Here is a 51,219-nt window from a genome sequence, read left to right as displayed (position 1 = left end):
ACCATTTGATTTACAAATACCTAGATTCTATGAAAAAGACTATAAACACGAGGCATGATTTTTACTGCGAAACTGAAAGAGTCAAATAAAACCACGTGGTCTAAAATTTAAATGACAATAACATTTAGCAGGGGTGATTGTGGAAACTGCTAAATAGCGCTTACGACAGCTATGAATTGAGCTGTGGAAATAATACCCGTTTGCGCATATTCGAGGCAGATATTCAAAATTTACAAAGAATTTGTCGAAATGGCATAAAAATAAAACAACAAAAAACCACCATAACAAATATAACTAATGAGACGATCCTCTAGGTAATCAGTATGGTAAATGTTTTAACTTTTTAAAACATTAAAATAATTGATGTAGATGAAAAACTTCGTGCAAGAAATTTCTTAATTGCTAATCTTATTTCTTATACTCGGTTAAAAATAGACTCTGTAGAAGTTATTTACAAAAAGGGCATTCAGAAGTTGGAGTTCTATTCGCGTTTCGCTATTCACTATTCGAATAGCGAATAGAATTCTGTGGTCGGTTCGCTATTCAAATTACCGTAAACATGCTAATAAACGTAAATTCAAAATTTCATATAAAGTTCCCTTTTTAATTAAACAAACAGTTTTATACTAAAAATTATTACTTGCTGACCTAATCTCAACATTGACATAATGAACATGGCCAGTAACAGGCTTAGCTAGCCTGGCGAAAATGCGACATTTCCTATAATACAGTTATAATGGAATTTCATTCAAGGGGCTAGCTAACACCCTGTATCCCATATTTGGGCCTTCATATTTATAGAAGATGAGGCCCCGGGACAGCCCAGCTGACTCTCAAAAGGAATTGGTTTTACACGACGAGTAAGAGGCTTAGCTAGCCTGGCGAAAATGCGACATTTCCTATAATACAGTTATAATGGGATTTCATTCAAGGGGCTGGCTAACACCCTGTATCCTATATTTGGGCCTTCATAATTCCAGGGGATGGGGCCCCGGGACAGCCCATTCGACACTCAATAGGAATTCGGTTTACACGACCAGTAAGAGGCTTAGCTAGCCTGGCGAAAATAATGGGATTTCATTCAAGGGCCTGAAAAACACTCTGCATCCTAAATTTGGGCCCTCATATTTGCAGAAAATGGGGCCATGGCACAGCCCAGCCGACTCTCAAAAGGAATTGGTTTTACACGACCAGTAAGAGGCTTAGCTAGCCTGGCGAAAATGCGACATTTCCTATAATACAGTTATAATGGGATTTCATTCAAGGGACTGGCTAACACCCTGTATCCCATATTTGGGCCTTCATATTTGCAGAGGATGAGGCCCCGGGACAGCCCAGTCGACCCTCAAAAGGAATTGGGTTTACACGACCAGAAAGAGGCTTAGCTAGCCTGGCGAAAATGCGACATTTCTTTTAATACAGTTATAAAGGGATTCCATTCAAGGGGCTGGCTATATAACACCCTGTATCCCATATTTGGGCCTTCATATTTGCTGAGGATGGGGCCCCGGGACAGCCCAGTCGACACTCAAAAGGAATTGGGTTTACACGACCAGTAAGAGGCTTAGCTAGCCTGGCGAAAATGCGACATTTCCTATAATACAGTTTAATGGGATTTCATTCAAGGGCCTGAAAAACACTCTGCATCCAAAATTTGGGCCCTTATATTTGGTGAGAATGGGGCCCTGGCACAGCCAAGCCGACTCTCAAAAGGGATTGGTTTTACACGACCAGTAAAAGGCTTAGCTAGCCTGGCGAAAAAGCGACATTTCCTATAATACAGTTATAATGGGATTTCATTGAAGGGGCTGGCTAACACCCTCTATCCCATATTTGGGCCTTCATATTTGCAGATGATGAGGCCCTGGGACAGCCCAGTCGACCCGCAAGGGATTGGGTTTACACGACCAGTAAGAGGCTTAACTAGCGTGGCGAAAATGCGACATTTCCTCTAATACAGTTACAGTAGGATTTCTTTCAAAGGGCTGGCTTAAACCCTGTATCCCATATTTAGGGCTTCATAGTTTGTGAGGATTGGGCTCCGGGACAGCCTAGCATTCCCTAAAAAGGAATTGGGTTTACACGGTCAGTAAGAGACAAAGCTAGCCTGGCGAATAATAGGACAATTCCAATAATACAGTTATAATGGTAATTCTTCCAAGGGGCTGGCTAACACCCTGCATCCCTTATTTGAGCCTTCATATTTGGTGAGGATTGGGCCCTGGGACAGCACAGTCGACCCTCAAAAGGAATCTGGTTTACACGACCAGTAACAGGCTTAGCTAGCCTGGCGAATAATAGGATATTTCCAATAAAACAGTTATAATAGGAGTTCTTTCACGGGGATGGCCAACACCCTGCATCCCTTATTTGGGCCTTCATATTAAGTGAGGATTGGGCCCCGGGACAGCCCAGTCGACCCTCAAAAGAAATTGGGTTTACACAACCAGTTAGAGGCATAGCTAGCCTGGCGAATAATAGGAAAATTCCAATAATACAATTATAATGGGATATGTTTGGAGGGGCTTGCTTACACCCTGCATCCCATATTTGGGCCTTCATTTTTAGTGAGGATAGGGCCCCGGGACAGCACAGTTGATCCCCAAAAGGAATTGGGTTTACACGACCAGTAAGAGGTTTAGCTAGCCTGGCGAATAATAGAACATTTCCTATAATACAGTTGTAATGGGAGTTCTTTCACGGGGCTGGCCTACACCCTGCATCCCTTATTTGGGCTTTCATATTTAGTAAGGATTTGGCCCCAGGAAAGCCCAGTCGATCCTCAAAAGGAATTGGGTTTACACGGTCAGTAACAGGCATAGCTAGCCTGGCGAATAATAGGAAAATTCCAATAATACAATTATAATGAGATATCTTTGGAGGGGCTTGCTATCACCCTGCATCCCATATTTGGGCATTCATATTTGGTGAGGATAGGGCCCCGGGGCATCCCGGTTGATCCTCAAAAGGAATTGGGTTTACACGACCAGTAACAGGCTTAGCTAGCCTGGCGAATAATAGAACATTTTCTATAATACAGTTGTAATGAAAGTTCTTTCACGGGGCTGGCTAACACCCTGCATCCCTTATTTGGGCCTTCATATTTAGTGAGGATTGGGCCCCGGGACAGCCCAGTCGACCCTCAAAAGGAATTGGGTTTACACGACCAGTAAGAGGCTTAGCTAGCCTGGCGAATAAGGAATTGGGTTTACATGGTCAGTAAGAGGCATAGCTAGCCTTGCGAATAATAGGGCAATTCCAATAATACAGTTATGATGGGATATCTTTGTGGGGCTTGCTAACACCCTGCCTCCCATATTTGGGCCTTCATATTTGGTGAGGATAGGGCCCCGGGACAGCCCGATTGATCTTGAAAAGGAATTGGGTTTACACGACCAGTAAGAGGTTTAGCTAGCCTGGCGAATAATAGAACATTTCCTATAATACAGTTGTAATGGGAGTTCTTACACGGGGCTGGCTAACACCCTGCATCCCTTTTTTGGGCTTTCATATTTAGTGAGGATTGGGCCCCGGGACAGCCCAGTCGACCCTCAAAAGGAATTGGGTTTACACGACCAGTAAGAGGCTTAGCTAGCCTGGCGAATAAGGAATTGGGTTTACATGGTCAGTAAGAGGCATAGCTAGCCTTGCGAATAATAGGGCAATTCCAATAATACAGTTATAATGGGATATCTTTGTGGGGCTTGCTAACACCCTGCCTCCCATATTTGGGCCTTCATATTTGGTGAGGATAGGGCCCCGGGACAGCCCGGTTGATCTTCAAAAGGAATTGGGTTTACACGACCAGTAAGAGATTTAGCTAGCCTGGCGAATAATAGAACATTTCCTATAATACAGTTGTAATGGGAGTTCTTACACGGGGCTGGCTAACACCCTGCATCCCTTTTTTGGGCTTTCATATCTAGTGAGGATTGGGCCCCGGGAACGCCAAGTCGACCCTCAAAAGGAATTGGGTTTACACGGTCAGTAACAGGCATAGCTAGCCTGGCGAATAATATGACAATTCCAATAATACAATTATAATGAGATATCTTTGGAGGGGCTTGCTAACACCCTGCATCCCATGATTGGGCCTTTATATTTGGTGAGGATAGGGCCCCGGGTCAGCGCGGTTGATCCTCAAAAGGAATTGGGTTTACACGACCAGTAAGAGGTTTAGCTAGCCTGGCGAATAATAGAACATTTATACAGTTATAATGGGAGTTCTTTCACGGGGCTAGCTAACACCCTGCATCCCTTATATGGGCCTTCATATTTAGTGAGGATTGGGCCCAGGGACAGCCTAGTCGACTCTCAAAAGGAATTGGGTTTACACGGTCAGTAACAGGCATAGCTAGCCTGGCGAATGATATGACAATTCATATAATACAGTATAATGGGAATTCTTTCACGGGGCTGGCTAACACCCTGTATCCCATATCTGGGCCTTCATATTTGATGAGGATGGGGCCCCGGGAACGCCAAGTCATCCCTCAAAAGGAATTGGGTTTACACGGCCATTAACAGGTCTAGCTAGCCTGGCGAAATATTGAAATTAGTATGATACAGGTATAATTTAATTTCGGCTGTCCAGTTTACCATCAATTGTAATTTGGTTTACATGACTTACAGACATGTGTGTAAATAGCTATTTGAAGTGGCAAATATGATGTAAATTGCTATATGGGAAAAGTTTTGTAGGAAGTGACTTACATATTCATATCTTCTTTTGTCAAATGCGGTACATGGTGAAATCAATGGACATTTAAGAAGGAGTTATTGTTCTGAATATATACATGTGTAAGGACATTCACATCATACAATTATCACAACAGTCATCTTAACACTTGTTTATATTAGATATTAAAAGTCAGCGCCATCTCTCTGAAAGTGAACAGAGGTTAATAATTTTGGGTATTACATGTAATAACATTTGCATGCATGTAGCACGTTTTTGATTTTTATAGTGTTTTAATCGATAACGAAACAATATGTTTTATTATATTTTCATGTTAAATACTGAAATCTGATTGGTTTAGACGCAGTTGGTAATCCGTTCTATTACCCTCAGCATTAGCAACACAATTGGCAACGGGTAACACAACGAATTGTTAAATTGTTAAATTATGTGCGTACGGTTCACCAGAGAATTCACTTCATTTCTATATAAAAGCAGTAAAATTTTCTTTCAAATAAAGACATTCAGTATAATAAAATAAATAGTGCCTGTTTGGGAGGGTAACTGTTGAAATTGACACCCCACGAAAACCATTGTCAACCTCCGCTTCGCGTCGGTTGACAATGGTTTTCTGGGGGTGTCAATTTCTACAGTTACCCCCTCAAACAGGCACTATTTACATAATGTGATATGTTCTTTAATCCCGTGAGCAAAGGTCAACGAATATTTAAATCACTATGGGTCTTTGTTCGACTTGGGTTATCTCTCAATATACATATACCGGAGTTCACACGGTGTGTCATTTCATAACGATTTATATGCTATATGATTTATTATATATTATGTGAGTGTTATATGAAAATATAAAAAGGTCGACTGTTCAAGCCCCGATGTGGCCATTTACTGTGTGTTGTGTCCTTGGACAAGACACTTTATCTACATTTTTCTTAGTCCACAAAGATAGGTTCAGGCTGGAAGTTAATCTACGATGGACTGGTGTCGCATCCAGAAGGAGTCAATGATTTTCATCCGATAACCAGGATTAAAATAACGACGGTCACTCTCATTTGTCGGAGAAAGAATGGAAATGCTAGCAATAATGCAAATACTTCCAACAAGCTTGTTCCCCTCTTTACAGAACATTAAATGCTTTGTTTTGGGCTCTAATGCCGATGAACCGCGAGATACTTTCTTTTGTTTAAAATATCATAAATCTTTAACTACTATATTTCTTTCCAAGTCGAAACTTACTATCTACTAATCAAATAAGTAAGGCTTAAAAAAGAAATTTGTACGAGTGTGAAATTAAACCTGGTAGTTGCCGAGACGAAAGCTTTCCCTTTACATAGAATGTATTTAATGAACATTGCCCCATGATCAGTTTGCATTTCGGAGACAATATTAATGATAAATTTTTCAACACATGATGAATTATTTGAATTTTGTATGTATTTTGACATATTTCCATTGTCAACTGTCTGTCTGTGATACAATAACGAATCAATTTTGAACCTTAAAACCCAATAACTTCATAAAACATGAGTGACACAAAATGGGCGTGTCTTATAGCATAACCGAAAAACGGTATTGGCTGCGCCGCGTAGTAATATATATTATAGAATGTGCTACATAAATAATAGTGGTTTTAAAATAATGTTGTTTTAAAGTGGACAAATTTAAAATAATGTAAATATAAGTAATAAGTAATCATTCTATGAATATTATGAGGTGTTAATTGTGGTCGGAGCGTGGTCAAATTTATTGATTTGACCACGCCCCGACCGAAATTATCACCTCATAATACTCATAGAATGATTCCTTAATCCTTAAATATCCATATATAGGCGTTGAATACATGTATATATAAATATACATACTTGTAATAAGCATATAGATATACAATAAACACACAGTTATAGAGAACACGCATATAATGAATTAACGTTTACAGCGAAGTGATTTTCATTCCGACTGAAATTATCACCTTAAAATTCCTTATTTCTTAAATATCTATATATGGGCGTGAAATAAATGTATATGTAGATATACATACATGTATAAAGCATATAGATCTACAGTAAACACAGTTATAGAGAACACGCTTATAATGAATTGACGCTTACAGTAAAGTGATTTTCATTCCCTGTGACTAAATAGCACGTTGTAAATTCAAGCATATCTTTTACAACATACACCATAGCATAGCATAGCATAGCATAGCATAGCATTGAAATCTTATAGCATAGCATTGAAATTTTATAGCATAGCATTGGAATCTCATACCATAGCATATAATCTCATAGAATCGCATTCGTCATATCATACCATAGCATAGCATACAACATTATTTCAACTCGGTTTTAAATGTTTTTATTTGAAAAAATAAATGTTCACATGATAGATTTGTGGTAAACTTTGGCTTCTTAGTATTTTACTTTGAAAAGTGTGGAACTCTTCTGTGTATGGAGGCGCTTTTGTTCAAATCTCATAGCATACAATAGCATAGCATAGCATAGCATACCATATCATTTAGCATTTCATTTCCTTCATTTCAATTTCTCATACCATAGCATACAAATCTCATAGCATATCATTAAAATTGCATACCATAGCATAGCATAAAATTGTAAGATATGCATGTAATGACTATATAACGACTTTCGGTTATAACGAAGCAAAATCACTCACTGGCACTTTGTTAATCATAACCGTGTTTTACTGTACATGGATGCTGTGGTTTATATCCGTAACCTTTCAATCATACAATTGTTCCATCTTGTGGATGTGTTGATTGTACATTATGAATGTTTATTACAAGTTTGCTGTTAACCTTTTTGGAACCCTTTATGATCAATACACAATATGGTTTGGTATGTATTGCGGCGTGAAAGAGCCTAGAACCAAATGAAGAAAAAAATAATTTAAGTTCTGACGAATTTGCTATATGTTCGAACAAATAAATTAATTGTTTATAAAAAAAATTAAAGGGTAATTTAGAGTAATTTAGACTATCTTATCTGCCAATGATGTATATTTCGCGGGGGGGGGGGGGGGGGGGGGGGGGCTGTAATCAAGCCACACCTTTCCTGGATTGTTTTTTTTTCCCTTTTAACAACAATTTTTTTATATACAAATAAATGCATACAAATACTAGTCATTGATATTGATACATTATTTGACATTTTGCTGCCGGAACATAGGTTCAGTTCTCTAAAACTATCACTATTTTGCATGTCGATAAAGAGTGGGCGGATTGAGAGAGAGAGAGAGAGAGAGAGAGAGAGAGAGAGAGAGAGAGAGAGAGAGAGAGAGAGAGAGAGAGAGAGAGAGAGAGAGAATGCCTTCAAGATCAAGAAAATTCAACCCAAAAGGAGGGGACTGGAAAATAATTTTATTTTCTTTCCCCCGGGAGGGGGGGGGGGGGTCCGACCCCCTCACTCTAGTTGTCCACTCTAGGTACAGTTGGTTTTTCTCTGGTATCTATAAAAAATTACTTAATGTCATTTACACACCGCCTCCTTTATATAAAATGTTGTAAAACATTGAGTAATTGGTCGAAGGAAAGGCATATTTCAGGTGTTGGGGTTGGGTGGGGGTGGGGTCATTGCTGCTTATTTATAAACTATTTGGATCCGATGCATAATGTTGATTAGGAAATAATAGGCAATTTTGTGTCTTGCGCGTTTTCTTCTTCTAAATATTGAAAGCGAGCTCGACTGTCATATCAACAAACGGATATTTTGTTTATTAGGATAGGTGGCGTGGGACAGTTTTGCAGGAAAGACCCGGTCAAATTTTAGAAAAAAGGGTAAATGTGAGGTTTGGTTGGGTATTTGAGGGGTATAAACTTTAGAATATCTATTTCATTTATTGTGTGGATAGAAGACCTTATGTCTATGTAATTGACATGCAACACTTTAGATGCGAAACTGTGACTTTTGTGAAATTTTCACTTTCGATTTTATAATGGAAAGGGGGGGGGGGGTGTCAGAACATGAAATCTCACTCAGAGGGAAAGTGTATGATATCAAATAAACTCTTGAATATTTACATGGACATAGCTGCAAATCATATCGTAGTGTATGGGAATTGCCGGGGATTAGAGAGTATATTGGGACCTACGTACCTCAAAAACAGCGAATAAGGGACACATCTTCAAAAACTTTTGAGATCGACCATGGCTGTTTAAGTAAATGTTTTATGTAAGTTGTACATCTTTTATTCTGCAATGTCTGGAAAGAGTCCTAAACATGTCTCCCCTACATTTAAACCAGTTTAAACCTATTTAAAAATCCGCTCAAAAATAAAACAGAAATACGACCAGTATCTGCTTCACATTTCCTCCACAGATAAAAAAAATTCCCCTTTTAACCTACAGTTTAAAATGAATGAACATTTAGCAAAAACAAAAGAAATAATCAGACATATACATAAAACAAATGAATATCAAATTACAGGGCGACGAGCAAAATTAAATATATATAATTTATTTTAAATTTATTTTTAAACCCTATCACAACAAGAGACAGGGCTACCCCAGGACCCCATCCCCACCAAATATGAAGGCCCAAATATGGGATACAGGGTGTTAGCCAGCCCCTCGAAAGATATCCCATTATAATTGTATTATACGAAATTTCCAATTTTCGCCAGGCTAGCTAAGCCTGTTACTGGCCGTGTAAACCCAATTCCTTTTGAGGGTCGACTGGGCTTCCCCGGGACCCCATCCCCACCAAATATGAAGGCCCAAATATGGGATACAGGGTGTTAGCCAGCCCCTCGAAAGATATCCCATTATAATTGTATTATACGAAATTTCCAATTTTCGCCAGGCTAGCTAAGCCTGTTACTGGCCGTGTAAACCCAATTCCTTTTGAGGGTCGACTGGGCTTCCCCGGGACCCCATCCCCACCAAATATGAAGGCCCAAATATGGGATACAGGGTGTTAGCCAGCCCCTCGAAAGATATCCCATTATAATTGTATTATACGAAATTTCCAATTTTCGCCAGGCTAGCTAAGCCTGTTACTGGCCGTGTAAACCCAATTCCTTTTGAGGGTCGACTGGGCTTCCCCGGGACCCCATCCCCACCAAATATGAAGGCCCAAATATGGGATACAGGGTGTTAGCCAGCCCCTCGAAAGATATCCCATTATAATTGTATTATACGAAATTTCCAATTTTCGCCAGGCTAGCTAAGCCTGTTACTGGCCGTGTAAACCCAATTCCTTTTGAGGGTCGACTAAGCTTTCCCGGGACCCCATCCCCACCAAATATGAAGGCCCAAATATGGGATACAGGGTGTTAGCCAGCCCCTCGAAAGATATCCCATTATAATTGTATTATACGAAATTTCCAATTTTCGCCAGGCTAGCTAAGCCTGTTACTGGCCGTGTAAACCCAATTCCTTTTGAGGGTCGACTGGGCTTTCCCGGGACCCCATCCCCACCAAATATGAAGGCCCAAATATGGGATACAGGGTGTTAGCCAGCCCCTCGAAAGATATCCCATTATAATTGTATTATACGAAATTTCCAATTTTCGCCAGGCTAGCTAAGCCTGTTACTGGCCGTGTAAACCCAATTCCTTTTGAGGGTCGACTGGGCTTCCCCGGGACTCCATCCCCACCAAATATGAAGGCCCAAATATGGGATACAGGGGGTTAGCCAGCCCCTCGAAAGATATCCCATTATAATTGTATTATACGAAATTTCCAATTTTCGCCAGGCTAGCTAAGCCTGTTACTGGCCGTGTAAACCCAATTCCTTTTGAGGGTCGACTGGGCTTCCCCGGGACCCCATCCCCACCAAATATGAAGGCCCAAATATTGGATACAGGGTGTTAGCCAGCCCCTCGAAAGATATCCCATTATAATTGTATTATACGAAATTTCCAATTTTCGCCAGGCTAGCTAAGCCTGTTACTGGCCGTGTAAACCCAATTCCTTTTGAGGGTCGACTGGGCTTCCCCGGGACCCCATCCCCACCAAATATGAAGGCCCAAATATGGGATACAGGGGGTTAGCCAGCCCCTCGAAAGATATCCCATTATAATTGTATTATACGAAATTTCCAATTTTCGCCAGGCTAGCTAAGCCTGTTACTGGCCGTGTAAACCCAATTCCTTTTGAGGGTCGACTGGGCTTTCCCGGGACCCCATCCCCACCAAATATGAAGGCCCAAATATGGGATACAGGGTGTTAGCCAGCCCCTCGAAAGATATCCCATTATAATTGTATTATACGAAATTTCCAATTTTCGCCAGGCTAGCTAAGCCTGTTACTGGCCGTGTAAACCCAATTCCTTTTGAGGGTCGACTGGGCTTCCCCGGGACCCCATCCCCACCATATATGAAGGCCCAAATATGGGATACAGGGTGTTAGCCAGCCCCTCGAAAGATATCCCATTATAATTGTATTATACGAAATTTCCAATTTTCGCCAGGCTAGCTTAGCCTGTTACTGGCCGTGTAAACCCAATTCCTTTTGAGGGTCGACTGGGCTTCCCCGGGACCCCATCCCCACCAAATATGAAGGCCCAAATATGGGATACAGGGTGTTAGCCAGCCCCTCGAAAGATATCCCATTATAATTGTATTATACGAAATTTCTAATTATGTCAATGTTCAGGTCAGGTCAGCAAGTAATAATTTTTACTATAAAACTGTTTGTTTAATAAAAAAGGGAAATTTATTTGAAATTTTGAATTTACGTTTATTAGCATGTTTACGGTAATTTGAATAGCGAACCGACCACAGAATTCTATTCGCTATTCGAATAGTAAATAGTGAAAAGCGAATAGAACTCCAACTTCTGAATGCCTACAAAAAGCTGGTTATGCGCGCTTTCTCATACAAAATTTACAGTGTGAATGTTGTCTTGTAAATACATAAATATGTCCTAGGTTAAAATCACACGTTTTAATAATAGGTATTAGTGATAGTAGTGATTAGTAACATTTTTTTCATCCATTCATTCATACGATGTCATTTTGTTACATTGATTTTTCTTGGTTGTGAAATACTTTGATTCCACGTGGTTTTCGGAGTCGAATGGTTTCGTGTCACGTGATGCGTTGGAACTATTGTTGTTTCCAGGCGTGAGAGTGGTTAAACTGGTCTGTGTGGGTGTGGTTGCTGATCAGTGCGCATGTGTGAATGGTTGTGTAAATATCCTTGCATGATTTTCCAACTACATGTACATGTATGACATTATAATAACGACATTGTTCTCCTGCGAGACATTTTTTCATGAAAAGTTTTCCTTGGTTTTCTTTACAGAATCTTTGGATATTTCTGGTAATAGATATTCCTATAAAATAAATTCATTTAATAATTGGGATTAATTAATAATTTACATTGCGTGGTGAATTTGTGCGTTTCATTTCCAATTAGTTTTAACAATATTTATTCATTATAGATTCAAATACATTTACATAATGATAATTACAATTGTAAGATCGGGAAACAAGCCATAGGCAAGGCCGTAACTAGACCTATATTTTTAGTGAGGCGAGGGGTCTGGGGACCGCCTAGGTCCGGACATTAGCGGGTCCAAGGCAGCGCCCTGGTGGGGGGACCAAGGGGCCCCCCGGAAGTTCCTGGGTTTTCACAAAGATAAAGATTACACTTCAATGTTTTTCTGTGTTTATTTTTCAAATTGTATCTTTTTTATGTGATGTTCGATAAGCAGTTAGAAAAATTTTACATGATGTATAATTTTTATTACTGGTTATCGAACTGTAGCTGACCAATTTTTCTATGTCCAGTTTCATCAAACCTCTTGAGAATATAAAAGATACGATCAGTACATCTGGAGGAAACTAAAGCCCTAGGCTAAGGGCCAAGTTTAATTACGCAATATGTTAGACCTAATGGACACAATGACATATGTATTAAGTATAAAATGTTGATCTATCTAGGTTTCAGTTGACTCAATGGTGTCATAAATATCAACACCAACCTTTATCTGGAACAGAATCACTTGACTTTCTACAAGATCCTGTTTTCAAACACAGATCCATATTTTCATTATACGTCATTATACACTATGCATAAATGACGAAATGATCAAACACACCTACAGTGGAGTGTTCGATATCCGAAATGGGAACTAATGCTTGAAAAAATTCATTAGTTAAAAGTACAAATTTAAAAAAAAATGAAACTTCAAAGGCCTTTTAACATAATAAAAAGAAATAAATCTCAAAATTTTCAGTGAGGCATTTGCCTCACTTGCCTCAATGGTAGTTACGGCCTTGATAGGGCTTATATTAATCCCTCTCTTGCATACACTGCAGAAATGAGAGGTGTGAAATGAAATGAAAGTACAGGGAACAAAATAGAAAAATGTGTCAAAAATCAAAGTTGGAAACACATTTTATGAGGTAATGAAAAAAAGTCAACAAAATAAAATATCATGAAAAGAATATTACAATATATTCGTTGGTTGAACATCAGAACAGAAATCTAGTATACATAATCACGCGTTAATGTTCAAACACATCCATACAAAAAAGAAAAGATGGCTTTATTTCTTACACCAATTAGTATCTATGAAAAAATATAATTACGTTTGTGAACCTTGACAATTGGATTTTAGTCTTTGATTTTATGTCTATACATAGCTACATTCATTTCATTATTATCAATCAGGTGTCAATTGTGTACTTTAAGTTCATCGTTTACCTGCATATCTATATATGTTACTACAACGATAAACAGGAAGTGACCCTACTTTTTGGAAACGTGTAACAGATTTTAATGATTTGGGATTTTTAAAAATGTTCCATTTTTGTTAAAGATTTTAACGGATGAGCCCCCCCCCCCTTTTTCAAAAATTGATACTACGCACCTGTGACCCATATAATCGCACACTTTACTTTCATTTTAGATACTAAGAAATTGTGAAAATCTACATTTAAATTAAATCGAAATGAAATCTTCTACGAAGAGCAGAGAAATGGGTGAGAATGATAGTAATATTGTTTTGGTATCTTATTTATATGCAATAGTAATATCATTATATGCAGTGGTAACATCATTATATGCAGTGGTAACATCATTACATGCAGTGGTAACATCATTATATGCAGTGCTAACATTATATAAATAGTGCCTGTTTGGGAGGGTAACAGTTGAAATTGACACTCCGAGAAAACCATTGTCAACCGACATTCAGTATAACAAAATAAATAGTGCCTGTTTGGGAGGGTAACAGTTGAAATTGACACCCCGAGAAAACCATTGTCAACCGACGCGAAGCGGAGGTTGACAATGGTTTTCGAGGGGTGTCAATTTCAACTGTTATCCTCCCAAACAGGCACTATTTATTTTGTTATACTGAATGTCTTTTTTAAAATTTTTAAGAAAATTTTACTGCTTTTATATATCTACAGCGAACCGTACGCGCATAATTTTCGCGCATGTAATATTTTTTAATGTTACCCGTTGCCAAGTGCGTTGCTAACGCTGAGGGTAATAGTAAATATTATTAACTGCGTCTTAACCAATCAGATTTCAGTATTTAACATGAAAGTATAACAACATTATATACTATTATATCACCATTATATTCAGGGGGTAAAATCTTTATATGAAGTGGCAACATTATTACGTTATGTCGTAATTAAGCACGGAATTTTCATAAAAACGGAATAAAACGGGAGGTGGGGTTGTTGACTTACCAGGCTGACAGTAGTGTCGTATCTGTTTGTTATGTAGTTCCTTGTGAGAGAGTCCTCCCTTAAATGTCTTTGTTGACCTGCCCGTGAAATCAATGAATTTACCACGGTTATCCTCACCAAGAAGAAACTGATTACATTCTAAAGAATGATGTTCGTCATGCCCCCTCAACCCAAACAACTTGCAACAGTAAAAAAACACGGTGTATTGAAGGGTTTCTGCGTTGTTCATCCCAAATATTCCTTTTTCCCAGATAACTGCTTCATCTTCCGGAAGTATGGGGTCAGCTTGTTTTCTTTTCCCTCCAACTCCTCTGCTTAACGCGTCCTTCTTTTTACTGTCCAGAATTTTTCGGAACCCTGCAAATCTTGGATCCGCCGCATCGAGGAAGTTTTTGTCATGTATTTCACGATCACGTAAATATCTTAAAATACCACAGCTAATGTAATAAAGAGTTTTTGCAGGATATTCTTTACCGTCTTTTCTGCGTACTCTCCTAATAAAGCGTCCTAAATAAAAGTTGAGCTGCACCGCGTCCATGGTTTCGATTTCTGGTATTAAGAGTTCCGGCCCTTGACACTGCGCGTTTCGTTCACGCCGCCAACTTTCAAATATGTTATATGACCAACGGGTGTTTTTTTTCGTGTTGCGATTTTCTTGACTCTCTATCAGAGCTTGAATTTCCTCTTCGTCAACTTCACAACCAAATCGTGGCTCCTTGGGAATTTGAAAATGTTCACTTTTTGTCACCATGTCTACGTCCATGCCAGAAACCCCGCCTTCTCTGCGTCGAAGCTCATGTCAAAATTCATAAGATTCTCCTTGTCTGCATCAAAATCCATGAAATAATCTTCAAGTTTAATTTCTCCAAAACAATAGTTCATTTCTATTTCTTCGCAGGACTGAGATAAAATTAAGTCCTCGTCATTTGACAAAAAATCCAGGTCCAAATCTCGTAAGTCACCCGTGTTCACTGTGGGAAAGCTGCAGCCAGACATCCTCTCTCTTTAACAGCAGGTCAAACAATGCGTCGAAGAATATACTGGCGGGAAAGAGAGAATATGCACGCGGTCACTTGACGAAATCTTTTTTTTTATTGGTCAAAATTAATATCACGCATCAGACACTCTTATTAAGACACTTACTATTGGTCAAGTTGAAAATCAGGCATCAAACACTTGTCACAAGACACTCACTGATGTTTTAATTGGATCATGATACAAGAAAGTTATTGAATATATCCTGAATTATTTGGACGAAGGGCGGAGACTCGTGCGAAAATACACCATAATAAATATACAATAACTAATACTAGTTTATTCATTATATGATACACTTTTCAAATATTCCTCTAGATCTACTGTTTGTGATTTTGAGATCTTTAAATTTTGATTCAGTGCTAAGAATTTATGTGAATGGGTCGTTTACTGATTACTCTACCAAAAAATGCCCTGTATCCTACCCTTTTTGCAATTAAGTAAACCTATACACACTAAACCTACACTTGTTCGCTCTGCAATAACCTGAGAACAGTTTTAAATTGTGATCATATCAGTTTTTTACTATGGGAGGCATTGTAGCACCCAGGTCGTCCATCCGAATTTTTTCAGACCGTGAGCTACAGACCTGCAGCTATATACCCATTTAGTTTATTCGTGTCTCATGGCCAAATTGGATAATAAACTGGACATGTGATATTTGGGTTTTGACTCATTATCAGTCATTTCATTTTTCTTTATTTTAAAACTAGTTAACATTGGCTCATCAGATTCAGAATAATGAAGAAAGTCAAAATATTTTGTTTCTGATAACGGAAAAACGTGCAACTTTTGATTGTTAAAACTCTTTGGGAGTCGTAATTATGTGTTGTCAAAACATCATTTTACTCTGGTGTAGCCATCATCAAGGAGGAAGTGTCAATACAACACTCGTTTTACTATAATCTTATCTCCCGTCAGTTTCCTCGTTCTCTACACACAAACACTACATCGCGACAAACTTACAGTTACTATTTTATACCAGTATTACTTATCTACGACAGCGGAATAAACAACACTTAAGGGCAAATTCTCCAGCTAATGTGTTGGTTGAATTTTGATTTCTAATTTCTGATTTGTTCAAAAGTGAAAATAAGATCAAGTAAGGACAAATTTCTCATGCGTATCTCATACTGACTTATTTGGAATGCAATGACACCTTAATTCAAAAAGAAATTTAAACACGTTGCCTATATATGCCACCGATTAACAGTCAAGTTAAAAATAATGTAGTTAAAAATAACTACCTCGATCTTCTCTCGATTGAGTGATAGCATAACTTAACTTGGTTAAACAAAATGATTCAGTTAATTCGAGTCGTGTCTTTTAAAAGGAACCGTCCCACTTTTTTTCTTAATATTGGATAAAAAAAATTCTCTTTCTCTCTCTCTCTCTGAGATACACGGATTTTCATGATTTGGAATTATTCCCTCTTTTTTTGGATTGTAAAGAATTTCTTTAGATGAGTCTGCGCCCCTTTCAACTTTCAATAACGATGCTACGTGCCTAAAAATACATATTTCAATAGTAGCGCAAAGAAAAGAAACTAAATTGTTAAAAACACTACATGCATATATTTGTACAATGTATAATGAATATGTTAGAACCATTTTAACACGGCCTTGGACTTTCAGTAGGATGTAACCATCCATTTCTTGCGTCACAACAAGTTAAAATGACGCTGGTTTCAAGCGAAATACACACCGATTGTGTAGTCTTAGCTCAAAGGCTAGACAAATCTTGTTAATTTCGTAGGGCCGTAACTGTAGTGCCAGCAATGAAATAGACAGGCCTACGTCACAATGCAGTTTAACACAACTACCCAAAGTCCAAGCTCTTGTTAAAATGGTTCTAGATTGTTTGAATGATACTGTAAGGAGAATTTGGTACTTTGCATATAGATTAACTCCAAGAGGTAGGAAACTCCTTTTGTTTAATTTGTCAGTTTCCCTGCATATCCCATGATGATACATGAAATAATACTAATAGGTAAACAAGCTGCTAAAAATATGAAAAACCTTGTTTCAATTACTTGCAAATACACAACTAATCAAACAATTTGAGCAAAATTGTAATAACCTATAAGAAAAAAAAAACCATAGACTAGACAAAAAATTGTAATAACTTATAAGAAAAAAAACCACAGACTAGATCAAACAAACTTCACACAGCTCTAGAATGTTAAATCTACTGTCCATAGTAAACTTTAATGCATGGCTTCACCCAGGGGGGCTTGGCAGTGGTCAGAATAATCATAAACAAAGTAACTCTCGGAGACAGTCCGCACTATCAGGTAGAAAGAGGTCGAAAACAGCAGGCACAGCGGAAGTTCCCAGAATTCCGTCTTCTTCCAGCAGACGGAGTTCATGTCCTCCAGAAATTTACTATCACAGTCTAAGCGAGATCTGTCGAAGTTGTTACCCTGCAAAGCGAACACTTTCATTAGATATACAGTCAGTGTACACTGAGTGAATATAGTATCAAAATAAAGTGATGATTTCCGGTTCATTCTTTTAGCTCTCAGTGACACAATGTTTGTAAAAAAAAATTAGAACTGGAAGAATACCTGTACTGCATACATCTATATATTTTGTAGGGACTTAGACATACATCTATATATTTTGTAGGGACTTAGACACGATTTGACTTAAAATTTTATTTTTCCATTTTCAATGTTTATACTGATAAATATAGAAGTTTATAATGCTATGTCAAAATTTGAATATCAAATAGCTGTTTGAAAATTGATTTACTTACATCTGTACTTATTATGTTAATCCTTCATTGTGTTATTCCATTGTTCATTATATATTATTCTGATTTGTAACCTATCGTCAGTTGGAATCAAACCTTCGGTGCTGATGCATACCAAACTCACGTAAAAGTATATTTCATGTAAAGTCTATATAAAAGTCTGAAAACTAAAACGCGTGTTGGCTTGTAAGAGGTTTCATGAGGCTGGGTCCAACAATTTGAATATTAAGAGAATAAGCTCACGGTTGGCCCAGTGTTAGTCCTGTATGGGAGAGAGCGTCCCGTAATACTTGTAAACAACATACCGGGATCTTGACATGCATGATCAATACATGGAAACAACATACCGGGATGTTGACATGATCAATGCATGTAAACAAAATACCGGGATGTTGACTTTATCAATACATGTAAACAACATACCGGGATGTTGACATGATCGATTCGATATATGAGGTTATAGGAAAAAAAACCCAATAAAAGACAGGCTTACACAGAAGTAGCATATATCATGAATGTTGCATGCGTCCTTGAAAATATCGGTGTACCATATATCTAGGTCCAGCGGCATGGTACAACCGTTCACGTAGGAGGAGTTGTTCAGGTCGCAATGGCCTGCATGGGACGAGGCTGAGGCGGCTTCATCATTCATGGCTAGCAGGAACACCATGAAATGGAGCATCCCAATCCAACGGGGGCTGCAAAAGAATTTAATCAGGGGGACTGTATATGTTGTATATCTTAATGTGTGTGTGTGTGTGTGTGTGTGTGTGTGTGTGTGTGTGAGAGAGAGAGAGAGAGAGAGAGAGAGAGAGAGAGAGAGAGAGAGAGTTACCGTTCTTCTCCGCGCCGCTATAATCTGCACATTAAATTCCACGTGTTTTGAAGTTCAGTATCATGTATGTAAAGAATTTCCGATCCAATTCCTCCTCGCTATAATCTTTTAAATCCTGTCAGCAAATCTGTGGTGGAGCAGTATAATTTAAAAATGCTGTGTTTGATATCATATCGCGCTCGCCGACGGAATTTCAATAAGTGCCCTGTGTGCATTTCGTTTATGCCGGAAGGAAGAGTTCATCGTTATGACGATGTACATTGAATATTCCTGAATGCCGGCCGCGAAATCTTACTCATACATATGTAACAGCACTAGTGTCGAACGGTGTTCATTCATCTGTAAAACCACGGGGCGGATCATTGATTCTGTAATAAAAACCGAAGATATGATCGGGTTTCTTCTTGCAAAATTAATATTTTGTGAAATCAATAGAAGATTCTATACGGAATTTTAATCCTTGGATGGACTTATATAGATACCCTGGGGGGGGGGGGGCAAAGTAAAAAGTAATTTATAGCCGGTAGACCGGGTGGGGGGGGGGGGGGTCCTCCATGGCAAACAAAAACAACCCTCAGGACCTCCCTTCCCCACTTCCATCAACATGTTTCGCTCATGCTTACAAATTAACTTCAACCTTCTACATCAACATTGATATCTTTAACTATCAGTTTTTCGATATGTTTTCATTTAACGTGTACATGTGTAATTGCTGTACATGTATACAGCTTTTCTTGGATAGTGATTACTTCCCTCTCTTGATGAATGTGCTAATAGCCCCCTTCTCTCATTGGCAGATCCAATCAGATGTCGATGTACACGTCTCCTTAATTGTCATTTACTCATACATGTACTTGCTTGAATATTGTCGTGTAGTTAATTTACTCGTATCAGCATCTATAGTCTGCCCCAAGATATTTTTGCCGCATACATGTATTTTCTTAAAATTATTCGATATTTATAAATACCTCTTGATTCAGACGATGCTCATTCACTAGTATGAAAAAATCTCAGGATTTCCCTTTTGAAACGCCTCCTCTAGCTTGTTGGGTTTCAATACACGGCTAAAAATAGAAAGTCTACGGGGATATTGCATTGCATCGGCCGTTATAAAGCCCGGATGATAACGTTGAAAAATTGTGCGAGGTAATACGAGTGACTTCCGAATGGAGAAAAGATGTCAACACTCTCCATTATAAATTTCCTAATAGTTCCTGTGAATTTCTACGAGGGGAACCCTAGTGAAAGGACCAGGGGGCGAAGGCCCCGCGGGATCTCCTTTAATCAGTCTATGAGAAAAAATGCTATGAATAATAAAAGGAAGATATCGAAGAAGTTGTATTTACTGTTTCCTGTCATGATTAATAAAATGAAAAAATTTAAACTTTTTATGAATATGTAAAAGAAATAGAGGCAAACTATATTATCAAATAATTTTATATATATCCTATATATATATATATATATATATATATATATATATATATATATATATATATATATATATATATATATATATATATATATATATATATATATATATATATATATAAAATGTTTTAAGAAAGACTGCATGTCCGTTCGAGGTCTTGTTTTGAAAACTGGCCCGTTTCGGCACATCCTTAATCATTTTTACTAGCTATCATTTGAACCTTGGAGGTCGGGGGGGGGGGGGGGGGTTAGTTGAAGTCTTGATTTATTTTTTGCTCTATTACTCAGAACAGAATGGCTCTGTGTTTTTCACAGTAAGCTTGAATTGAAAGTTACTGGGAGAGTTTTCAAACGTTGAAAGTCGCAAAAAATAACAATACAATCAGCTGTAGAGTTTAATATATAACTCACAGGTGGTTGACACTCTGGCGTGTCTAAACAACCTCTCATTATATCAGTATGATTTATCTATATCGACTATAAGAAAGAAAAGAGGAGCATTGATGTTCTCACAAAAATCCACTACTAAAATTAATTAGATATAGGATTATGACATGTAAAACGCGGCTAAAACATGTAAAATAAATCATGATTGAATACAAAATTGTGTGTCTGCTTACAATTATTATGATAACATAGTGCAATGCATCATTTATTAAAAGTGGTAAAAATCTAGAAAATAAAACCATGACTCACTTTTAGAAAAAAATCATTTTTAATAAAAGCATTAATAATAAAATACTGATTTCAAAGGACTGCGAACGATAGCATTCTCTAGCCGCGTAACTTAGTCATTTTTTGATAATTGTCTAATTAAATTTTTTTTTATCATAATGTAAACATTAAGGTATATTTTCATTAAATAATATGTAAACGGTGTGACCGTTGGACCGAGCGCAGATTTAACACAGTGCAGTTTGAATTTTGCATAATAAAATCTATTTAAAACGCACACAGAAGGATCCGCCTGCATTGGTTGCCTACTCATCATTCGTCAAAGTTTAACTAAACGTCGCGTGCTCAGTCTACATCATGACGTCATATTTCAGACGAAAAACGTTCAAGTTTTGTCTTCGGAAATAGCCGAAGAGAGTTACGTGATTCCGAATTTTTTTTTTATTTCTTCTTTCATTGTTCATTAATTAAATTCATATGAATGCTGCTTGACACTCTAAACAACCTCTCATTATATCAGTATGATTTATCTAATGTTATATCGACTATTTAAGAAAGAAAAGAGGAGCATTGATGTTCTCACAAAAATCCACTACTAAAATTAATTTTATTCTACAAAAATCAAACTGCACTGTGTTAAATCTGCGCTCGGTCCAACGGTCACGCCGTTTAAATATAAGAAACTAACGGAAAACGGAATTATTTTATAAAACATTTCTCCCCCCCCCCCCCCCGGTGAAACAAAAATTCCTTTTGAGGGGCTATTTTTGTTGGTTTTTTTTTAGCAAATTTTTACCAAAGGATTGTTGTTTCACAGGGGGGGGGGGGGGGGCATATGTCCACAGACCAAAATGCATTTTGCTATGTAACGTTTCTAAATATAATTAACAAATATGAATTGAATGAAAATTTACTTTAATATCCAACGTCAACATGCGATTATTAAATTTTTATGCACATATCGGCCGCTAAATAATATTTTCCTCAATCATAGAGACCGATTTCAATGAATTTTTTTAAAGACCTCGCGTTAGCAAAACTTTTGTTTAAAAATTAATAATTTGATTACACACAAATTTTATTTTGATGTAACTGATTAGGATATGATTATTCTTTCTAGTAAAAAACTTATTTTTAGAATATCTGACAGAAATTCCGAAAGATCTGGATGTAAAATGTAGGCGGGAAACGGGCGGTTCTATTAAATAAAGTCGGGTTCGGCATCAAACAATACATCTATAGATCGGGATCAAAGTTATATTTCGTGACCGTTTCGCGGGAAAATCGGCCATCGAGAGTAGAAAATTCATGTAACAGGTAGACTACATTTAAACATTACCATAATGTGAGGTTATTCTCAGTCACCATGAGTGTGTCTGGGAATAAATTCATTTAAAATATTGACTTTATCGCAATTTGGTGGACTTTTTTTTTGGGGGGGGGGGGGGTTAGGGGAGGGGTACGTGGTGATGGTGTGGAGAGTCGCAAGACACCCCCCCCCCCTACTCTTTACACTATAAGTCATAATATGTAAACGGTGTGACCGTTGGACCGAGCGCAGATTTAACACAGTGCAGGTTGATTTATGTATGATAAAATCTATTTAAAACGCACACAGTAGGATCCACCTGCATAAGTTGCCTACTCATACCATTCGTCAAAGTTTAACTAAACGTCGCGTGCTCAGTCTACATTATGACGTCATATTTCAGACGTAAAACGTTCAAGTTTTGTCTTCGGAAATAGCCGAAGACAGTTACGTGATTCCGAATTTTTTTTATTTCTTCTTTTTTTGTTCATCAATTTTATTCATATGAATGCCGCTGTAATAAAATTGCATACTTTGTTCAGTATCTAAAAGATCAGTTCCTTGACGTTTATGTTTTTATTTTCAATCTGATAATTTGATAAGACAAACATAGAACAAGTCGTGTTTCTTGATTGAAGCACTATTGAAACTTCTCTGGTTTCCATTTTAATTTCTTTTAATTCAAATTCACTTCTATTGAAACACTGGAACCTATTAAAGCGAGTTAAGGGGCAATAAACATCGAAAAGTACCTGTCAATCAATGATCGAACTAACTTTTTAAAAACAAAATGGCTGCCAATATGGCGGCGCCCAGGGCTGGAAGAATTTTTTTTTGGCCTTAGTACCCCTGATTCAACATTCATTTTTCACTGATTTTCTTATATATACGTGTTACCATTAATCCTCGCTTCGCGAGGCGGGCTTCGCCCGCCTCTCGCTGCGCTCGGTAATATGTAAACGGTGTGACCGTTGGACCGAGCGCAGATTTAACACAGTGCAGTTTGATTTTTGTAGAACAAAATTTATTTGAAACGCACACATTAGGATACGCCTGGTTGCCTACTCAAATTATTAGCCAAAGTTTAACTAAACATCGCGTGCATAGTCTACATTATGACGTCATATTTCAGACGTAAAACGTACACGTTTTGTCATCGGAAATAGCCGAAGAGAGTTACGTTATTCCGAACTTTTTTTTTAATTCTTCTTTCATTGTTTATCAATTTAATTCATATAAATGCCGCGGTAAAAAAATGAATACTTTATTTAGTATCTAAAAGATCAGTTCCTTGATGTGAATGTTTTATTTTTCATCTGATAATTTGATAAGATATACATATAACTAGTCGTGTTTCTTGATTGAAACACTATTGAAACTTATCTGGTGTCCTTTTTTATTACTTTTAATTCAAATTACCTTCTATTGAAACGCCGGAGCATTTTAATCGAGTTGAGGGGCAATAAACATCGATAAGTACCAGTCAATCAATGATCGAACTAACTTTTTAAACACAAAATGGCAGCCAATATGGCGGCGCCCAGGGCTGGAAGAAATTTTTTTTGGCCTTAGTACCCCCGATTTAACTTTCATTTTTCACTGATTTTCTTATATATACGTGTTACCATTAATCCTCGCTTCGCGAGGCGGGCTTCGCCCGCCTCTCGCTGCGCTCGGTAATATGTTTAACGGTGTGACCGTTGGGGCGAGCGCAGAAGGGACTTTATACACATCTCTCATCATTGTTAAATGCAACCTGTGGACTTGCCCAACCAAAATCTTTGGCTTTGTCTCGAAAACTTTTACCACCGCAAGGAACCCGAAGTTATCAAGCCTTTATTCCAATTGTCCCACCTTAAATTAGTCTAATACACTCACACAAACTACATGTATCACTGAGCATTTGCAAAATGTTAAACAGACTTATTAAATATCTTGATGTAAAATACAAAGCCGTTTAAGTTTGGTGTTATTTCTCATTTTGTTCCTTGTTGTTTTCTGTATTTTCCTCTGTTGCATAAATTTTGTTTTTAATTTTTTTGATTTTTTGTATGCTATATATGCGTTGTAGACATTTGCCCTCCCCCTTTTTTAGTGTGTGATATAACAATATCATTTAAAGATTTGGCCACATATGCAACTATAAAAAACAACCTGTAGATATTTTTACTGGTTATTTTTTCTCATTTTTGTTTTATTCATTTATTACAAAATGATGTGGCTGCACGTAGATCTGATAATAATTAGAATTTTCTCTTTTAATAAATTTTTGTCACCTAAATATAACGTATGCATATATGATTGGATCAATATACAGTAAATTAACGAGGCCGAGTACAGAACGAGTACGCACGCTTTCGCGCAGCGTTTCATTTGTATTGTGACGTCATTTTTTTGCGTTGTTGACGCCATGGCGTGATAGTTTCAACTGCAGATATTTATTCAGCGAAATTTGTTGAAAATAGCTCGTTTGCTGCGTAAAATTGATTTTATATTGTGGAATAAACATAAATGTCTCAAAGTATAAGCTATATTTGGGCTCGGGTCGAAAACGTGAAGAGGGTTCAGCAAGCCTAGCCCTCTCACGTTTTCTTAACCTGCCTAAATATGGCTTAATTCATATATTTCAAGACAGTAACCATGTATTTTATATTAATGACCCCTAAATATGTGATGTTATATATTTATTTACTACTTAAATATGTCTGAATGTTTTAATAATACTATAAAGATCACCATTTCCGTTTTTGTCAAATAAAAAATAGCCATTATCTGACAAACTGGGAAATTGGAATACAAAAAAACAACTTTGATAAGATCCCTGGAACAAACCAGGCCCTGGGGCCATAAAACTTAGACAAGCTTACTTTTGATCTAAGTCTCACTTTTACAAAAGGAACATATACTGGAAAAGTGAGACTTAGATCAAAGTGAGCTCGTTTTATGGCCGGGGCCAGGAGGTAAAAGGGTTTTTTTATTTGACCATTTGATGCCTTTTAGCAATAACTTTAATATGTAGAACAGAAAAAGAAATCCCTAGGGCAGAAGTTTAAAAAAAATGTAAAAAGTGTGCAAAATTGATACATTTCAAGCAAAATCCCATAGGGTCCTATGTTAAAAATTAACAAACTTTGAGATGACCCCTTAAACAAACGGTGTGGTAAATGTCTTATTTTTTTATATTAAAATAATAATTATATCAGTAGAAATTCATGTAAAAAATTTCATTCAAAAATCTAGGGCAAAAAAAATTAGACCCGGCCTCGTTAAGCATGGAACTTGCATGATGAAAACAAAACTAATCAGCAAAACACTGATACTGAGTACTTCCTACATATACATCTTGTAAAGATGCTTGATCCACCTCTAAGTGATAGCGCGAGATCACTGTGACGTCACGTTCTTTCTCTCGACAATTTTCGTATAGATGTTCGGATAAATTCGGGGAAGGAAATGACGTCATATGTCAACAAAAGTTCAGATAGGTACAGGTTTTTTTTAGGTAAGCATATTGGTTGCATACTTTGGTGTTTTTGAAGGACTTTTTATTGGTAAATGGAGAAAGATATATGCGATTTACAGGTAAGAATTTTCCTTAGAAACGCTTCCTGTTCTGCCATGTTGCTATGCACCGCAAAGGATCACTGGGATAGTAGAACGTTTTCACGCGGGTCCACAAAATTTTCTTTGAACAATGTGCAGATTTCAACTCGAATTTCCTCCGTTCGTACACGTTGTCTATGGAGCTCGCTACGCGAGCGGCGCTTCGCGCCGCATCGCTGCTCTCGCTATAATTATATACTAAACTATATTTTCGACAATCCTTGCAAACAATATTCTCCTTGGATGTCTGGCCCTTTGGAAAAATCTGTCCCTGTGCAGCTGCTGTATCCATTTGACAATTTTTTAATTGATCTCGGAACAAATGCATATTTGTAAGGTCCTTTGGTTTTCTATGACTTTTGTTGAAGATTGTTCTTTTAAAGTTTAAATCCTGACATCTAAATTGTTCTGGCCCTTAATAAAGTAATCAATTACATCGCGTTGACTTTTCCATGAACTGATATTCAAAATAAATTGTACCTGTCCTAAATCAGCACAATTCTATCCCTTCTTTATTTTATACATGCCATTTTCTTTTCTGTATTTTTTTAAAAAATATTTTAGAAAGTTGAACATGTTATGAGAAATAATGATGAAGAAGGCAGGGATTTGAATCGGGGCCCCTTAACTGATTCTTTTTTCAAGTGCTCTGCTAACTGAGCGCTCTAGCTTAATGAATCTCGGAAGTCTTAGGACTGTATATTCAATCACATTGAAAGTTCTATTGGTACCTTGTTTTTCATACATGCTTGTGATATATCAATGTCCAGATAGTCTACACCATAATCATGTAAATAAGTCGCAGTAATCAACAAATTTTATAAGGACGAGTCAATATTTCTCTAAAGGTCAAAAGTTTTAGACCATTGGTCCAAATAAAGTAACTTTCAATATAAAAAGGGTTAAGGAATGATTAACTACTCTAGAAAACGGAACTCGATTAGGACAATAGATGTTTGAATGATCCATGTTTTTCTTTCAGGTCTTCGATCAGCAGTTGACATGACTCAGAGTACCTCCTCCAGCCACTGGAGGGAGCAGGGTAATGGAATCTACGTCACAGCTCGAGATAATTTGTGTCCCAGCGTCAGGAAGGAGCGTCTCAGGCAGGCAGCTAGCTGTTACTACAAGGCCTTCAACTTCAGCGTGAATGAAGATGAAAAGGTAATTGTTGCTAAGAAGAAGCATGACAAATGTTTGACCAAACAGGTAAGAAATCGGGAATAAATTGGACATATATCAGCAATTTGCACGTGTGATTTAGACTGATGGATCGATCTGAGAGGGGGGCAATTAATGATACCAGTAATTGACGAAAACCTTATCTATGAATGGGCTAAGAATGAACATAACAATTTTAGAAAAAGCAGCTGTTTTGACTCAATTACTTATAATTACATCCTAACTTTGACAGTAAATCAGTTAACAATATCAGTTATTTTTTCTATGCATGAAATCTGTGTTAATCTAAAATGTCTCAAATCTAACATGTACATAAATAATAATGTCAATGAAAAGGATTTTGTTCTGTATCTTGTATTATAGGTGATATTCCCACTATAAGTGCCAGGTATTTGCTCTTTAGTCTTGTAAAATTTCAAAGTCTGAAGTTTACTTCTTTTTCATAGGTATCTGCAGCCAAAAACTTGGCCATGGTGTCTTGGAAAACAGCCAAAGTGGACGAGCAGTGCATGGAGAGGATGTCCCTCATGGTCCACCAGTATAAAGAGGCCTTCAAGCACTTCTCCTTCGGCTTCCATCACTCAGAAACGGTCAAGGCCGACAGCTGGCGGGACGGACTGCTGGCCTCGGCCAAGGGATGCTGGGAGGAGCTGAGGTGTGGGCGTGTCAGTGAGTTGTCAATGGAGAACCGTGCGATGACATACCACGATCTTGTACAGCACATACAGATCCCCGACTTACAAGCAGAGTGCTACATTGAACTGGCTAACTGTCACTTTCATTTTGGGATCACTGCTATTCAGAATAAAGACTTCAAAAGAGGTTACAGTCATTTAGACATTCATTAATTCAGCGTGAAGTTTTGTTGTAAACTTAATTTTACAGATTGAAAGCTTGACAGTAATTTTTTTTGTTTAATGACAGTGATGTAAACAGAAAATAGTGAATATGTAAATTTCCATAGGATTTTTTCCCTAAACATTTTATATCTTTATGCCATCTGGACCTATAATTGGATTAATTCCATCATCATATGGCAAGTTTTTTTTACAAGGTGCTAATATTGGCTTAATTTGCCAATTAAGCTTAAATTTCTCAATGTCTAGAGAACCTTGTGCCTGTCTACTTTGTAGTTTGTTACAAAATTGACCCTTTTTCAATGTTGCCACATTGTTGGCATATATGTTTTTAAAACTTTTCTTGTTACTGTGTTCTCTGTAGGTTTATATGAAATGAGAGACTGTTACATGCCCATCAATGAGGCTAAACGATGTCAAGGAGAAAAGATCAACATTCAGGCAGAAATCAGGATCCTAGAGGAGGATGTCTTCATGCATCAGTGTATGGCTGAAGCCATGCAGGCCATAAGTATTGGTGAGCTAGTCTTTCCAGTATAATTTTAACAGATTAGACAAAAAAAGCACCAAATATCTTTTTGAAATATGCTTGACAGTTTTTGTGTTTTTTTTAAGTAAACAGGATGATGAAGTGTGATTCCCAGATAAGTTGTCCAGTTATGAGACACTGATCAAAATGTACACATGAAAACTTGTAAAGCAAATATAATTTTTGGATGTACAATACTGTGGAATCATTAGATTTTGTGGTGACTCAATTTTCGTGGAATTCATAGGTACCCCTTATCCACGAATTAATAAAATAAAGGAATAAGGCATGTTTTCTTTCGTAGATGTAAGAGAATACACAAATTACGTCCCCATGAACCTGTAAAATTTAAGCAATCCACGAAAATTGGCCCCCACAAAATTTAATGATTCCACAGTATTTGTGACAAACTCATTTGGGTGAAAATGGTACATGATTGACATTATACACTTATTTGGATCTGTATGATAGGTAATGATCTGTATTGTAGGTGATGATTTGTATTGTAGGTGATGATTTGTATTGTAGGTGATGATTTGTATTGTCGGTGATGATCTGTATTGTAGGTGATGATTTGTATTGTAGGTGATGATTTGTATTGTAGGTGATGATTTGTATTGTAGGTGATGATTTGTATTGTAGGTGATGATCTGTATTGTAGGTGATGATTTGTATTGTGTAGGTGATGATTTGTATTGTAGGTGATGATTTATATTGTAGGTGATGATTTGTATTGTAGGTGATGATTTGTATTGTAGGTGATGATTTATATTGTAGGTGATGATCTGTATTGTAGGTGATGATCTTTATTGTAGGTGATGATTTGTATTGTAGGTGATGATTTGTATGAAAAACTCATCAAAGATGAAGAGTCCCTAAACATGGACATGGCTTATGAAGTGATAGACTGGTTTAAACAGGCTGTGATCAGAACGCGTGAGGTCACAGAAGTTGAAATAGAGGCTGTAGCCCTGAGTCGCCTGGGAAGATTGTACGACCAGGTCCTGAAGATCAAATACAAGGCCAAGGAATACCTGATGAGGTCCATGCAGCTTGCTCACTCTATGCACCCCCGCACATTTAACAGCGAAGGTGAGCATGAAAAAAATACATTACACAGAAGCTTACAATGTACAATACTGATCAGACCCAACCTAACACCGGGGCAGACCCCAACTAAACCCCCCAATTTACTTTCTGGGTTTACTCTGGGTTTGCTTTTTGGAAATTTGTGTCAACTCGGGGTTTCCTTTGGGTTTACTAGGGGTTTCCCTTCCACTTTACGCACTGAAGTATGAAGCAGACCCATCTTTTATCTTGCCATCTTGCTGCCTTTAATCCCTTCCCCTTGTATATCCCAAATACACATAGTGTCTGGTTTCAGGGATCTACCTCTGATTGGGGTTTACTTTCTGGGTTTTTATTTTGGGTTTTTTCAGGATCAACTCTGGGTCCACTCTAGTAAACCCAGAGAAAACCCAGAAAACAAGCCCAGGGCTTAGTTGGGGTCTAATTTCTGTTAGTTTTGGTCTGATCGGTACTTAAGTGTATGGTTTGGATAAACAGTGTACGGTATTTAAAATGATGATTACTTTAAACAGTACATCCAGTGCTAAAGTTAAGTATAAATGTTGCATCCTGGAATGTCGGTGTTAATTGGTATATGTATGATGCAAAAGGTTAGTGCATATAACAGGAGCAGCTAGTTTGTATGGTTTATTAAACGGGGGAGGTAATAATGTGTGAATTTTGTGCATTTGAATAGCATTGAGAAGTCTGTGGTTTTTGAATAGTATTGAGAAGTCAATGGTTGAGCATAGAAGGGCTTAGTTTACCATTGGTAAAGGGACATCCATGTATTTACATTTTCAGGCTGGTTTAAAGACTGTGCAGAAATTTTAGAACGCTATCAGAAAGAGACAGTGGCTGCAGAAGAAGAGAAATGGAACAAGGAAAGAGAAGAGATTGTGAAGGGTTTGGAGAAAGAAATGAAAGGTATTGAGAAAGCTGACGAAAAGGACAGCCAGGAGTTCCTGCGATACGTGTACCGCGTCTTTCCCCCGAAGAACAAGGAGCACAAACTGGAGGGTGGACTGAAGAAGAAGGGCTTCCACGTGGAGCATGACAAGCTGAAGAAAATACTGCAGAAAGCTGTCGTCCACTACCACCCCGACAAAGTGGATACTGAAAAACACGGCAAAGTGTGGAAAGTCCTGTCCGAGGAGATCACAAAGAGGCTGACACGGAGGTACGAGCGCATGAAGTAGGAAGGTTCATTGTCCTGGATTTGTGTTCATGTGGATCTCCACGATAGATAGAAAGACAATTGTCCAGTAGTGCTTTGTTAACATTTTAGGAACATTTTAGGGAAAATCATGTTTTAAAGGTTTAAGAAATCTCAGTCAGTGTTACTCTGTGTTCTGTAGTGACTAAGATGAGTAGTTTGTTATTGATAATTACACTCCAGTTTTCTTCTTATTGCAATATACAAGTAATTTGATTGATATTTTATGCCCCCGTTTTTGATTTTTAATGTACAGTATCAAACAGTGAAATTCCCAGATGGCCAAACTGACACTTAATTCCATTAGATGTTTTGTTTTTTTAATAGTGCATGTTTTTATGTTCCTTTGATACCATAGATATATTGTAACTTTTGGATTTAAACATTACATAAGCGATATTTTTGGTATCCATGTGATGAGAAGTTTGTTTGTTTTCATGTAGTAGGTAGATATATTCAATTGCTTCTAGTCATACAGTCTCACGACCATTTTATTTTATGCCATAGATCAGTAGTGTTGATGTTTACTTTGATGCATGTAGTGCTTTAGCTTGGTAGCAAACATTTAAATTTTGTATTGGGTCAAATGTCAAGTTGTAACTAAGTGTTTTTCTTTTATTTCTTGTTCACTTTTACATCTTTGAAATGTAGATTGAATTTATGCTTTGACATCAATTTTAAAACATTTCCCTTTGGCTGTATTGAGATTGCATTATATTAATAAAAACCCATCACAATTTTTTCATAAAAAGACCCAGACCCTATTTAAGTTTGTATATTGTAGTTAGTGCTATTTTCTATTAAAAATATGATACTTTTGAAATTTTAGACTTGTACTTGAATTTTTGCTCCTTAGAGACTTTGAATGAACAATTTAAATTTTGATTTTTTTTTTTTTTTTTTTTTTTTTATAAATTTATCAACTTTGAAAGAAAAAATAAAAATCAAGGTGGGTCCTCCTTATGTGGATGGCTTCTTCTTAAAAAGTACTGTGTGTAACTGTATTGATTATTCTCATAATCATCATCGGAAAATCCCAAAATTAATGTACGTAACATCAAGTTGTTGATATTAATTCAGTTGTAACAGTCAAACAATCACACACACATGAATGGGCACGAGAAAAAGTAATGTGACGAATAGTACATTTTAATGTTTTTTAAGTCAAACAGTTGAAGTAGTTTGTCAATTTCCCAAATTTAACTTTTTTTTGCAAGTTGATGTCAATTGATAAAGGGGTACCCACATATGTAGAAATTGAAGCAAGATAACATGAAAAAAACCCCACAAAACCCATGTAAATTCTATCTATATTTTTGTAGGATTTAAATCTTATTTTCTAGATAGAAAATAAAGACAGTTAACATAAAATGATATGTTCAAATACAAAATCTTGAAAAGTTTTGGTACGGATAACTTCCCTGTCATCTTTATCGGTTTTAAAATAGCGACACAAAATTAGTAACACAAAACCTGAGAAAAAATGTCGTCAGTAGATTGAAAAAAATGTAAAGAGAGACCCGCTTTACCGTAATCTTTTTATTAAATTACAGAAATCATTTTCAAGGAATTGGTTAAAAATCAAAGTTGCTTTTGAAATAGCTTTTCACATCTGTTAACCTTGTTCTTTTTTGTCTCAATGTAGAAAATAAAATTTTAAATTAGCTTGTTGGCTTTGAGATTTATTTCAATTTTTAACAATAATTCATGAAAATTTTAAAAGTTTGGGTGTTTTACTGCCACACACGACAAGAAGAATATCAATGAGTATCTTTGTTGTTGTTGCGATGATACTTTGCAAGTCGTCAAGTTCAAAGCACGATAAATGCATGGTTAAGTACATGTATTGGGACCCGGGAAATACACGGTTAATGATCCCAAATGTCGCTTCCCCAAGAAGCATTGGTGTAAGATTATGTACTCGCAGTTATACATAGGATATAGCTTTGTTCATGATGCAAAATTATTTGAAATTGGTTTTAAGAAAGTTAATCTTACAATATTTGTACACGAGTACTGCTGTAACATTCATTGTGATTCGACCCGGTATTAGAAATAATGATCTTACAGGTCCGTAGGACATCTGTCATTTAAACGATAGAACATTATATCTAACCCGGTATGTGTTTCCTTTTGAGCTCAACTGTACAATAACCACAATAACTGTACATTTAATTATATGAATTTATATTGTAATTTATTGAAAAAAATATAGTCAGCATGACCGATAAACAAGAGCCCCATGCATGGGCCATATCGCTCACCAGAGCAACAAAAGCCATAATATAATCAGCTTTTGAAGAATAATTGCTTGTTTAAGATATTTCGAAATGGCTAACGTTATATATGGTTTGAGCCTAAAATGCCCCCCCCCCCCCCCCCCCGTAAATTAACATTGTCATTTTACTGTAATTCTTTGTTTTATTTGTACAAATATACATTTGAAGTTTTTTCATAATTTTCATTTTGATTTTAGTGCCCACCATTTAAAGATAGGACATCATAAAGTTTACATTTTCCCGCCATTTATTCATTTTAAGCATAAAACGGCTTGTTTTGAGGCAGTTTTTCTTCAAGGAAACATTGAGCGACTGATTGAACAAACAAAATATTTTCACCAAAGATGTATCTCTCCAATACTTATCAGTGACAAAAAATTCGTTCTTGTGAAGAGTCGCTCTATATTTCCCATTCGATAAAAGATAAGAAAAATGCCGATTGATTGATTTTGATTGAATCATAAAAAAGCGTCACTTCTGACGTCATATACTGCCAGTGAGTGCATATAAATCAAATAAATAGGTAAAAAACATATTTCATGTCAACTCTTTTATAAAATAACACAACAAATTAATGTATCTAAATCATTTTAGAAATCGCGAATTTTGGGGGCCAAATTAGACTATACTCTGTCCCAAGATATTTTGTATTCACGTTTGGCTTAATTGTTTGATATTTATAAATACCTCAGGATCCAAACGATGTTCATTCAAAAGTATGAAAAATTTCCAAGATTTCTCAGTCAAAACGCCCCTGTTAGCTTATCAGGTTTTAATACAATGCTAAAAAATGTGATGTCTACGGAGATTTTGCATTGCAGCAAGCCCGGATGATAACTTTGAAATATTGCGCGATGTATTCCGAGTGTATTCCGAATGGAGAAAAGATGTAAACATTCCCCATTATAAATCTCCGTAAGGAATCTGTTTTCGTTCCTGTGAATTTTTCCGAGTGAAAGATGATAATGTGTCAATGAAATTATCTTGGAAAATATCCCTTTCAACTATTACAATTGCACTTCTTTCACAGGTAAGTGTAATTTTTATTAAAAATCGTCCAAACGTGAATCCAAAATAACTTGGGACAGAGTATAATATCATACACAGTTCTTTCCCACAGATATTCTTATGTTGAACATGAAGCATCTTTTGTAACAAAATTATTGCGTGGACCCTGAGGTCCACGCAGAAAATATATAAGCGAGGTTAAACCGGATGCTAAGCGGAAAATTCAGCCCGCGCATGAGCTAGCCTGGTTCCTTTGCGTAATGGGTAGCTAAGGGAACCAGGCTAGCATAGGTTTATCTGAATCGGGATCGGGATTCCATGCCATATGCACATATAAGTTAAAAGGCGCTGTAATTGTAAAGTTGTTTGTAAACATTACAAAAACAAAGTATTCTTTTAAAAGAAATGATCGGCATGTGATATAAACTGTCAGTATTATGAAATAAGGTAATGTTATACCGAAACTACAACATGCATCAAATAGCATAATTTGCAATGTTTTGTTGTTTTCCGAATACACATGTAGCTTAACTTTACTTTTATAGAAGGCGAGGCTAGAGTACTTTCCGATTAAAATTATTTAAGCATTTAAGTATGATTGAATAATTATGTCACTGTATAAAAGTTTAAATCTCAAGAAAAATGCATCAAAATATGAAAATGATTTACAGTCAAAGCTGTCACTGCATAGTTAACAAATAGTGCGAAGCGTAATGTGTGCGCAAATAGTAGAATACGCCGAATGCCTGATACTAAACATGCAATCCTCATAAATATAGATCATAATAATTTTAGAAGTATGAAACCTTTAAATTCTGAGATTAAAAGTCAACTATACATATACATAATACAACCTACAAATTCAGTGGTTAAAAGCATGGGGCTAGAGTCGGTGGAATCTGTGATAATTTTAAGGCTTTCACGTTTTCGTTGGAAACACATGCAAATGGTCCACGTATTGCAGTCCTTTTTTAAAGGACAGCAACTTGTTTTATAGTCATATCACATTAGTTTTTCAGAGGAAGATTCTGAAAAAGTTTTCTCGATACAGGTATATTAAAACAAGAGGCCCCAGGGGCCACATCGCTCACCTGAGCACAATTGCCTTAATTCTGATCAAATTAGCATTACAGTATCAAAATATCTTGACAACTAAGTACAGTAGATCTTGCTAAAAAAATAGAAAATCTACCAATTTTTATCCACCTCTTTCTTTTGGTAAATATCAAGCCCCTTTTGTTGTTGTACCTGTAAGATGATTTTTCTCTTTTCCTATATACCCCCCCCCCATTTTGTTGCCCCACTTTTCTCTAGGGTATCATGGTTTCATCAAACTAATATCTGCATAACCTGTGCTTACACTAAGTACTGAGTTTTGGACCGAAAACTTTCCCAGAATATTTTTAAAGATTTTCTCTATATATGTAAAAATTCAAATCGCCATCACGGCCCCGCCCTACCAATAGGGACTGTGATTTTGAATTAACACTACCCGAGGATGCCTCTACACAAGTTAAAGCTTTTCTGGCCAAATGGTCTTTCAAAAGAAGATTTTTAAAGATTTTCTCTATATATTCCTATGTAAAACTTGATCCCCCAATTGTGGCCCCACCCTACCCCCATGGATCATGATTTGAACAAACTTGAATCTACACTACCTGAGGATGCCTTCATTCAAATTTGAGCTTTCTGGCCTAAAAGGTTTTGAGAAGAAGATTTTTAATATATATTCCTTATGTAAAACTTGATCCCCCCATTGTGGCCCCGCCCTACCCCCAGGGACTATGATTGAACAATCTTGAATCTACACTACCTGAGGATGCTTCCATTTTAATTTGATTTTTTCTGGCCTAATTGTTTTTGAGAAGAAGATTTTTATAGATTTTCTCTATATATTCCTATGTAAAAAATCATCCCCCTATTGTGACCCCACCCAACCCCCGGGGACCATGATTTGAACAAATTTGAATCTACACTACCTGTGGATGGTCCCATTTTAATTTGAGCTTTTCTGGCCTAATTGTTTTTGAGAAGAAGATTTTTATAGATTTTATCTATATATTCCTATGTAAAAATTCATCCCCCAATTGTGGCCCCACCCTACCCCCAGGGACCATGATTTGAACAAATTTGAATCTACACTACCTGTGGATGCTTCCATTTTAATTTGAGCTTTCCTGGCCCAATAGTTTTTGAGAGGAGATTTTTAAAGATTTTCTCTATATATATATTCCTATGTAAAAATTCATCCCCCTATTGTGGCCCCACCCTACCTCCGGGGACCATGATTTGATCAAACTTGAATCTAGGCTATCTGAGGATGCTTCCACTCAAATTTGAGCTTTCCTGGCCTAATAGTTTTTGAGAAAAAGATTTTTAAAGATTTTCTCTATATATTTATATGTAAAACTTGATCCCCCAATTGTGGCCCCACCCTACCCCCCGGGAACCATGATTTGAACAAATTTGAATCTACACTACCTGTGGATGCTTCAATTTTAATTTGAGCTTTTCTGGCCCAATAGTTTTTGAGAAGAAGATTTTTAAAGATTTTCTCTATATATTCCTATGTAAAAATTCATCCCCCAATTGTGGCCCCACCCTACCCCCAGGGACCATGATTTGAACAAATTTGAATCTACACTACCTGTGGATGCTTCCATTTTAATTTGAGCTTTCCTGGCCCAATAGTTTTTGAGAAGAAGATTTTTAAAGATTTTCTCTATATATTCCTATGTAAAACTTGATTCCCTTCTTGTGGCCCCTCCCTACCCCCGGGGACCATGACTTAAACTTGAATCTACACTACCTGAGGATGCCTCCACACAAGTTTTAGCTTTTCAGGCCAAATAGTTTTTGAGAAGAAGATTTTTGCAAAATACCAACAAATTTTCAATAATTCTCAATTATCTCCCCTTTAAAGAGGACGTGGCCCTTCATTTGAACAAACTTGAATCCCCTTCACCTAGTGGTGCTTTGTGCCAAATTGGTTCTTTGTGCCAAATTGGAATCAAGTGGTTCTTGAGAAGAAGATGAAAATGTGAAAAGTTAACAACGACGACAACGACAACGACGACGACAACGACAACGACAGACAACGGACAAATTGTGATTAGAAAAGCTCACTTGAGCCTTTGGCTCAGGTGAGCTAAAAGTGCTTAAAATTTGATAGTTTCATTGCCACCGAGAAACACGGCGAGAAAAAAGAACTTAATTGATTATAAAAGATGTAATGATAATTAACTGTACATAATTATGTCAAATAAGCGAAAAATTTGCAATTTAGGGATAAAAAAACCGAATATCTAACAAATTCAATTCAGGAAGTAACAACAAAAGCCCCTGAGGGATTCGAACTGAGGATGCCCCACACTTTATCCACTCAGCTATGGAGAAAGTTACATAGTGTCGTCAATAAAATCCGTTTAATAAAACAAAATGTCGTTTCAATCAGAGGTCAGCCATGCTTTTTGTGATGATGTGTTATTCCACCTTAAACTGTTAAGAGGTCTGTGGCTTAGATAGGGGTTGTAGGGATAGCGGTGATTAAAGAGAAATAAAGCGGACATTGCCTATTTACGAACGGTGTTCAGCTTTAAGAGTTAAATATGTATTTTCCGTCTGGTGGAACTAGAAGAGGACGTCGTGACGCCGGAAATCTACGGGCGGTGGTCCAGTGATCCTGGTTACTTCCTCGGAGCTGCCATAAGCTCTGTTGTCGCACACGTTATAACGAGGGAGACTGCGTCGACTGTTCGTCGAGTGGTCAGATAATACGCGACTTGATTGGGTGTAGGCGCTGTCATGTGACATAGGGAAGCCTCTACTCATATTATGACGGTACTCAGAAGATCTAGCTGATGAAGACAATGTATGTTTGTCGCAATCTGAATACTGTCCCCGGGATCTGTAACATTGAATTATATTTAAATAAGTAACTGTGTATATGAAATGCTATGACGACTGTAAAAAGTTGCTGTTTATGAAATAACATGCATTATCCAAACAACGCATAAATATCATTTCGTACCGAAATTTGGAACACAAGACTAGGGCCGTGATGAGAGCGATGATAACGACGACGAAGACGCCCGTCCCCACGGTGATCCACATCAGCTGTAGCTTGTCAGAGATGGAACGCAGCAACAACGAGTCGTCTCTAGGTGTAGCGGGGGGCGGGGTCCTACCTGTGGGGGTTGTGTGTGTGGATGGTGGGGGTGGTTCTGTGGGGATCTCCATACAAGCGCATGGCTGATAATTCTCCCAATTGCCGTTTTTACATATCGTCGGTCTACACGTGTTGTTTTCCCTGTAGCCCATGTTGCAGCGAAATCTGGCTGTGGCATTCTCCAAGGTATTGTTGGACACCCAGACACCATGGTCCGTGGATGACAATATTGGACAGGTAAGAACTGAAAATCAAGACAAAGAGTATTCGTTGATGATTAATTAAAGTGTAAATCAATCACTCAAAATTCAAGTCCTAGCTACAATGAACCTGGTATCGACGCATCTTCCGCATCCTTTAAGTCAACTGTGAAGTCTAACGTTGCCATGGCGATGGCCCTTGACCCAGTCACATGGAAATCAAACAGACAGTTTGTGTTGTTACCACACAATGATATAGCTTCCACTGTAGCAGAATTGATGATGGATGTTGCAAAAACAGGATGGAAATTGCTTTGCGCATGGCCATTGTAGTCCTGGTATGATTTACCAGCGGGATAGGTAAACATTGACTCAACTTCCTTAATTCTCCCTTAAAGCAAAATGAACAAGAAATTATTGTACATGTATATATTTTAACTTTAATTCATTTTGTCTCAAAGCATATTTTATACAAACAAATCCCTGACATGCTGTATTGAATGTTCTGAAGATGGTTTCCTCAGTGGCGTTGGACTGTAGTGAGGTGCCATTAGGTAGAAGTAGGTCATTGCCAGGGTTTCCATCAAAGTCCCCTAGAAGGCCCGTCAGAGTCCCTACATATAAATATCGCAAACAGTTTATACCCTGGATGTAGTTCATTACGTTGTGCGTGATTTTAAAAAACCAAAAATAAATCATTTTATATTATATTGTTAAGCTTTGTGTTTATTTTAATGGTAGTGTTCTCAAAACGATATTTCCAAATATTCTGATTCTTCAACATACTGTGTGTACCACCTTAGCTGAGAAAACTCGGAGATCATTTTAATGTTAATAATCTTGGTTGCTTATATGTTTTCCGGTATTGTACACTATACCTGTACATGTACATGTAATTACTATTTTGTATGTGTCAAGAACATGAAAAAGATGGGGGGGGGGGGGGGTAAGACAACGCAAATGCCTATTTGGTTTAGTCCTTGAATACAATTTCAAATTTTTTTTCAATTAAGTATTTTAATATGTTATAATACAAGGAAAATTTCTAACTATACATAATTCATTTAAGAAATATTTTAACAAAAGATTAAAAAAAAATCCTAAAACTTTGGTTGTGTTGAAGCCACAACCTTAAAAAACCTGATTCTCTAAAGTTACCTCATGTCTGGTGCTCTAACCACTGAGCCACAACAAAGTGTGTTCTTTAAATGTTATGTGATATATGGCCACGAATTTACGGACTTACATTATTTTTCTAAAACGTTCAATTGTTGGCATACAAAATGATATTTTAAAAGTATAGTGGGTCATCTCTCCATGTTTTTGTTGATGGATATCGGTTTGATTGCCATTAAACCTTAATTAGACAATGACAAAAATATGGAGCTCATAACCACTTTATAAAAGGAAAGACAGTGAAGATTTAAAAAGAATTCCACTATTTGGAGGTTTTGACACGCATTCGTTAACTAGTGTAAATCAACCTATTCCAAATATTTAACATACTTAAAGGTTACAAACCGATGTTTTGTTGAATATACATTCTTTTAAATAATTTAAAGGAAAATTATCAGATTTGTTGATATTTTAATATCGCTGTATCTTATCTCTTTTCATATAGGCATTTTACACACCTTATTCAAATATCTTCTTTGGACGTTCTGCGTTAACACGTGCAATATGTTGGCAAGTGTTACAGTCAACGTAGAACGTCAACGGTATAATATGTTATTACCTGGTTATCTTCAAATGACATGTGCATTACGTGACTGTTTACCTTTCAGCTGATCGTTAGCAATGATTGGCATCACATTGAGGACGTCTTTTGTCGCCAATATCCGGAATGTGACGCCAAGATCGGCAAACATCACCAGGATATCTTTACCAGTAGAATTCCCCGTAGGTTTGGGCAGGTTCAGCACAGAGACACCTTCAAATTTAACATTAAAATTGTTCAAATGCCAAAAAAAAAGAAAGAAATTAAAAAGAGTTTATCATTGATACTGTAAAATAACTGTGGGTAGGAATTCGTCATTGATATATAGACATTAATCGGGTGGGTTATCTCCACGTATTTTGTCAGCGATTTCTCAGCGGGATTTCTCGGCAGGATATGCCACACACTTGATATATGACCTATTCCTGGGTATACCTACCCCGATATCTGAGCCAGGCGACATCACTGAAGTCCTGGGCCTGTCCGTTGATGATAACATCCGCCACCCTGATGGAGTTCAGTCGTACTTCGACTCTGTCGGATGCGTTTGACACCTCGGCGACAAAAGCTGTGCAAACACTGGCGCTCACAAATCTACCTGGAATTTTTTTAAAAAGCTCAAAGTTCTGTCAAGTACTTCGTGAAAAATATTGAATATAACTATATTCACGTTATATGCCCCCCCCCCACCAAAAAAAAACCCACAAGATGCTTTTGTCCTGTTTGTTTTTCCATCTGCCATATTCTATATAAAACATGTTGATTTTGATGACTACATACATATTTAAAAAAATTTGGTATTTTTAATCAGAATTCGTGTTAATATTTAGCAAAAACAAATAAAATCCTGTAACCACCGCTATTTACCACTATTTTTGTTTAGCCTTAAAGTAATGGCAACATCAGTTATATTTTGAATGTATCTGAAAAAAATTATAGAATCTATACCACTAGAGACAGTCGTTGTATAATTCAAATCCTTCTGAATTATCACATGAGCATGTACATAACTACCGTACACGGTTATTCTTCAGTTACGAGGCAGGATGGTCATGCCAATTTTTAAAGTAAGTCAGAGAGTTCTGTATAAACATATAGGAGATTTTGAATTTAAAATATTTGGATTTTTTTTAAATATAAGTTATTTATGGCCTTAAATATCATCTTTAAAATTTAAGGCAGATCTCATTGGTTTCATGCCCTTTCGATCTAAGACAATGTGTCATTCTTTGTGTTCGTGTATCTATTATAATACATATTTAACAATCAGGTCAGGGTATATTTACAATGCTTTGTAATCACATTCTTGTGCGTATGTGGTGAACTCACTCAGAAATTATAATGATTCTTACACCACTGAAATGTTTATTTTTCATAACGATTACTATAACAATACATGTACGAGTACCACCAGAGAACCTCACATGTAGGTATTGTTCGCACCTTGACTGTTCTTGGCCTGTTCAAACCTGACCTGACTCTGGAAGGACGCGTTGTGGGATACAATGAAGAAGAACTCCCCGATCCCGTTAAAGTTGTACTCCATTCCATCCACAGTTCTCATGTGGGGGTCTCCGTTAGCACCAGCTTAAATGAAAAAAAATATCTGTGTAATTCTTACAATATTTCAATCATAAAGTATATAAAATGGATCAAGAAAAAGTATTTCGACAAAAAAGTAAAATATCTGGAAATCTGAATCAACATCGTGTACATATTTCAGTTTTAACATTTGTTTAGAACCTCACAAATGGTACACCTGGTCTGGGGGGAACGTAGTTGTAGCAGGAGCTGACGTGTCGGAACTTGGCGTATGTCTGACACTCTGAGAAGAGAGTGACCCCACGGTGTCCTCTGTCTGTCACGTGACCGAAGTATCTACAGCAGTGAAGGAAGGGCAGGACGTCGTAGTAGAAGTTGGTAACATAAGGAATGACGTCATCACCTCCAAGGTAATGGTAGCGCTGAAGAGTTCCTCCCTCCTCCACCCGTGAGTCTAGCAGACTTCCAGTGTTTCCATAGCAACATACATTGTCCTGTCCGAGAAACCTAAAAAAAAGAAAAGGATGCGTTTATCACAATACCACCTGGTGCTACCACTTATAGTAATTACCAATATAAGTTATATGGTCAAGTTACCGTAGAAACTATCTTTAAAAACTTGATTATCGTTGAAATACTCCTAGATCAAATAAGGTTAGCGTTACTCGATTTCCTTTATGCAATTTTATGGATCACATACCCAGGTTGGCTTAATCGGATGCAGTGACGGGAACTGGCTCTGTACAGACAGTTTAGATCCGGGTCCTTGTTGTCCATCAGATTGTTACAGTCGGGGTCGGGCTGGTAGCGGGCGGTGTCCATCAGGGCTTGCTGTAGGGTGCAGGGACAAGGCGGTAGGTCATCAGACCTCACTAGCGGGAGGCCTCGTTCCTGTCTGATCCAGTTGTAACAAAAACGTTTCGTTTCCTGGTGGGAAGGCACTACAGCAAAAATGTCAGTCCAAATCCCCCGCTCAGGACTAGAATTATATAAAGCATTTATGTATGCAACTAAAACAAAAATAATCAAACAAAACAGGACTATAACTTTCTGTTCAGAGGCAAGATCAACTTTACATAGAAAGGTCTGTTTCTATCGCCGATGTTACTCGAATCGCAGCCATGAAGCCATCTGATCCAAGATTCAAGGTAAACTGTGCAAGATTTCTGTCTACGTTTTCATGCAAAACGCTTTTTTCCCACGGTAGAATTTTAAATCCTCGTTCCTAAATAATAACACATGAACTGTTTATTTAATGATTATTAACAAATACTAGTAAATGTTCTAAAACAAGATCAAAACACATTTTGCTTTATCAATAATTCTGTTTTAATGCGAATAAAATACTTCAATTTTAAAGTGTACCTTCACTGTATACATGTGAATATGAACTTTATCCGAATCCTTTAACTCAAAAGCAAGCGGATCCCAGGAGATGGTGTACTGGCGCCCGCCATACCATTCTGCGGGGTTATGTCTTTTGACCGGGTTGTTAAAAAGAGCAGGGTTTACTATAAGCAGTATAAAAAAGATACTAGTACGTCTAGGATTTAGTTAGTATATTGCGGTAAAAAAACGCTATGCTAAACTTACAAATTGTATAGATTCCTTGGTGGTTTTGCATTTCCCCATTCGAGTTTTTTATTGTGAAATTAACTTTTATGTCACCAGTTGTGTTGAATACAGGAGTTATACAGAGGGCGCTGTAATTAGACAATCGCTGGCAGGGAAATGACGTCACTAATGGTGAGTAATGTATATAGATAATGTCGTCAGAGTTCATGCATGGTCCTCCAACTACGAAATACTGTCCTCCAAGCATTGGACCGTATCGTGGTGCAATGGTCAATGTACCTAATAAAATTAAAATACAATATTACTGAAGCTTAATATTTTATTACCTAGCTACATGTAACATGCATACTGAACTCCAATCTATACTACTATATTAAAATAATAGACTCGAATTTTTGGTCTTGAATACCGAGAAATCGGAAGAATACTGTATTTTGTTTTATATATTTTAAACATCATTGGTACTTGAAGGTTACCAATTTGTTTTTATTTTTTCTCAGTTAAGCTTCGCTAATTAATAATCAACTAAAATTCCTCAAAAAATCCCGGAAATCACCTGGATTTTTTGGATTTTACAATCTTGCGCTTGCGCAATACATTTACGCTAACGGGATCTTTAGTTTATGTTTCAACAATATCACATCTGCATGAATAAACTTAGAAATGATAATACAAATACGGGTAAATTTTCATTGGACTTCTGCTATATATTCTGCTCATATATATATTAATGATTTCTTATAAGAGAGAGTATAAAATAACAAATATACATTTCAACTAAGTACTTACAAATGTACTTTTGTCTTCGTGATGACAAAAAATATTTGATTACATGCAAAAAAGTTACATTATATATTTGTTAGGATAATGATCATGAAGACAGAATATGTTTTATCGTAATTTTTAATGAATAATGTCATACGGACCCAGTTTTACAAAGAAAATACGTGAACGTTGGTGAAAAGGTGTTGAATTCTTCCATTCTATGAATTAAAATTTTTAGTTGAAAGGTATTTACAGACAGTCTCAAAAAGGTTTGTAACTTTCTCCAAAATCGTCCCGGAGCGGTTATTTCTGCAATTTTCTGCTGCATTAAGGGTATAAGGGAGGCATTTTAACTGTGGCGAGGGCCTTTCCCGAGACACAGATTATTCAAACTAAGGAAAGTGTAGCAAAATTAATAGCACTATTGTAGGCTTACTGGCAGCATAGCTTGTTATGTAAATCTCAATAATAAGGTGTGTCGATGTACCTATTTCGTAAATGTCCAATATGCAATGACAACCCGTGCACGCACGGGTCAAAGTCTACTGAAAAATTATTTTTATCAATCGATAGATCAACATACCGTGAGTGTTACAGCCGCCGTTGCTTATTTCCGCCGAATCGATGCGGAAAGCAAACTTTCCTGGGATATTGATGTTGGACATATGATTGATGCCAAGGATTGCGGGAGTTCGGGAAGCGTTTACAGCGTAAAATACCTTTCCATCTCCTGCATTAAAACCAACCTGAAAGATAAATACGCTCATTTTACACACAGAGTATTTGATTTACACCAGTATCTAAAAGAGCCCACATAAATGGTAACTAATCAACAATAAGATTTGAAAAGTTAGTTAAAGGTTTTTTTTACCTGAGCAGGTGTGCCTCCCAGACCGGTGCTACTGTTACCCCCACTCGCAGTTCCCGTGGTCCACGTGATGTTTTTATAGTTAAAAATTGTGAAAGAATACTGACCATTTGTAATCAGTATCTCTTGAAATGTATTTCTCTGGTAAATGAAAATTATATAATTTAAAAAAACAACAACCTGAAAAACAATTAAAAAAAAATAAAAATAAGATATCTGTGAGCCAGTGCTCATTTGTGATACGCCCGCACTGTTGTAAATACTAATATACAAAATAAGCAAAGTCGACATTAATTTTTATTAATAGGAAGTTAACATCGACTTTTTTCATATACCAAAGAGTGCGTTACTAACCCAATCAACTGTGCTGAAAATTCTTTGACAACAGTTTGTTCGAAAAGTTAGGCTTAAAACAAACAAACAAGGGCATCATTTAACAGGAAGATGACGTCTAATAATTATAAGAATAATTATTCCCACCATTGGAATACCTATACAAAGGGTGTGCTAAAATTTCAACTATCTGCGATAAATAGTTGCGATAAGTCTTTGAAGAAAATTTATTAAAAAAATTAGGCAAAAATTAAACAGTCATCGTTTAACAGGAAGATGACGTTTGATTTGTGTAAAAATAATTGCCACCGAATGCAATGCCTAAACAAAGAGTGTATTAACATTTCAACCATTTGCGATTAATAGTTGCTAAGAAAAATGCGACAGACATTTGTTACGGACAAACAGACAGACAGACACACAAGGGTAAAACAGTATACAATTCAACAAAACAATGGAATGGTTGATCAATCAAATACTTTGTCACAGCGGTAGCATCCAAAAAATGCCACATTATCCCAAGTTGCGATGAAGACCCACGTGGCCTGGAAGCGGAAGAAGCTAGGAAAGTAATCTCTGACTTCCTGTGACGCTCTCTCTAGCATGGTTTGGTTCGTGGACTCACGGTACCACACTTTACCCCCGTTCCTTGTATCTACATCCGCCCAAAATATAGCAACCAATCGTCTGTCACCATCCAGAGGGAATGGATTCGGTGTGTATGTAGATACAGTCCTCAAAAAGGAAATGACGCCATTCGTGTTCACCTAGAAGCAATCTTAATCAATGTAAACTAATACATGTATTATTCATTCCTGTTCTCTCTCTCTCCCTTTTTCTTTTTGTGATAAAGCCGGCAGATCATAAATTTTAAAGTGTATTTCTATTTTGTCTTTCATAATTAATTATTAACTAGTATTTGACTGAAATTGTAAATATATGGTCATCACTTGTTAAACGAAAGGTCCATGGGCCATATTGATCTTATGAGCAACGACAATCAAACTATAGTTCATAAACAAATATAAAAATGGGCAAAAAAGAATGGAATAAATTCATATGTCACAATTTTAAAGTCAGTATTCTTTTTACTTGCAGAATAAATTTTGAACTAAAATGTGATCAACATTTAATCGCCGATTAAAGTCTGTCTTCCATTTGATCTAGTTCTGTTATTAGTCCCCTACCGGTTTTCACCGGAGGGGACTATAGCTTTCCTCTGCGTCCGTCTGTCCGTCCGTCCGTCCGTCTGTCCCACTTGGGTTTTCCACACTTTTTTTCTTTCTGCGTTTGAGGAATAACATGAAATTTGCTGAACACCTTCAAAATGTCAAACTACAGATCAAGTTTACACTTTTGTAGCGTCTGGTTGACATATTTTCGAGAAAATTAACTTTTTATATTCCAATTTTTTAATGTTCGGGTTCGTTATCGGGCTCGGTGTGTATCATATAAACGAGGAAAGTACGTTGTCAGTAATAATATCGTGCATTACTTGGACCATTCCTTTTGTTGTTTTTAACAAACAAATAAGTTCTGTAAAATAGTGTCAAAAACTGTGTTGTAAATTTAATCGACAGGTTTTTTTTGTATCATTACAATCGGGTTCGTTATCGGGTTGGTCTGTTGAGACGGTAGGAAATGATATTCTGCATAACAGTGCATTGTTTTCACAAATTTCTACAAACCGGTAGGGGACGTGTATTGCTTGTGCAATACTCTCAGAATGCTTGTTTGAAATGTCTTTCGTTTTAAAACTGTTTATTTACGTGCATGCTCTGAGTTTTTTTTAAATATATATGACTGTATAAAATTTAGATTTACCTTTTCTTGCCTTCAAATACGCGATGACTATTCTATACTGAAACTTTGCATACTTTTTACATTGACGACACAGTCTTAATATCTAAACATGCGTCTGATTTGCAGGATTGACAACATAGCCAAAATAAAGGTATGGTTTTGTTAATATTTCTAAAGTTCTAATCTCAAAGCGTTAATTTTTCTATTGACGAGTACAAATGAAAAATGTAAAAACAATTTTGATCTGCGAAGGAATGGAAAATTTAATGTAAAAGCATTTATTAGATTAAGTCTCAAAAAACCACTACAATTTAACTTTATCACTGCAAGATATCGGTAATAAATGTTCGGTGAAAACACAGGCAAAATTAACCTAAAAAGAGAAACTTTTTATGTACTGCACAAACGTTTTCAAATTTATTTTATAAAATCTACAAAAGTAGACCTTTTATTTATCCTCGGATGAAATTTACACATAATATGTACTTATCAATCTTTAGTTGATTGTCTTTAAGGAAAATTGAACGAAACATAGTAAATATTAAAAACTCAAAAAAAAAAAAAATTCTTTAAAATCTGATTTGTTTTAAGTTTTTTAATCTTTTATTAACTGGCTGTATTTAACCTGTTTATAACTACATGTAACATTGTGTAAAATTAATGACTAAAATTATCTGACGGAATTTATGAAAGTAAAACTTGTAAATTGATAAAAATCTTTATTAGTCATATTAGTGAACCATTAAAAGAAAAAGGTTTCAATTCACTTAATAATATATAAAGATAAATAGCAATAATGCAAAGGTTTCTTATTTACGTAAATCTATCGGGGTAGATCAGAAGTCGGTGGCTTTCTCTCTAGGGTGGTTGTATGTGTATTGATGTGGCCGGCATCGGTTATCGAACACAAGTGGGTGAAGTTTACAGCAGTACAATAATAGAAGACCATTGTTTTATTTATTAAAATATTCATTTTCAGCAAATTAACTCGAAAAGCAAACTTAAGAATGTTCGTAACAAAATTCATTTCCTTTTATAAAGATCAGCTTGATGAAACGGGACAGTTAAATTGAATCCTAATCAATTCTGTTTCGACTTACTTTGTTAAAAAAGTATTTACAAAGATGTACTCACAATTAAATGTTCGTGTTGATGATTGAAAAATGGGAACAATGTTGAGATAGGAATTTCCGGTGAGCTCCCGTCGTCATTGATTGGGGCGTATTCGTCTCCATGACTTGGTCCATAGGGATAAAATTCTACACTCCCAAAACAACCATTTAGGAACAAGCAGAAGGCAAATAACAAATTTGCTACTATCATTTTGTACGGTGAATTAAAACTGAAGTGTCGGACTCTCCAGTTTATGTAACGTTATCATCAGATAAGATAAGACTTCTCTGAAAAAGTTTGGCCCAGGTAGCTGTCTTCCTGGTTTGAAATGTAAATTACAAAGTTGCCGAAGTTTTATCGTTTCTCGGTTTTGGTTTTGTTGTTTACTTCAATATACGATACAATGGTACGAATAAGGAAACATCCTGATTGGTTAAAATGGTATTTACTTTGTCATTGCATTACAAGTACAGTTTTGCGCATGAAATACTGCTTCTAAAACATTACAATTCTGTGTCTCTATGCAACAGCGTTTTCACAAATATCGCAGGTTTAATTTTAAAATTCGCTGAAATATATGGCCTCTGCTGACACTGAAAAATCCAATATCTGAAAGGCTTGTTTTAGAAAACCATTCGGAATCCTCAATTGACATAAACATTCACCTGATATCATTCTATTGTGAACAAGGTACATATGCTGATTGTGGTTGATATAGGTGTTAAGTTTTGCTAGAATTCAGTTTAACACAACTTCACTGTAGTAGTTAAAGTCGCAGAATAGTTTTCAATGAGTATAACTTTAATGTATGGCAAACAACCGTTGGTATCGTGTGATTCTCGTGGACAAGGCCTATCTTCATTAACGAGGTGTCTGTAACCTTTTGGTCTTTTGTCTCGAGAGCTCAACTTCCTAATTGAACGCACTTAATGTCACTGATATAATATTTGTATATATCCTACTGTTTTTTTCCCATTGCGTCTTGAGAAATACAATAAAGTAGGGTCATCACTGTTTTCAATTGTTACATGCATACTATATATCGATTTCTGATTATTTCCGATAACTGATTTCTTCCAAAGATAACATTTACTGAGTAGAGTGTTATTGTTGATGTCACTTTCAAAACTTTCAGCTTTATGTGAATTACATATATAAAAAAATTGAAATGAATTGAAAAAAATGTTTTTAAAATATTTTGTAGATATAATTTTGACTGTATCCATAGGATCGAATCAAACACAATTGCCACTTATTTAAATATCCTACAAATTAAAGATAAAATGAAATTTATCGACCGTTATTATGTAATTTGTTTCAGTATGATCATAAATAATTCTGAGCAAAAATTATTAGATAGTTTTGTATCTAGGTTCACGGGCAAGAGACTTAGACAATATGTTTACTTACAGGTCATTAGAACGTATGACCCAGTCAGTCAAGGAAAAGTATGCAATGTCTTTGTGTAATTTTTTTCAATGTTGTTTTTATCAATTAAACCACACGAGGTTTAAAATGAGATTTAATGTCTTCCCGATTTTTATCCGAAACAAAGAAAAGTCAACATGTTACGAAAATATCAATAACTTAATTAAATATAGATTATATAATAACAAAAGATATCAGTGAAATTTTAATGGGTAAATTTATGTCAGGTGCTAACACAGTTCAATTTAGGCCAAATATCTGTATAATGAATCAAAAATCAAAAGACAAGACTCAAGGATTTGTATTTCCAATTTGCTCAAGATGCCAGCAGTTCAAAATTGTTTTTTTGATGTGACTGACAACAATTAATCTTATTTGTTCTTTAGTGTTTGACATTTGAATTATAGCTGTTGTTTTTCTGTAGATATTCTGATGATTAAATTTAGCACTATCTTCAGAGTCGAAAATAAATTCAAAATGACGTAATCTAATCTAACACTGTGATAAGAATGCGTAGGTGATTTACAATAAAGTATACACCACGAGTAGGTAATGTTGTTTTATTATGGGGAATACCCCTGTGAATGTAAACAAAAGTTTCAAACGACGAGTAATTGTGTACTGTCTTCGTCTGTAATCTGGCGGGAAATCCAGATAGATTACTTGTCTAAATGTACCACACACAGTGACTATGAACTATTTATAATGGCATCATATGGTTTCCCAAGAAATATGTGCAAATAAATTGTTTTAGCGAATTAGAGTATGCGTGTATAATAATAAAAAATGTGTAGATAATAAAATTCGGCAAATGTTGAAAGTGAAATATACAGTGTAACATGAATAGAATTCCTGGGTCCCCCGCCGGTCAAGCAGTATACTAGTATACTGTATATAAAATTGCAATATTTTCAAACATTCAGGGCTGTTCCAGAATTAAATGTGTGGGGAGGTTGGGAGGAAATTTTTTCCCCCTATTTTTCCTGTTGCAAATATATCCAAAATACTACAATCTAAAAGAACTTGACCAAAGTATTAGTGGTATAAACATTTGGTATAAATTTAATGAAAATCCGTCAAAATTTGTAGGCATGAGAGCGCTTACAAAAAAGTGTGATAAATCCGTCAAAATTTGTAGGTATGAGAGCGCTTACAAGGTCAATTTTTGGATAAAACAGAGTCATTATTGTGGTCAAAGTCCCATAACTCCAACAAAAAGTATCGACCTATGCTGATTTTCGAACTTGACCAAAGTATTAGTAGTATAAACATTTGGTATAAATTTAATGAAAATCCGGCAAAATTTGTAGGCATGAGAGCGCTTACAAGGTCACAAAGTCCCATAACTCCAACAAAAAGTATCGACCAATGCTGATTTTTGAACTTGACCAAGGTAATAGTGGTATAAACATTTGGTATAAATTTAATGAAAATCCGTCAAAATTTGTAGGCATGAGAGCGCTTACAAAAAAGTGTGATAAATCCGTCAAAATTTGTAGGTATGAGAGCGCTTACAAGGTCAATTTTTGGATAAAACAGAGTCATTATTGTGGTCAAAGTCCCAT

At 36.5% G+C, this 51,219-nt stretch overlaps 3 protein-coding genes across 8 annotated transcripts; 1 reads left to right on the top strand and 2 right to left on the bottom strand.

Annotated features, from left to right (window-relative positions):
- Positions 1-11,311: 11,311 nt before the first annotated feature.
- Positions 11,312-19,316, bottom strand: LOC128186895 (conodipine-M alpha chain-like). Of its 4 annotated transcripts, none has more exons than XM_052856858.1 (4): positions 18,986-19,316; positions 18,699-18,848; positions 14,362-17,818; positions 11,312-11,987 (listed from the first exon to the last, which is right to left on the bottom strand). In XM_052856858.1, the coding sequence occupies exons 3-4, from the start codon at positions 15,122-15,124 to the stop codon at positions 11,758-11,760; spliced, it is 993 nt and encodes a 330-aa protein (XP_052712818.1). In that variant the 5' UTR covers positions 15,125-17,818; positions 18,699-18,848; positions 18,986-19,316; the 3' UTR covers positions 11,312-11,757. The 4 variants fall into 4 exon arrangements, with proteins under 4 accessions (XP_052712818.1, XP_052712817.1, XP_052712820.1 ...); XM_052856857.1 differs by having other exon boundaries at positions 18,644-18,848; positions 18,986-19,312; XM_052856860.1 differs by lacking the exons at positions 18,699-18,848; positions 18,986-19,316 and adding an exon at positions 18,154-18,630.
- Positions 13,565-32,520, top strand: LOC128186894 (uncharacterized). 3 transcript variants are annotated; one of them, XM_052856854.1, is made up of 6 exons: positions 13,565-13,641; positions 26,986-27,167; positions 27,632-28,007; positions 28,407-28,559; positions 29,406-29,663; positions 30,444-32,520. In XM_052856854.1, the coding sequence occupies exons 1-6, from the start codon at positions 13,611-13,613 to the stop codon at positions 30,836-30,838; spliced, it is 1,395 nt and encodes a 464-aa protein (XP_052712814.1). In that variant the 5' UTR covers positions 13,565-13,610; the 3' UTR covers positions 30,839-32,520. The 3 variants fall into 3 exon arrangements, with proteins under 3 accessions (XP_052712814.1, XP_052712816.1, XP_052712815.1); XM_052856856.1 differs by lacking the exon at positions 13,565-13,641 and adding an exon at positions 22,335-22,408; XM_052856855.1 differs by lacking the exon at positions 13,565-13,641 and adding an exon at positions 25,848-25,982.
- Positions 32,521-34,224: 1,704 nt separating this feature from the next.
- LOC128186893 (sushi domain-containing protein 2-like) lies at positions 34,225-48,529 on the bottom strand. The gene is made up of 16 exons (XM_052856853.1): positions 48,248-48,529; positions 45,790-46,077; positions 44,981-45,118; positions 44,693-44,855; positions 43,363-43,623; positions 43,135-43,280; positions 42,846-42,994; positions 42,470-42,748; positions 41,987-42,276; positions 41,671-41,814; positions 40,667-40,825; positions 40,288-40,440; positions 38,999-39,124; positions 38,641-38,901; positions 38,173-38,554; positions 34,225-38,049 (listed from the first exon to the last, which is right to left on the bottom strand). Exons 1-16 carry the CDS (start codon positions 48,434-48,436, stop codon positions 37,773-37,775), a joined length of 3,405 nt encoding a protein of 1,134 aa, XP_052712813.1. The 5' UTR covers positions 48,437-48,529; the 3' UTR covers positions 34,225-37,772.
- Positions 48,530-51,219: the final 2,690 nt, after the last annotated feature.

Source organism: Crassostrea angulata, chromosome 6 (assembly GCF_025612915.1).
Source record: "Crassostrea angulata isolate pt1a10 chromosome 6, ASM2561291v2, whole genome shotgun sequence".
In the NCBI taxonomy this organism is placed as follows: domain Eukaryota; kingdom Metazoa; phylum Mollusca; class Bivalvia; order Ostreida; family Ostreidae; genus Magallana; species Magallana angulata.
Note: the sequence above shows the minus strand (reverse complement) of the source record. Positions and strands in the feature narration are given on the sequence as shown.

What these genes read in the sequence shown, in the direction of transcription:
- LOC128186894 (XM_052856854.1), top strand. Translation starts at nt 13,611, where the DNA reads ATGAAATCTTCTACGAAGAGCAGAGAAATGG. An exon ending in TACGAAGAGCAGAGAAATGG is followed by an intron (nt 13,642 to 26,985) that starts GTGAGAATGATA and finishes TTTTTCTTTCAG; the next exon opens with GTCTTCGATCAGCAGTTGAC. An exon ending in GCGTGAATGAAGATGAAAAG is followed by an intron (nt 27,168 to 27,631) that starts GTAATTGTTGCT and finishes TCTTTTTCATAG; the next exon opens with GTATCTGCAGCCAAAAACTT.
- LOC128186895 (XM_052856858.1), bottom strand. Translation starts at nt 15,124, where the DNA reads ATGGACGTAGACATGGTGACAAAAAGTGAACATTTTCAAATTCCCAAG. An exon ending in ACGACACTACTGTCAGCCTG is followed by an intron (nt 11,988 to 14,361) that starts GTAAGTCAACAA and finishes TTTATTTTATAG; the next exon opens with GAATATCTATTACCAGAAAT.
- LOC128186893 (XM_052856853.1), bottom strand. Translation starts at nt 48,436, where the DNA reads ATGATAGTAGCAAATTTGTTATTTGCCTTCTGCTTGTTCCTAAATGGT. An exon ending in ATCAACACGAACATTTAATT is followed by an intron (nt 46,078 to 48,247) that starts GTGAGTACATCT and finishes GATTGCTTCTAG; the next exon opens with GTGAACACGAATGGCGTCAT. An exon ending in GGAAGATGCGTCGATACCAG is followed by an intron (nt 38,555 to 38,640) that starts GTTCATTGTAGC and finishes CTTGATTTTCAG; the next exon opens with TTCTTACCTGTCCAATATTG.